General features: G+C 47.0%; 2 protein-coding genes across 2 annotated transcripts; one reads left to right on the top strand and one right to left on the bottom strand.

Annotated features, from left to right (window-relative positions):
• Positions 1–16,513: 16,513 nt before the first annotated feature.
• On the top strand, positions 16,514–17,284 carry LOC125516133. The gene is made up of 2 exons (XM_048681612.1): positions 16,514–16,734; positions 16,813–17,284. Exons 1-2 carry the CDS (start codon positions 16,650–16,652, stop codon positions 17,052–17,054), a joined length of 327 nt encoding a protein of 108 aa, XP_048537569.1. The 5' UTR covers positions 16,514–16,649; the 3' UTR covers positions 17,055–17,284.
• A 2,310-nt stretch (positions 17,285–19,594) lies between these two features.
• On the bottom strand, positions 19,595–20,118 carry LOC125516677 (elongation factor 1-beta-like). The gene is made up of 2 exons (XM_048682027.1): positions 19,939–20,118; positions 19,595–19,773 (listed from the first exon to the last, which is right to left on the bottom strand). The coding sequence occupies exons 1-2, from the start codon at positions 20,060–20,062 to the stop codon at positions 19,595–19,597; spliced, it is 303 nt and encodes a 100-aa protein (XP_048537984.1). The 5' UTR covers positions 20,063–20,118.
• Positions 20,119–72,089: the final 51,971 nt, after the last annotated feature.

Raw genomic sequence — 72,089 nt, forward strand, 5'->3', positions numbered from 1 at the left:
AATACATAGAACAAAACACGTCCCTAGTGAGCCTCTAGTTGACTAGCTCGTTGATCAAAAGATAGTCATGGTTTCCTGACTATGGACATTGGATGTCATTGATAACGGGATCACATCATTGGGAGAATGATGTGATGGACAAGACCCAATCCTAAGCATAGATCAAAGACCGTGTAGTTTGTTTGCTATAGCTTTTCCGAATGTCAAGTATCATTTCCTTAGACCATGAGATTGTGCAACTCCCGGATACCGTAGGAGTGCTTTGGGTGTGCCAAACGTCACAACGTAACTGGGTGACTATAAAGGTACACTACAGGTATCTCCGAAAGTGTCTGTTGGGTTGGCACGAATCTAGACTGGGATTTGCCACTCCGTATGACGGAGAGGTATCTCTGGGCCCACTCGGTAATGCATCATCATAATGAGCTCAATGTGACCAAGTGGTTGATCACGAGATCATGCATTACGGTACGAGTAAAGTGACTTGCCGGTAACGAGATTGAACAAGGTATTGGGATACCGACGATCGAGTCTCGGGCAAGTAACGTACCGATTGACAAAGGGAATTGTATACGGTTTGATTGAATCCTCAACATTGTGGTTCATCCGATGAGATCATCGAGGAGCATGTGGGAGCCAACATGAGTATCCAGATCCTGCTGTTGGTTATTGACCGGAGAGTCATCTTGGTCATGTCTGTGTGTCTCCCAAACCCGTAGGGTCTACACACTTGAGGTTCGGTGATGCTAGGATTGTTGAGATATTAGTATACGGTAACCCGAAAGTTGTCGGAGTCCCGGATGAGATCCCGGACGTCACGAGGAGTTCTGGAATGGTCCGGAGGTGAAGATTTATATATAGGAAGTCAAGTTTCGGCCATCGGTAAAGTTTCGGGGGTAATCGATATTGTACTGGGACCACCGGAAGGGTCCCAGGGGTCCACCGGGTGGGGCCACCTATTCCGGAGGGCCCCATGGGCTGAAGTGGGAGGGGAACCAACCCCTAGTGGGCTGGTGCACCCCCCTTGGGCCTCCCCCTACGCCTAGGGTTGGAAACCCTAGGGGTGGGGGGCGCCCCACTTGGCTTGGGGGGCAAGCCACCCCCTTGGCCGTCGCCCCCCCTTGGAGATTGGATCTCCTAGGGCCGGTGCCCCCCTAGGGACCCTATATATAGTGCGGGGGAGGGAGGGCAGCCGCACCCTAGCCCCTGGCGCCTCCCTCTCCCTCCCATGACACTCCTCCCTCTCCCTGAGCTTGGCGAAGCCCTGCCGAGATCACTGTTGCTTCCACCACCACGCCGTCGTGCTGCTGGATCTTCATCAACCTCTCCTTCCCCCTTGCTGGATCAAGTTGGAGGAGACGTCTTTGTTGGGTTCCGTAGTAATTTCAAAAAATTTCCTACGCACACGCAAGATCATGTGATGCATAGCAACGAGAAGGGGGAGTGTGATCTACATACCTAGTAGATCGACAACGGAAGCGTTTGGTTGATGTAGTCGTACGTCTTCACGATCCGACCGATCAAGCACCGAAACTACGGCACCTTCGAGTTCTAGCACACGTTCAGCTCGATGACGATCCCCGGACTCCGATCCAGCAAAGTGTCGGGGAAGAGTTCCGTCAGCACGACGACGTGGTGACGTTCTTGATGTACTACTGCAGCAGGGCTTCGCCTAAACTCCGCTACAATATTATCAAGGGCTATGGTGGAAGGGGGCACCGCACACGGCTAAGGAATAGATCACGTGGATAAACTTGTGTGTTTCTGGGGTGCCCCTGCCTCTGTATATAAAGGACTAAAGGGGGGAGGCTGGCCGGCCATGAGGGGCGCGCCAGGAGAGTCCTACTCCCTCTGGGAGTAGGATTCCCCCCCCCCCCCAATCCTAGTTGGAATAGGACTCGCGGAGGGAGGAAAAGAGAGAGAGGGGACGGCCCCCTCTCCTTGTCCAATTCGGACCAAGAGAGGGGAGGGGCACGCGGCCCACTATGGGCTGCCTCTTCTCTTTTCTACTAAGGCCCAATAAGGCCCATCTAGCTCCCCGGGGGGTTCCGGTAACCTCCCGGTACTCCGGTAAAATCCCGATTTCACCCGAAACACTTCCGATATCCAAACATAGGCTTCCAATATATCAATCTTTATGTCTCGACCATTTCGAGACTCCTCGTCATGTCCGTGATCACATCCGGGACTCCGAACAACCTTCGGTACATCAAAATGCATAAACTCATAATATAACTGTCATCGTAACCTTAAGCGTGCGGACCCTACGGGTTCGAGAACAATGTAGACATGACCGAGACACGTCTCCGGTCAATAACCAATAGCGGGACCTGGATGCCCATATTGGCTCCTACATATTCTACGAAGATCTTTATCGGTCAGACCGCATAACAACATACGTCCTTCCCTTTGTCATCGGTATGTTACTTGCCCGAGATTCGATCGTCGGTATTCCAATACCTAGTTCAACCTAGTTGTTGGCAAGTCTCTTTACTCGTTCTGTAATACATCATCCCACAACTAACTCATTAGTCGCAATGCTTGCAAGGCTTAGTGATGTGCATTACCGAGAGGGCCCAGAGATACCTCTCCGACAATCGGAGTGACAAAACCTAATCTCGAAATACGCCAACCCAACATGTACCTTTGGAGACACCTGTAGTACTCCTTTATAATCACCCAGTTACGTTGTGACGTTTGGTAGCACCCAAAGTGTTCCTCCGGTAAACGGGAGTTGCATAATCTCATAGTTATAGGAACATGTATAAGTAATGAAGAAAGCAATAGCAACATACTAAACGATCGGGTGCTAAGCTAATGGAATGGGTCATGTCAATCAGATCATTCACTTAATGATGTGATCCCGTTAATCAAATAACAACTCATTGTTCATGGTTAGGAAACATAACCATCTTCGATTAACGAGCTAGTCAAGTAGAGGCATACTAGTGACACTTTGTTTGTCTATGTATTCACACATGTATTATGTTTCCGGTTAATACAATTCTAGCATGAATAATAAACATTTATCATGATATAAGGAAATAAATAATAACTTTATTATTGTCTCTAGGGCATATTTCCTTCAGTCTTCCCAACCGTACGTGTGTTGAACGCGGAGGTGCCGTCCGTTCGGCGCTAGGTCATCGGTGATTTGGATCACGACGAGTACGACTCCATCAACCCCGTTCTCTTGAACGCTTCTGCGCGTGATCTACAAGGGTATGTAGATGCACTCCCCTCTCCCTCGCTGCTAGATGACTCCATAGATTGATCTTGGTGATGCGTAGAAAATTTTAAAATTCTGCTACGTTCCCCAACACCTCTGAAGCGCGCAGGGAAGCCAAGATGCTGAAGAAGATCCATTAAGTAGTCCCATCTCAGGGAATCAAAGGCCTTCTTGATATCAAGCTTGAAAAGCAACATAGATGTCTTGCTTCGATGCAGCCTTCGGGCGAGGTTGCGGACATAGGTGAAGTTGTCGTGGATGCTTCACTTCTTGATAAAAGCACTTTGGGCTGACGACACGAGGTCGTTCATGTGGATGGAAAGGCGAGTTGCCATCATCTTAGCCAAGAGCTTTGCCACGACATGCATTAGACTTATCGGTCTAAAGTCAGAAATATCCTCAGCGCCATCTTTCTTGGGGATTAAAGCGATGTTGGCTGAATTTAGCCAATGTAAATTGGTGGCATGAAGATTGGAGAAATGGTTGATAGCAGCCATGACATCGACCTTGATAACATCCCAACATGCCTTGGAGAACGCACCCGTGAACCCATCCGGCCCCGACGCCTTATCGCATGGCGAATCAAAGACGGCCTTCCTAGCCTCATCCATGGTGAACGGAGCCCCAATGTCACTAAGATCACAATCTGGAATGGGGATACAATCCCAATTAAAGTCCTTATGCCTTCTGGGTTCTTTCTTGATGACGGAGGAGAAGTGATTGTGGATAATATCCTTCTTGCGGTTGTGGTCGGTCACCCACCCCGCATTGTGCTTGAGGCGGTGGATAAAATTTTTCCTTCGCCGACGGTTGATTCAGAGGTGCAAATACTTAGTGTTTGCGTCCCCCTCTTTAATGTTTGTTATTCTAGAGATCTGCCGCTTCCGAGCTTTTTCAAGCACCGCCAAGCCAACCACCCTCCTCTTTAGCCTCTTCCTAAGTTCAATCTCCTGCGGGCTCAGAGACCTTGACTCTTGCGCGATATCGAGGCGAAGGATGACCTCCAAGGCCATATGAACTTGAACCTTCATGTTGGAGAAGAGGGACTTGCTCCATGCCTTCAGTCTGACACTAGTTTTCTTGAGTTTGTGATGTAGGATATGGTACGGCTCAACATGGTTGTGTCCTTCATTCCACGTATCTTGGACAGTTGTCAAGAAGCCTGGCATCTTGATCCAGAAATTTTCAAAGTGGAAGCATTTAGAGCGCTTCGGACCATTCGCGTTTGTAAGCAGAAGAGGGCAGTGGTCAGAGAGCTAGGATGATAAGGCATGCAGTATGTGGGAGCCGAACTCCAAGTCCCAATCTTCATTGCAAAAAAGCTATCAAGCTTGCTTAAAGTGGGTTCACTCTGCCCATTACTCCAAGTGAATCTCTTGTTCTGGAGATGAATCTCTTTAAGCTCACATGAGTTGAGAGCGTTTCGAAACCTGACAATGCGGCTCCGATCAACATTTGTACGGTTCTTATCTCTCGCCCGGTAAATTTGGTTGAAGTCTCTCGTGACCAGCCACATGGTGCCCGGTGGTGGGTTTTCGGCGATAAGCTCAGCGAAGAAGGCATCCTTAAGGTTACTTCCGGTCGGCCCATAGACAGTGGTCAGCTTGAAGGCGGTGGGAGTTGGGCTTTGGGGGTACAGAGTAACCGTTGCTGAAAGGGTGAACGACCAGAATTGGATGTTGGACAGATGTACCACATCATCGTCCCAAAGCAGGAGGATGCCACCGCGCCTACCGTCAGCCGGACGCTGGGCGAAACTCTTAAGCCTGTGGCCACCAATATGTGTTACAGTGAAAGCATCAACCGAATCCATCTTGGACTCCTGAAGGCAAACAATGTGACAAGGAGTAGAGGCAATGGTCTCATGAACAGTAGTGCGGCGGTCAGGACAGTTCAGGCCTCGAACATTCTAGTTCAGGATCGTGAGGTTGTGGTTGCGGTCTATCATTTGGAAACCAGTTATACAACGATGTTCGCGGCACAACAACAACAACTGGAAGGAACGGCGACAAGGATCAGGAGCAGCAACCACTGATGGGTTTCGTAGTAATTTCAAAATTTTCCTACGCACACGCAAGATCATGGTGATGCATAGCAACGAGAGGGGAGAGTGTTGTCTACGTACCCACGTAGACCGACTGCGGAAGCGTTGACGCAACATAGAGGAAGTAGTCGTACGTCTTCCCGATCCGACCGATCCAAGCACCGTTACTCCGGCACCTCCGAGTTCTTAGCACACCTACAGCTCGATGACGATCCCCGGGCTCCGATCCAGCAAAGCATCGGGGAGGAGTTCCGTCAGCACGACGGCGTGGTGACGATATTGATGTTCTACCGTCGCAGGGCTTCGCCTAAGCACCGCTACAATATAATCGAGGTGGGATATGGTGGCAGGGGGCACCGCACACGGCTAAGGAACGATCTCAAGGATCAACTTGTGTGTCTAGAGGTGCCCCTGCCTCCGTATATAAAGGAGCCAAGGGGGAGGGGGCCGCCGGCCAGGAGGAGGGCGCAGGAGGAGTCCTACTCCTACCGGGAGTAGGACTCCCCCCCAATCCTAGTTGGACTAGGATTCCCCGAGGGGGAAAGAGAGAGAGGGGGGCCGACCACCTCTCCTAGTCCTAATAGGACTAGGGGAGGGGGGAGGCGCGCGGCCACCTTGGGCTGCCCCTTTCTCCTTTCCACTAAAGCCCATTAAGGCCCATATGGCTCCCGGGGGGTTCCGGTAACCTCCCGGTACTCCGGTAAAATCCCGATTTCACCCGGAACACTTCCGATGTCCAAATATAGGCTTCCAATATATCAATCTTTATATCTCGACCATTTCGAGACTCCTCGTCATGTCCGTGATCACATCCGGGACTCCGAACTAACTTCGGTACATCAAAATGCATAAACTCATAATAACTGTCATCGTAACGTTAAGCGTGCGGACCCTACGGTTCGAGAACAATGTAGACATGACCGAGACAACGTCTCCGGTCAATAACCAATAGCGGGACCTGGATGCCCATATTGGCTCCTACATATTCTACGAAGATCTTTATCGGTCAGACCGCATAACAACATACGTTGTTCCCTTTGTCATCGGTATGTTACTTGCCCGAGATTCGATCGTCGGTATCCAATACCTAGTTCAATCTCGTTACCGGCAAGTCTCTTTACTCGTTCTGTAATACATCATCCCACAACTAACTCATTAGTTGCAATGCTTGCAAGGCTTAAGTGATGTGCATTACCGAGAGGGCCCAGAGATACCTCTCCGACAATCGGAGTGACAAATCCTATTCTCGAAATACGCCAACCCAACATCTACCTTTGGAGACACCTGGTAGATCTCCTTTATAATCACCCAGTTACATTGTGACGTTTGGTAGCACACAAAGTGTTCCTCCGGCAAACGGGAGTTGCATAATCTCATAGTCATAGGAACATGTATAAGTCATGAAGAAAGCAATAGCAACATACTAAACGATCGGGTGCTAAGCTAATGGAATGGGTCATGTCAATCAGATCATTCACCTAATGATGTGATCCCATTAATCAAATGACAACTCATGTCTATGGTTAGGAAACATAACCATCTTTGATCAACGAGCTAGTCAAGTAGAGGCATACTAGTGACACTCTGTTTGTCTATGTATTCACACATGTATTATGTTTCCGGTTAATACAATTCTAGCATGAATAATAAACATTTATCATGATATAAGGAAATAAATAATAACTTTATTATTGCCTCTAGGGCATATTTCCTTCAGTCTCCCACTTGCACTAGAGTCAATAATCTAGATCACATCACCATGTGATTAACATCGATAGTTCACATCATCATGTGATTAACACCCATAGTTCACATCGCCATGTGACCAACACCCAAAGGGTTTACTAGATTCAGTAATCTAGTTCACATCGCTATGTGATTAACACCCAAAGAGTACTAAGGTGTGATCATGTTTTGCTTGTGAGAGAATCTTAGTCAACGGGTATGCCACATTCAGATCCGCATGTATTTTGCAAATTTCTATGTCAACAATGCTCTGCATGGAGCTACTCTAGCTAATTGCTCCCACTTTCAATATGTATCTAGACCGAGACTTAGAGTCATCTAGATTAGTGTCAAAACTTGCATCGGCGTAACCCTTTACGACGAACCTTTTTTCACTTCCATAATCGAGAAACATATCCTTATTCCACTAAGGATAATTTTGACCGTTGTCCAGTGATCTACTCCTAGATCACTATCGTACTCCCTTGCCAAACTCAGTGGTAGGGCATACAATAGATCTGGTATACAGCATGGCATACTTTATAGAACCTATGACTAAGGCATAGGGAATGACATTCATTCTCTTTCTATCTTCTGTCGTGGTCGGGCTTTGAGTCTTACTCAATTTCACACCTTGTAACATAGGCAAGAAACTCTTTCTTTGACTGTTCCATTTTGAACTACTTCAAAATCTTGTCAAGGTATGTATTTATTGAAAAAAAAACTTATCAAGCATCTTGATCTATCTCTATAGATCTTGATGCTCAATATGTAAGCAACTTCACCGAGGTCTTTCTTTGAAAAACTCCTTTCAAACACTCCTTTATGCTTTGCAAAATAATTCTACATTATTTCCGATCAACAATATGTCATTCACATATACTTATCAGAAATGCTGTAGTGCTCCCACTCACTTTCTTATAAATACAGGCTTCACTGCAAGTCTGTATAAAACTATATGCTTTGATCATCTTATCAAAGCGTATATTCCAACTCCGATATGCTTACACCAGTCCATAGATGGATCGCTGGAGTTTGCACATTTTGTTAACACCTTTAGGATTGACAAAAACTTCTGGTTGCATCATATACAACTCTTCTTTAAGAAATCCATTAAGGATTGCAGCTTTGTTATCCATTTGCCAGATTTCATAAAATGCGGCAATTGCTAACATGATTCGGACAGATTTAAGCATAGATACGAGTGAGAAACTCTCATCGTAGTCAACACCTTGAACTTGTCGAAAACATTTTGCGACAATTCTAGCTTTGTAGATAGTAACACTACTATCAGCGTCCGTCTTCCTCTTGAAGATCCATTTATTTTCTATGGCTTGCCGATCATCGGGCAAGTCAACCAAAGTCCATACTTTGTTCTCATACATGGATCCCATCTCAGATTTCATGGCCTCAAGCCATTTTGCGGAATCTGGGCTCATCATCGCTTCCTCATAGTTCGTAGGTTCGTCATGGTCTAGTAACATAACTTCCAGAACAAGATTACCGTACCACTCTGGTGTGGATCTCACTCTGGTTTACCTACGAGATTCGGTAGTAACTTGATCTGAAGTTACATGATCATCATCATTAGCTTCCTCACTAATTGGTGTAGTAGTCACAGGAACAGATTTCTGTGATGAACTACTTTCCAATAAGGGAGAAGGTACAATTACCTTATCAAGTTCTACTTTCCTCCCACTCACTTCTTTCCAGAGAAACTCCTTCTCTAGAAAGGATCCATTCTTAGCAACGAATGTCTTGCCTTCGGATCTGTGACAGAAGGTGTACCCAACTGTTCCTTTGGGTATCCTATGAAGACATATTTCTCCGATTTGAGTTTGAGCTTATCGAGATGAAACTTTTTCACATAAGCATCACAACTCCAAACTTTAAGAAACGACAGCTTAGGTTTCTTGCCAAACCATAGTTCACACGGTGTCGTCTCAACGGATTTAGATGGTGCCCTATTTAACATGAATGCACCTGTCTCTAATGCATAACCCCAAAATGATAGTGGTAGATCGGTAAGAGACATCATAGATCGCACTATATCTAATAAAGTACGGTTATGACATTCGGACACACCATTACACTATGGTGTTCCAGGTGGCGTGAGTAGTGAAACTATTTCACATTGTTTTAATTGAAGTCCAAACTCGTAACTCAAATATTTTACCTCTGCGATCATATCGTAGAAACTTTTATTTTCTTGTCACGATGATTTTCCACTTCACTCTGAAATTCTTTAAACTGTTCAAATGTTTCAGACTTATGTTTCATCAAGTAGATATCCCCATATCTGCTCAAATCATCTGTGAAGGTCAGAAAATAATGATACCTGCTGCAAGCCTTAATATTCATCGGACCACATACATCAGTATGTATGGTTTCCAACAAATCTGTTGCTTGCTTCATTGTTCCGGAGAACGGCGTTTTAGTCATCTTGCCCATAAGGCATGGTTCGCAAGCATCAAGTGATTCATAATCAAGTGATTTCAAAAGCCCATCAACATGGATTTTCTTCATGCGCTTTACACCAATATGACCTAAACGGCAGTGCCACAAATAAGTTGCACTATCATTATTAACTTTGCATCTTTTGGTTTCAATATTATGAATATGAGTATCACTACGATCGAGATCCAATGAACTTGTTTCATTGGGTGTATGACCATCGAAGGTTTTATTCATGTAAACAGAACAACAATTATTCTCTGACTTTAATGAATAACCGTATTGCAATAAACATGATCAAATCATATTCATGCTCAACGCAAAAACCAAATAACACTTATTTAGGTTCAACACTAATCCCGAAAGTATAGGGGAGTGTGCGATGATGATCATATCAATCTTGGAACTACTTCCAACACACATCGTCACTTCACCCTTAACTAGTCTCTGTTTATTCTGCAACTCCTGTTTCGAGTTACTAATCTTAGCAACTGAACTAGTATCAAATACTGAGGGGTTGCTATAAACACTAGTAAAGTACACATCAATAACATGTATATCAAATATACTTATGTTCACTTTGCCATCCTTCTTATCCGCCAATCACTTGGGGTAGTTCCGCTTCCAGTGACCAGTCCTTTTGCAGTAGAAGCACTTAGTCTCAGGCTTAGGACCAGACTTGGGCTTCTTCACTTGAGCAGCAACTTGCTTGCTGTTCTTCTTGAAGTTCCCCTTCTTCCCTCTGCCCTTTTCTTGAAACTAGTGGTCTTGTCTACCATCAACACTTGATGTTTTTCTCGATTTCTACCTTCGTCAATTTCCGCATTACGAAGAGCTTGGGAATCGTTTCATTTATCCCTTGCATATCATAGTTCATCACGAAGTTCTACTAACTTGGTGATGGTGACTAGATAATTCTGTCAATCACTATCTTATCTGGAAGATTAACTTCCACTTGATTCAAACGATTGTAGTACTCAGACAATCTGGGCACATGCTCACTAGTTGAGCGATTCTCCTCCATCTTTTAGCTATAGAACTTGTTGGAGACTTCATATCTCTCAACTCGGGTATTTGCTTGAAATATTAACTTCAACTCCTGGAACATATCATATGCTCCATGACGTTCAAAACGTCTTTGAAGTCCCGATTCTAAGCCATTAAGCATGGTGCACTAAACTATCAAGTAGTCATCATATTGAGCTAGCCAAACGTTCATAACGTCTGCATCTGCTCCTGCAATAGGTCTGTCACCTAGCGGTGCATCAAGGACATAATTCTTCTGTGCAGCAATGAGGATAAACCTCAGATCACGGATCCAATCCACATCATTGCTACTAACATCTTTCAACACAATTTTCTCTAGGAACATATCAAAATAAACACAGGGAAGCAACAACGTGAGCTATTGATCTACAACATAATTTGCAAAATACTACCAGGACTAAGTTCATGATAAGTTTAAGTTCAATTAATCAAATTACTTAAGAACTCCCACTTAGATAGACATCCCTCTAATCCTCTAAGTGATCACGTGATCCAAATCAACTAAACCATAACCGATCATCACGTGAGATGGAGTAGTTTTCAATGGTGAACATTGTTATGTTGATCATATCTACTATATGATTCACGCTCGACCTTTCGGTCTCCGTGTTCCGAGGCCATATCTGCATATGCTAGGCTCTTCAAGTTTAACCTGAGTGTTCTGCGTGTGCAAAAACTGGCTTGCACCCGTTGTAGATGGACGTAGAGCTTATCACACCCGATCATCACGTGGTGTCTGGGCACGACAAACTTTGGCAACGGTGCATACTCAGGGAGAACACTTCTTGATAATTTAGTGAGAGATCATCTTATAATGCTACCATCAATCAAAGCAAGATAAGATGCATGAAAGGATAAACATCACATGCAATCAATATAAGTGATATGATATGGCCATCATCATCTTGTGCTTGTGATCTCCATCTCCGAAGCACCGTCATGATCACCATCGTCACCGGCATGACACCTTGATATCCATCATAGCATCGTTGTCGTCTCGCCAATCTTATGCTTCCACGACTATCGCTACCGCTTAGTGATAAAGTAAAGCATTACATCGCGATTGCATTGCATACAATAAAGCGACAACCATATGGCTCCTGCCAGTTGCCGATAACTCGGTTACAAAACATGATCATCTCATACAATAAAATTCATCATCATGCCTTGACCATATCACATCACAACATGCCCTGCAAAAACAAGTTAGACGTCCTCTACTTTGTTGTTGCAAGTTTTACGTGGCTGCTACGGGCTTAAGCAAGAACCAATCTCACCTACGCATCAAAACCACAACGATAGTTTGTCAAATAGACTCCGTTTTAACCTTCGCAAGGACCGGGCGTAGCCATACTCGGTTCAACTAAAGTTGGAGAGACAGTCGCCCGCAAGCCACCTATGTGCAAAGCACGTCGGGGGAACCGGTCTCGCGTAAGCGTACGCGTAATGTTAGTCCGGGTCGTCTCGTCCAACAATACCGCTGAACCAAAGTATGACATGCTGGTAGGCAGTATGACTTATATCGCCCACAACTCACTTGTGTTCTACTCGTGCATATAACATCAAACCATAAAACCAGGCTCGGATGCCACTGATGGGTTTCGTAGTAATTTCAAAATTTTCCTACGCACACGCAAGATCATGGTGATGCATAGCAACGAGAGGGGAGAGTGTTGTCTACGTACCCACGCAGACCGACCGCGGAAGCGTTGATGCAACGTAGAGGAAGTAGTCGTACGTCTTCCCGATTCGACCGATCCAAGCACCGTTACTCCGGCACCTCCGAGTTCTTAGCACACGTACAGCTCGATGACGATCCCCGGGCTCCGATCCAACAAAGCGTTGGGGAGGAGTTCCGTCAGCACGACGGCATGGTGACGATATTGATGTTCTACCGTCGCAGGGCTTCGCCTAAGCACCGCTACAATATAATCGAGGTGGAATATGGTGGCAGGGGGCACCGCACACGGCTAAGGAACGATCTCAAGGATCAACTTGTGTGTCTAGAGGTGCCCCCTGCCTCCGTATATAAAGGAGCCAAGGGGGAGGGGGCCGCCGGCCAGGAGGAGGGCGCAGGAGGAGTCCTACTCCTACCGGGAGTAGGACTCCCCCCCAATCCTAGTTGGACTAGGATTCCCCGAGGGGGAAAGAGAGAGAGGGGGGCCGGCCACCTCTCCTAGTCCTAATAGGACTAGGGGAGGGGGGAGGCGCGCGGCCACCTTGGGCTGCCCCTTTCTCCTTTCCACTAAAGCCCATTAAGGCCCATATGGCTCCCGGGGGGTTCCGGTAACCTTCCGGTACTCCGGTAAAATCCCGATTTCACCCGGAACACTTCCGATGTCCAAATATAGGCTTCCAATATATCAATATTTATATCTCGACCATTTCGAGACTCCTCGTCATGTCCGTGATCACATCCGGGACTCCGAACTAACTTCGGTACATCAAAATGCATAAACTCATAATAACTGTCATCGTAACGTTAAGCGTGCGGACCCTACGGTTCGAGAACAATGTAGACATGACCGAGACACGTCTCCGGTCAATAACCAATAGCGGGACCTGGATGCCCATATTGGCTCCTAAATATTCTACGAAGATCTTTATCGGTCAGACCGCATAACAACATACGTTGTTCCCTTTGTCATCGGTATGTTACTTGCCCGAGATTCGATCGTCGGTATCCAATACCTAGTTCAATCTCGTTACCGGCAAGTCTCTTTACTTGTTCTGTAATACATCATCCCGCAACTAACTCATTAGTTGCAATGCTTGCAAGGCTTAAGTGATGTGCATTACCGAGAGGGCCCAGAGATACCTCTCCGACAATCGGAGTGACAAATCCTATTCTCGAAATACGCCAACCCAACATCCACCATTGGAGACACCTGTAGAGCACCTTTATAATCACCCAGTTACGTTGTGACGTTTGGTAGCACACAAAGTGTTCCTCCGGCAAACGGGAGTTGCATAATCTCATAGTCATAGGAACATGTATAAGTCATGAAGAAAGCAATAGCAACATACTAAACGATCGGGTGCTAAGCTAATGGAATGGGTCATGTCAATCAGATCATTCACCTAATGATGTGATCCCATTAATCAAATGACAACTCATGTCTATGGTTAGGAAACATAACCATCTTTGATCAACGAGCTAGTCAACTAGAGGCATACTAGTAACACTCTGTTTGTCTATGTATTCACACATGTATTATGTTTCCGGTTAATACAATTCTTGCATGAATAATAAACATTTATCATGAAATAAGGAAATAAATAATAACTTTATTATTGCCTCTAGGGCATATTTCCTTCAACCACATCTTAGTCTGCCTCGCTAGGGCCCCTAGAAGCTGCAGCCACATACAGCAGCAGCAAACCGGCGTACAAGAACTACTAAAAACCAGCCTTGCCAAGGCAACATGTAGCTGCAACAGGCTGCAGGTACAAACATGCATCTCTTCTCTAAAGATAATCAGGATGTCTAACATAATAAAGAAGCTACATCTCAGCATCACTAAGTAGCAGAAGATCAGGTCGCAGTAGCTGCTTCCTCAGAGCCTAGGTCCGGGCCTCCCTCTCCACCATGCTCGATCAAGGCGTTCTCCACCGCCGACATCAGGTCGCAGTCCAGGTTGAACAGAGCTTGTAATGCCGCAATGGTGATGTCAGGGAGACGACCATTGAACAGTTGCACAAATTTGCTGATGGCCGCCTCGGTTAGTTGCTCGCCCTCATCCATAATGCCCATGCGCTGGCAGAGAAGCCGCTCAGCAAGGGCCGCGATGGGCAGCCTCTGGTTCTTGGCACGGATCATCGGGCTGTGACGACCAAGGTTGAAGTTCGTGACGCCAGCCAATGTCTTGCGCCTCGCAGTAGGAGGCCGTGGAGGCGTCGAGGTTGGCGGTGAGGGAAGCAATGCCGGCCTGGAGGGAACGAAGATGGGAGTGGCATCATCATCAGTGGCTTCATTGTCAGGAACCTCTTGTGTAGCAACCTCCAGGACCAACTGAGGCAGATCAGCAGCAGGCTGCTTTGGAGTGGCCAACACAAGGCTTGGCCCCAGAGAGGACGCCGAGTCCAGGACCATCTCAGGGGTGCAAGGCACTCCTGAGCTCACCGGTGTGTGCACAGGCATGGATTGAAGCGGAGCCACATCGATGTTGAGGGATGGCTGCACAGGAGTATGCACGAAGCAAGGGGCAGCCCGGCGCAGCCAATCGACAACAGCGGAGGGAGTCTTGATCTGGATGACATCGCAGGATGTGGTTCGAGGCGACGGCGGTGGCGAGCGTCCACGATCATCCGCTGAGGCCCGTCGGCTTGGGCGATCCAATGAGCAGGCACGGCGCCTTCCATCTCGCCCTCGGTCGCGGTCATCCCTCCCACGACCGTGATCACCGCTGCGGTCGCCGCGGCACTCTTCATCCGCCCGCCGCTCAGGGACTCGGGAGCGGCTGCGTAAAAGGCCCCTCCAGGAAGAGGAGCGATGACGATCATTGTCGCGGCCTCTTCTATCATCTCTGCGGGGGCGGTCCTCGTCATCACGACGTCGTGGTGGCGGCTCCAGCCGGTCCCTAGGCCTCTCCTCCCCATCGACCCCCCCATAAATCCAGGTGAAATGATCCGTGCTAGGGCGGCGAGGCACTTGGCCATTTGCATCCGGCGTGTAATCCTCCAGCCGGTTCAGATGGACGATGGCACGACGCCGAAACCCACAATGGCCGATGGCAGCGGACGGGGCACCTCCAGGTCCAGTGGGAACCCGCGGCGCGAAAGTGACGTGTTGGACCTTGGGGGTGGATGACGGGTTGTCAGACCACGCCCACAGCCTCAGGCAGGAGGCATCTTCGCGACGAAGCGTGGCGATGTAACATAGGTAGATACTGTAACATAATAAATGTTATGCTACTATGTGTCATGCATGGCAATAAATTAGTCCAACTATGATACTAATCTATGTTACTATGCACTATGGATGTAGTATCATACACTAGTATATGATACTCCCCACCATGACCAGCCTTATGTCTGATAATATTTTCATGAGAGAAACTATTAAGTCACTTCTCACGTGTATTTCAATGAGTTCCTCGCTGACCTAAAAAAATTTTGAGTTCCTCGCTGGAAACAATATACGCATGTGACGGTGGACGACGGGTGGAGAAGCGCGCGATGCGTGGGCACATGACCGACCCAGGATCCGCTCAGCCGTGCCGCGCGTTGAAAGAGGAGACGGCAACGGTGCCTGCCCCATCACGCAAACCGACCCCGCCGTACACTTGGAAGCTGGAATCCCTTCCAAAAAGACCGAGTTGACTGTCTGTCTCATCACGCCCAGCGCAAGGATCCAGCACCGATTCTACACACCAGAGGGTTCAGAGTTCAGACCAGGATCACGAGCTCTCCTCGCTACAAGAGAAACAACAACAATAACATTGCTTAATCGTTCTTGGAATCAATCGTTTCACATGATTAGGACCGGCTACCAAAGCTCCCAACTCCCCTGTAAACCATCGTGCGTATACTACGTGTTCATGCACTGTACTGCGATCCTTCAAGAGAATGCTAGTCACCGCTACTCCTGTACGCATCAACGACTCGACGTCCGCCACACCACACACAGAGAGTGATTAATCAACGGGTTTCCTGTTACGTGTTCCTCGGGGCACCGGCCGTATTATATACTCCATCGCCATCGGAACCATGACCAAGCTCCAAGCCACGCACGCATGCATGGGGCTCTGCGATCGGCATGCATGCCGTCGCCTTGGTTGCTGAATCCGGAGGAGAAAAAGAGAGAAAGAAAACACCCTCCTCCCTCGGAGAGCGTCTGCGGTTCACGACATGTCCTTGGGACGCCGCAGCTTGACAAATGACAACTTGACAAGGGACAGACTTTCGCCCGCGCCCAATACAAAAACACAGGTCCGTACCACCTGGAACTACTACAAGTAATACTAGTAGAGTGAGTGGCAGCCTAGCGGAACAATCAACTTTGACCAATCGTGTGCACGCCGCAACTCCGATCTCGCCTTCCCCTATTCCTAGCTTGCTTAGCTATAAAACTAGCCCCGTCGTTTCAGCCTTGCTTTCTCCGTTCCTCAGACTCGTCAGATTTCAGAGTTCGGTAGCGCGGTTGTTGCCATGAGCTGCGCGAGCCTGCTGCTCCTGCTCTGCGTCCTCCTCCTCCTTGCCGCCATCGGCCCCTTCGCCGCCGCTGCACGCAGAGGTAAGAAAATCTTTACGGCGACCAGAGCAAGGTTCTGTGTCCATTCTGTCCGGCCCTGACATTGCTCTCTCTTTCCAGAACCAGCAATGGCGGCCACCGGCGACGAAGCAGATGGCGCTCAGGCCAAGCTGGCCAGGATGGAAATGGCTCTCGCAGACGGCCAGGAGGAGAGGGTGATCGTGAGGAAGCAGGAGAGTACAGACTCTGACAGTTTCACCACCACAAAGTTTTCTTCGAATGCCAAGAATCGGTTCGACGGCCGGGTGCCCTTCACCGCCGATTACCACACCGTACGCAGGCACCCGCCCTCGCACAACTAGGCGGAGCTCAGCTCAGTGTACGTACTACTACTACTGGCTAGCTAAGCTGGTTGGTTGCCTGGAAATACAGTTAAATTAGCTTATAGAGTAACAGTAACTACTAGGCTGTATAACATTTTCTCATCCTCTCTGTTCTCTCTATTCTTTGGCCCTTCTACGTAGTACCACTAGTATGCCACTCGTCTCCCTTGTGGCTTGTCAGCTATGGATTTGCTGACGTTTTGTTAGTACTGGCCACGTCCTAGTAATGATATCCTATACTACTACTGCATTTGCTGTTTTTTCTTTTCTTACAGTGTACCATATAAGCTGTTCTTACAGTGTACCGCATAAGCTGTTAATTAACTATATGTACCTTTTTGTATGCATTACTAATTGGTAAGGGTACGTTGTCCTCACAAGAAAGTAATGCTTTTGTTTGCCGTTCCAGCTGCAATGCAAACCCACGTTTAGGGCAACCCGTAAATTTTCTCCCGCATCCGTCCGTGAAAGTGGAATCAATCCACGGACACGGATGCAAGAGGCCGTCATTCAACCGTAACCGCATACATTTCAAACCGCATTTTAACTAACCGGAAAAAATTCAAACAAACCGGCCGATATTTATCAAAGTTCGGATAGAAAATAGCATAAATCATCCATACATACCATGGAAATTAAGTCTAGTACAATAGTGTCTCTAATTCGACTAGATCCTGAATGTCCAACAAGTTTTTTATGAACGGATCATGTCGTTCCACACATACTCCCCTTTCAGCTTCATCCAACAGCGTGTGCACGTAATGGCGTAAATGGTCTATCCTGTGATACACCACCGCATCACATGCAGGCTACATATAATGTGTAGACCAACCTTGAGTGAATGTATCAATCAACAAGTTGAGCAATATGAAGTAAAACTTACGATCTCGGGCTGACGAACCACGTCACAAAACTTGGTGACGCTGATCTGGATAACGTGCCAGCGTACGAAAACGACCTCACGTTGCGTGGTTGAATGATGTACATGTCATAAGACGCAATGTGCTTTCGTGTGTGAAACTTCATGCACTTGTTCCCAGAAGGCCCCCCCTCTGCTCCTGCGTACGAAACCCGCGGGTACTACCAACACGCATCGCAGAACAACTCATCCTCCATGGTCGAGTAGCTCACCATCCTTCGTACTCTAAAAAACGACATAGTATTTGAAAGGAAGCTCAATGGCATTTGACCAAACACCTGTCGAGCATGGTATCCGCCATAGAGGTCGTCGACAAGGGGGCGGAGTGTACGTGGGTACAAACGACTCCAGGGTGGACAGCTCTGTCGAGCAGGCGCGTCGGTGCTAGTTCCGGACATCCGGCAATGCCTCTGTGGCGGCTGGAGACGTACAGCAGCCTCGGCGGAGGTGGAGGGTGCGGATGCAAAGCAAGGGGAAGAAGGCGCGAAGTGGAAGGAAATAAGACCGGGAGGAGGGATTGAGTAGGTCGGGGGTGTCGGAGTCCTACGTTTCGGTTGTCCGGACTCCCGCAGACCTCCCATAACTTTGTCTCCAATTTGCGGGAGAAAAAGCGTCCGGACCATCCCACGGACCGATACAGAACCGCGTTGGATGGCTTCCACGGTTCAGACGGATGCAGACGGTTTACGGATCCACCTTGAAAATGCCCTTATTCAGAACCCTTCAGAGTCCGGGCGGAAAACAAACCAGGTTCAACTTAGGAAGTCTAGGGTGTGCTTGATTTGGGAACTAAATGCAATGGCATGTCATGGTTTCATTTGAGCAGTTTCATTCTTGTGTTCGGTTCTGAGTCGAAAAGAATCTGATTCAACTTACCTCTTCCATAGGAATTTTGTGAGATCACCTCATAAATTGAATAAATATAACTCATTGCACTTGGACAATATATTATTCGAATTGAAGTGGCTGCAACTGCTCGACAAGTATCGGCGCTGATTTTTTTTTATTTTTATTTTCCATCCGCCTAGGCATAGTTGTTAGTTATATATGCACTCTAACTATTCGAGGCCTGATGTATGCTCATAGTGTTTTGTTTTCCCTTGATGCTTCATTACGAGTCAATAAAGCGTTTTTTTTTTCAGAAAATGAAGTTCTCCCAAAGATTGGATAATACATTTATTTATAGTACTGAACTGAATCACAGACGCCTCTTAAGGATTCCCATGTTCAACGACAATAAAGTTATGAAGTGTTGTAAATCTTCGCATGGGCAAACCAGAGCTACTATCATGCTTCAGTTACATTCTCCAGCAATGACTGCTTCCAATGTTGAAAATCATGACTGCTTCCAATGTATTGCAACGAGTCAATCAAGACTCTTAAGTACCTGGTAATCAAAAAACTAACTAGGGCCCCTAAAGAAAACCTAACTAGGGCATATTACTAATCTTCTCCGCCATCGGCAGCAGCATGCGACGAGAAATTCCCTGCAACGTCTAGGGCAAGTTTACGCAGACATTAGTTCCAAGCAAAGCGTCGTCGAGTCAAATGAAAGCGGGAACATAGATGTGGGAGATAATCTTCCACTTGATCAAACCAGCTAGGCAGGTGATTGCTTACAGATTTGGTTGATGCCCACGTCGCAGCTCTGAACGTACTCGTCCATCGGCGCAGCACAGAGGTGGTCCTCGATGAGGCCGTCGACGGAGACGAGGTCGTTGACGAGGGTCACCACTATCTGCAGCTTCTTCACCCCGTATTCGACCGGGGCCAGCCTGGCTGCATGTCGATAGATGGTCGATTTTAGAACCCGATCAATCAAATCGGCATATACAGTACATATAGATAAGTAAATATATGGTGCTGAATGTAAGACGCCTAATTCAGAGCTATTGTTGTTTGGAGGAAGAGATCGTATATATTTTGAGAAAGAAATCAACATACAGGCACCCCAGGTCAAGCCTTCCATGTTGACGCTTCGTACGGCTTCCTCCAGCTTGCCCATGTCGGTTTCATCGCCCCATGGCTTCACGTCCAGCAAAAACGACGACTTTGCTGCTGCCGCCATCGAGATCAATTCGGCTGCCGAGAGTTTTAATTTGGTCGAGCGCGGTTTCAGGGGGAGCGAGGCGACTAACCGGATTGGGGCGTGACCAGACTAATTAGGCGCATTAAGTAGGCGGTGCTGGAGGGGCGCCCCGTCGATCCGTGTAGGTCTCCAACTCGAATCCACGCACAAGATCCACCGTACGTACGTGCGTGGTGGGTTGAAGGTCAAGATTCTGGAAAATTCTTCTGGAATCTGCTTTCCTTGGAATCTGTCGTCGAATTCTTTTCTGAGATTCTGCCAGTAAATAGGCAATTTTTTTGACTAATTTAATCCATAAATAAATGACTAGCATGGTATTGATAGAGTTAACGATATACTGATACTGATCTAAACAAACACGTACCACGTAAACAGTAGACATATCTACATATAATGCTAGGCGGCAGCAGTGGCGTCCTCGACGGCCTTCTTGTCGGCGTCAGACTGAGACATGATGATGATGAAGTCGACGCGGACGTAGAGGAAGTAGCAGATCGGAGGCGAGCAGTGGCATGGTTGCTTCCCAAAAACGTATTCGCCCCTCTCCCAAAAACGTGGTCGTGACGAGACGTGGCGAGGCGGGCGGCGGAGAAGGAGTGCGCAAGAGCCTCTTCTATTCTCAAGCTCCAATAGCATGTAGAGAAATCCTATAAAGAGGTCCAACTTCTTCTCCACTAGTGGGGTGGGACTAAACTTCCCACTACATCTAGTGCCATATAACCCATATGGGCCCTTAGAGTTTTTTCTGAAATTGTTAGATGGGCCTAAAGCCCTCCCCATATTTCAATAATCCCCCACCAGATCTCGAGGGTCCATTGTGTCCTCTGTTTCAATTACTGTTTCGATATACCAGTGTTTCAGAGAAGACCTGTTAATGTTGAACTTCACCCAGAGCAAGCAACTACACTCCTTCAAACTGAATAATGAACTAAGCCTTGAATTGTCAGTTTAGCGTAAAGAAGCTTCACCACATGTCTTACTAGTACTAGGCTATCGAAGGCTGACCCCTCGGGTGGCGCATACAAGTCACACTCCTGGCCGATCCATGAGCTTACTAGAGATCACCCCAATCTCATAGACTGTGACTAGAAGTCGGGCTCATATAGGTGTGTTGCTCCAAAGATCGCTGTGTAGGATAACATTTTGCTTACGTAAGCTTTGGAACACATTAAGACAATAGTCATCCTTCCATACATTATTGAGAGTATTGCATCTCCAACGGAGTGGGTTAGTATAGTTACTCTTCTCAGTTCACCACTGACTTGTTTTCCCAGGTCCTACTTCACGGGATCTTCGATCACATAGGTTGGGTTACCACCATGGCAACTCATGTGGGTCTCATACCCATCTCCCTCGATGCACTATCTATCACAATACGTGATAGCCCTTTTGTAAAGGGATCTGCCAGATTCTTAGCCGTATGGACATACTCCAACGCTATCACTCTGGAGTTTCTTAATTTTCTGTCAGCTTTTAATCTCATTCTTATGTGTTTGTTGGACTTCATGTTATCCTTTGAACTCTTCACCTTAGTGATGACAGTCTGATTGTCACAGTTTATAAGGATAGCCGAAACCGGTTTATCAACCAATGACAAGTCCATCAAAAGATCTCGAAGCCATCCTGCTTCGACACCAGATGTGTCTAATGTTGTTAATTCTGCTTCCATTGTCGATCTCGTTAAGATCGTTTGCTTGCAAGACTTTCAGGAAACAACGCCACCTCCAAAAGTAAACATATACCCAGTTGTGGCTTTCATCTCATCAGCATCAGAGATCCAATTCGCATCACTATACCCTTCAAGTACCGACGGGTATCCGGTATAGTGAGTATTTTTCAAATAGCGCGTAACTCTTTCAACAGCATGCCAATGTACATCACCCGGTTTGGAAACAAACCAGCTCAGTTTGCTCACAGCAAACACGATGTCAGGCCTCGTTGTGCTCTCTAGGTCACTAGTGAAACAATAATTTATTAGTATCTCAGTTGATCTTTAGCCGTGCTCTCGAACTTTCGAATCAACAAGCTAGGATCATATGGTGTTTGAGATGGTGTGCAGTCCGAATATCAAAAATGACTCAACACCTTCTCAACATAATGGGATTGCATAAGTGTGACCCCACCCTCATTATCTCTCAGTAGCTTGATGTTCAAGATAACATCAGCCACACCAAGGTCCTTCATCTCAAAGTTCTGAGATAGAAACGACTTGACCTCCTCAATGGCTTTGAGGTTTGTTCCGAATATCAATATGTCATCAACATACAAGCACAATATAACTCCTTCGCCCCCACCATGGCTGTTGGGAAACGTAGCAAGCAATTTCAAAAAAATTTCTACGCTCACGCAATATCTATCTAGGAGATGCATATCAACGAGAGGGGGAGAATGTGTATACGTACCCTCATAGACCGAAAGTGGAAGCGTTTGACAACGCGGTTGATGTAGTTGAACTTCTTCTCGTTCCGACCGATCAAGCACCGAACATACGACTCCTCCGAGTTCTGCACACATTCAACTCGATGATGTCCCTAGAACTCTTGATCCAGCAAAGTGTTGAGGAAGTAGATGAGTTCCGTCAGCACGACAACGTGGTGACGGTGATGGTGATGTGATCCGCGTAGGGCTTCGCCTAAGCACTACGAGAATATGACCGAGGGTGTAATCTGTGGAGGGAGCCGCACACGACTAACACATGTTGATCTGTGTTCTAGGCTCCTCCCCCCTCATATATATAGGTGGGAGGGAGAGGGAGCAGCCAAGGGGGCGCCCCAAGTTGGAGGAATCCTACTTGGGGGCCTTGTCCAATTCGGCCCCCCTACCATGTTTTTCGGAGGGGAAATGAAGGAGGAGGGAGGAGGGAAGGAAGGGGGAGGCCGAATCCCTCCCCTTCCTTCTCTCTTCCCCCCTTTCCTTTCTCCTCTGGTGTAGCCCATATGGGGGGCGCGACACCCCCTAATGGCTGCTGCATTTCCCCTCTTGGCCCATTAGGCCCATATCTTGGCCGAGGGTGCCCAGAACCCCTTTTTGGTGACCCGATATGTACCCAGTACCTCCGGAACACTTTCGGTGTCCGAATACCATCGTCCTATATATCAATCTTTACCTCTCGACCATTTCGGTACTCCTTGTCATGTATGTGATCTCATTCGGGACTCCAAACAACATTCGGTCACCAAAACAGATAACTCATATAATACAAAATCGTCATCGAACGTTAAGCGTGCGGACCCTACAGGTAGGGGTGGATTAACGAGCAGCTCAGCTCGTTAAGCTCGTGCTCGTTAAGGCTCGGCTCGTTAAGCTCGTTAAGATGAACGAGTAGGAAACCCTGCTTGGCTCAGCTCGTTAAGCTCGTGAGCGCTTGCGGGCGCTCGGTAACAGATTATAATGGGTTACAATATACATGATGAATGTGTAGGTGTGGTTTTCAAGATGAAATATGGTGACTACAAAAAGAACTGAAGTAGTTTGTTGCCTCATATGTCAATTAGATTAAATAGATGGGCTGAGGTGCTACAAAAAGTTTGTCATGTAAGATGAAAATATGTGTTGTGTTGTTACTAACGAGCTTAACGAGCTACTCGTGAAACTCGTTAGCTTGCTCGTTAAGCATAACAAGCTGAAATCAATGATTGGCTCTGTTCATCAAGAAGCGAGCTACGAGTTTAACGATCCGAACTATCGAGCGCTCACTAAGCTCGCGAGCTACGAGCTTTTGGTCCAGCCCTACCTACGGGACTATGTAGACATGACCGAGACACCTCTCCGGTCAATAACCAATAGCGGAACCTGGATGCTCATATTGCCTCCTACATATGAAAGTGCAACTATCCCTAGGTGGTTTTGGTAATTCACAACAACATATAGCTCATTGAGCTAATGCTATTCCAAGATGATCATTTCAGGAAAGCTCAATGATTGGCATGGCATGGATGGTGAAAGTGGAACCCTCAAAATGCTAAGGACAAAGGATTGGCTCTAGCTCATATGCTCAAGACTCTTCATTTTACATTTTAGTGGTCCAAGATCACATTGAGTCCATAGGAAAAGCCAATACTATCAAGGAGGGATGAGGTGTTGCTTAATGAGCCTCTTGCTTCATGTGCTTAATGATATGCTCCAAAATCCTCAGCTACTTTCCCATATCCACATTTGACCTAAACCCAAAGCCAAACTCGGCCCTACCGATTCTTTCAACCCGGCGCCACCGAGTTTCACTTGTCATAGCCATTGCCAAACCCTAAGCAAATCGGTTCTACCGATAGGGATCTCGGTCTCACCGAGATGGGATTGCAATTTCTCTGTTTCCTTTTTGTAACTTTTTGGTCTCACCGAAAGAGCGGATCGGTCCCACCGAGATTGCAATGTAAACTCACTGTTTCCTTTTCGTAACATTTCGATCTCACCGAGAAGAGCGAATCGGTCCCATCGAGTTTGCTTGACCAACCCTCTGGTTAGCTTATTACCAAATCGGTCTCACCGAGTTTGTGTAATCGGTCTCACCAAGATTACGTTATGCCCTAACCCTAACCATATCGGTCCTACCGAGTTGCATGTCAGTCCCACCGAAAATCTCTAACGGTCACTTGGTTTACTATTTCGGTCCGACCGAGTTTGTTGATTCGGTCCCACCGAGATTGGTAAATTGTGTGTAACGGTTGGATTTTGTGTGGAGGCTATATATACCCCTCCACCTCCTCTTCACTCGTGGAGAGAGCCATCAGAACACATCTACACTTCCAACTCATATGTTCTGAGAGAGAACCACCTACTCATGTGTTGAGGCCAAGATATGCCATTCCACATCTACACTTCCAACTCATATGTTTTGAGAGAGAACCACCTACTCATGTGTTGAGGCCAAGATATTCCATTCCTACCACATGAATCTTGATCTCTAGCCTTCCCCAAGTTGCTTTCCACTCAAATCTTCTTTCCACCAAATCCAAATCCTGTGAGAGAGAATTGAGTGTTGGGGAGACTATCATTTGAAGCACAAGAGCAAGGAGTTCATCATCAACACACCATTTGTTACTTCTTGGAGAGTGGTGTCTCCTAGATTGGCTAGGTGTCACTTGGGAGCCTCCGACAAGATTGTGGAGTTGAACCAAGGAGTTTGTAAGGGCAAGGAGATCGCCTACTTCGTGAAGATCTACCGCTAGTGAGGCAAGTCCTTCGTGGGCGATGGCCATGGTGGGATAGACAAGGTTGCTTCTTCGTGGACCCTTCGTGGGTGGAGCCCTCCGTGGACTCGCGCAACCGTTACCCTTCGTGGGTTGAAGTCTCCATCAACGTGGATGTAGGATAGCACCACCTATCCGAACCACGGGAAAAACATCCGTGTCTCCAATTGCGTTTGAATTCTCCAAACCCTTCCCTTTACATTCTTGCAAGTTGCATGCTTTACTTTCCGCTGCCAATATACTCTTTGCATGCTTGCTTGAATTGTGTGATGATTGCTTGACTTGTCCTAAAATAGCTAAAATCTGCCAAGAACTAAAATTGGGAAAAGGTTAAGTTTTTATTTGGTCAAGTAGTCTAATCACCCCCCTCTAGACATACTTTCGATCCTACAAGTGGTATCAGAGCTTTGGTCTCCATTTGCTTTGATTTCCATAGCTTTTCGTGGTCATAGCCTTGGTTTCACAACCTAGGAGAGTATGGCGTCTAGCGAGGGAAATTATCACCGTAGAGGTCCTTACTTTGATGGTACTAATTTTGCTAGTTGGAAGCATAAAATGAAAATGCATATTCTTGGACATAACCCCGCCGTTTGGGCTATTGTGTGTGTTGGTTTGCAAGGTGACTTCTTTGATGGGAGAGAACCAAACCGTGAAGCTACCGCGGATGAGTTGAAGATGTTGCAATACAATGCTCAAGCTTGTGATATTCTCTTCAATGGATTGTGCCCCGAAGAATTCAACAAAATCAGCCGTCTTGAGAATGCAAAGGAAATTTGGGACACTTTGATTGATATGCACGAAGGTACCGACTCTGTCAAGGAATCCAAATTGGATGTGCTTCAAAGTCAACTTGACAAGTTCAAAATGAAGGATGGTGAAGGTGTTGCTGAAATGTACTCTAGGCTTGCTCTCATCACAAATGAGATTGCCGGCTTAGGGAGTGAAGAGATGACCGATAGATTCATCATCAAGAAGATTCTAAGAGCCTTGGATGGAAAATATGATACCGTGTGCACATTCATCCAAATGATGCCCAATTACAAAGATCTCAAGCCAACGGAGGTAATTGGAAGAATTGTTTCTCATGAGATGTCACTTAAGGATAAAGAGGAACTTGACAACAAATCAAGTGGTGCCTACAAAGCCTCATGTGAAGCCCCTACATCATCAAGTGAGAAACAAAACTTCAATGAAGAATTGAGCTTAATGGTGGAAAACTTCAACAAGTTCTACAAGAGTAGAAGCAAAGATAGAAGCTCCAAGTCAAGGTCCTACAATGACAAAAGATCTTCTAGTCGAGAGCGAAACTGCTACAATTGTGGAAGACCCAGACACTATTCCAATGAGTGTACGGCTCCGTACAAGAGAAGAGAAGACTCTCCAAAAAGAAGAAGCAAAAGAGAAGAATCACCACCAAGAGAGAGGAGTAGAGATGATCGTTATGAACGAAGACACTCACGGAGAAGCAAGGATTCGGAATGGAAGGAAAAATCATCAAGGAGCTACACAAAACAAAGACATCAAGCTCATGTTGGTGAATGGGTATCCGGCTCCGACTCCGACAACCACTCTGAGAGAAGTTATCACTCCGATTCTGAATATACTCAAGATGAAGGTGTTGTCGGTCTAGCACTTGTGTCAACCAACTCCTACGACATATTTGACTCACCAAATGAAGGAATTGGAAGATGCTTCATGGCCAAAGGTCCTAAGGTAACACACTCCGAGTATGTTGATTTTAATAGTGATGAAGATGACTTGTTAGGTGATGATGATTTACTTGTTGACAATCTAGTGATGAATACTATGATGAAACGTCAATTAATCATGCTAATCAAGATAAAACGAATGACAATGATAAGGAGAAGATTGAGGCTCTAACTAAAGAACTAAGCACTCTTAAGTTAGCTCATGAAACTATCTTCGAAGATCATCGAGAACTTTTAAGAGCTCATGAGAAGTTACGCTTTGAAAAGCTCAATCTTGAGCAAGAGCATGAGTTTTTAAAGGCAATCAATGATGATCTCCGCAAGAAAAGTTCTTCTTACATTGCCAAGCGTTTACTCTTATCCACTTACATGCCTCAAGTCAAGTCTAGTAACAAGAACAAGAAAGATTCTTCCCCTAGTAGTAACAATGATCATGCTAAATCCAATATTGTTGCTTCTAGTAGTTCTCTTGATTCCACTAATGATTCTCTTAGCCAAGTTACACTTGAGCAAGAAAATAGCTTATTGAAGGGAATTATAGAGAAAGGAGTGTACAAAAGCCTTGCCGGGAGTAAGCAATTCGAGGAAATTGTGCGCAAGCAAGGAAGGCACCGGAAGAATCAAGGTGTTGGTTTTGAACGAAAGTTCAATGCCAATGGAGTTGAGTGGGAAGAAGATCAATACCCCAAGACAAAGTTTGTTCCTCAACAAGAGAAGTATGATCCTACTTTCTTCAAGGAGACACAAGCTCAAGATGATCTTTCACCACAAGACTACAAGCAAAAAGGCAAGGACAAGCTTCAAGAGGAAATTGATGCATTTGAAGAAGCTCCTAAGACCTTAGTCAAGTGGATTCCCAAGACCACTTCAAGTTCCACTTCATCAAGTACGACTACAACTCCAAGGATTCCCATCAAGATGGTGTGGATCCAAAAGAAGAAGAACTAGAGAGTTCTTGAGGGTGACTCCGCCAACATACTTCACTCTTATCATTTTGGCAAGAACAAGTGCAGTCAACTTCCACATCTTGCACTAGTTCAAGGAGTCACAAACCCTCTTGTTGGTAAGACAAGGGACAAGGTAACCTAAAAGTTTTCATGGACATCATCTTGTGTGTGCATCACTCTATGTCTATGGATACCCTTGTTTGTTCCTTGTGGGACTAACCCATGTAGGTATTGAAAGTGCAATTCACTCAAATGGATAGCTCCAAGTGATCTACATCAACATTGAGCATCCACATCTTCAACATCTACATGAAGTCATCATCGACAAAACCCAAGGTTAGTTCATCCCTCTTAGGGGGGATATCACATCTAGGGGGAGCTTTACTCTAAGACTTGAGCTAAAGCAACTCTAAAGATGTGAACACAACAATGCTTTATGTAAAAGTGGTAACCCCACTTGAGCTTAAACGATGAGTATGACCTATGATCAAGTGTTCTCACTTGACTCCTAAGTCAATATACTCATATATAGATGACCTAGTCATCGCCAATTGCTTGATAGATGCTAGAATTGGTTATGCATGCTTTGTCACATATTTCAATTGCCATTTTATTGTGTGAGCATGTTGGTTGCATATTTTACTCATTCGAGGACATCCACTTGTTGTTTTGATTGTTTGGTTTTATTTCCTTTTGCCAAGTGGATGGACAAGAATGCCTAAGAACCTCCTCTAGCTATCTATGCTTTTCTCGTCTCAAACTCTATTCATGCTACATCACAAAATTTGATCAAGTCAGATTCGAACCACTCTGTGTGAGGAGCACTCGGAGTCTCCGATTCGTCATAGACTTAAACTTCCAAAACCACTTTGTGATTCTTGGTCTGACCGATATCCTACTTTCGGTCCTACCGAGATCATTAAGTTGATCTGAATTTTCGATCTCGGTGCAACCGATTTGAACCATTCGGTCACACCGAGTTGCAATAACTGTATACAGTTTTGCATCTCGGTGCCACCGAGTTGTTCCACTCGGTCACACCGACAGGGTCGGGCTATATAGGCACGGGCAAAAATTTGGAAATTTCTCCGAACCCCTTCGCCCGCGCGATAGCTCGCTCTGCCAACGTGGTCTCCGTATCGTCTCCTCGCCGCCAGCCGCCTCCAGTCGCTGGTCTCCATCGCCGTCAATGGAATTCAACCCCGCCGTTGCTGCCGTAGCGAGTCTCCGCCGAACTAGGGTATGGACTCGATCTTTGTGCTATCCCTAATCTGATTCCTAGCACACTGTGATCTTATTGTTTCTAGCCACGATTGAAACACTCCTATCCAGTCAATGCGTTCGTAGAATAGAATTGATTCGAAAACTTTAGGGTTAGGTTTTCGCCGAAACCATCTCGGACCCACCGAGTTGAAAAACTCGGTCCCACCAATTTGGCTCATGCCATTGCACAAGTGAGACTCGGTCTGACCGAGAATTACTAATCGGTGTGACCGATTTTGGAACTTTGTGAAACCCTAGCAGTCTCGGTGCCACCGAACTGTGACTCGGTCTGACCGAGTTCACTAGTTTAGGTTCCAAAACTGCTTCGGTATCACCGAGTTTAAAAATCGGTAGATCCGAAATGATTTCTATGGGAAACTAAAACTAAGATTTTGAATCATTCTTTTGCAAAAATCTCTGCATTTTATGATGCTCATCCACTCTACCTCATCTATAAACTATTCACAGGGTCAGCAGTCAGCTTGTTCATCATATCAGATCAGAGTGATAGCCAAAACCTGTTAGAGCAGCAAGTGCACATGAGTGAGGGCACTAGTCCCTCCAGTTCCTCAGATGAAGGCAGCAAGAGCACTCCTAGTAACTTGCCAAAAGCTGCCACCAGACAAAGGAAGAAAAGAACCTCAGAATCAGAGGATGAGGACCATGTGGCAGAAGAAGAAGCCACTTCCAAGAAAGTGGTTAAGAAGGAATATAGCACTGCTGCTGCCACCAAGCCAGGCATGAAGCAAAAGGTTCCTGCAAAGAGAATTCCAATGTCTAAGGCCAGAGCATCTACTCAAGTCCCTTTGGGATCTGAACCCAAAGAGGCTGCTGCAGAAGGGAAGAAGAGGAAGGAGAGGATCAAAAAGACCACTGCTAGAGTGCTTGGGAGATCCTCAATCTTGAGAGATTCTGAAGAGAAAGAGGAAGAAGAGGTTGCTGCACCAGCACCCAAGGCACAAAAGCTGATGGGTGATGCTATAAAGTCAGGGGCTGCAACATCAAAGCCCAAAGAAGCACCCAAAGCAGCCTCCAAGCCCAAGAGTGCACCTAAGAGGAATACCAGGAGCATACCAGCTGCTGAAAAGAACAAGGCCCCAGTGCCTGACACTGCAGAAGAAGAGGAAGGCCAAGTTCTCAGGAAGCTAAAGCCCAAGATCCCAGACCACAATGATGCTCATCCTGTGGCTGAGGACATGAAGATCAGAAGAGACTCAGGGCTGAGAAAGTGGAGAGCAGAAGATCCATATGCTACAAGAAGAAGAACTGCTATTGACTATAGGTTCCACACTAAGGAACAACAGGACTTCTATGAGACAGTCTTGTTGGATAAGAAGCCCATTGTTTGTGACATGAGATGGGTAGATTGGTAGTTCATCAAGGACAATGAAGAGCACTATCCTGGAGTGCAAGACAGCTTCAAGGCTTGTGGAGTAGCAGACTTTGTTGGGTAGAAGCTCACAAAGTGGAATGAAGAGCTGATCATGCAGTTCTACTCCACAGCACACTTCTATCCAGATGGAAGGATTGTGTGGATGTCTGAAGGTACGAGGCACCAATCAACAGTTGCTGAGTGGGCACAGCTCATCAATGCCCCAGAGGAGCATGAGGATGACTTAGACATATATGCCAAGAAGAAGATGGACCACAACTCTATGTCCAACATGTACAAGGAGATTCCAAACAAGGCACTTGATACTTTCAAGTTTGGGTCTGTACATTATCTTCTGTCAGGGTTGCCAACTATCAATTGGATTTTGAGGCACACTCTGTTGCCCAAGTCAGGTGATCACAAGATGATCAGAGGCCATGCAATCAACTTGCTTCATATCTTTGATGTGCCACAGAAATTCAAAGTCATGAGCCTCATGGTAGAGACCATCAAGAGAACTGCAGCAGATCAGAAGAGGAGCTGTGGTTATGCCCCTCAGATCCAGGAGCTGATTAACTCCAAGATGGGCACATGCATATACCTATTGGACAAGGAACATTTGCCTATTCATCCAGATTTTGAAGATAATGAAGTTGTGATGAACAAGGATGATCCATCATCAGTTCATGCTCAAGCACAGAAGGAGAAGGCAAGGAAGGAGAAAGCTGCCAAGATGCCAACTCAAGAGGAGGCATCTGAGTATTTCCTGAAAAACAAGCAAGAGCAGCTTAGTTACTTGATTGCATCCACACTGAGGATTGAGAAAGGACTGGCCACCCTCACTCAGAATCAGGTGAGCTTAGAGAGGATCATAGAACAAAAGTTCTATGACATGGATGTCAAAGTAACAGAGATTCAGTCTGCAGTGGAGCAACTTCAAGATGACATGCAGGAGAGGAGAGGGAAGAGTACAACTGATGCATTTGCCAGAGTGCCACGAGCTCAGAGGTCGACTGCAGTGCCAGTTCCTGACACCAGAGCCACCACCTCAGCACCAGCCCAACCAGCTCCAGCATCTACTTCAGCTCCAGCTCCAACCACGTCTACAGAAGCCTTCGTCCTTAGAGTGATCCAGACTCCACCACCACCAAAAGATCAAGCCTGAGAGTCAATCTAGCACTATGCATTTTCTAGGAACTTTTTGGTAACTTGTTGCCAAAGGGGGAGAAAAATGTATAGATCATAGGCTTCGAGAGAGAGAGAGTGTTGCCTTTATTCTCTCTTGCTTTATTTGGTGGTTTTTCAAACTTTGTTTGCTTTTGGTTGAGATACTTTGATATGCTTGTGAGACATTGATGATCATGTGTTTGATCATAAGCTACACTTATGCATGCTTGATATATCTTATCTATCTTATGTGATCATTCACTTTCTCTGGTAATGAGTGCATGTATTTCATTCTTATCTTTTTGAGCGCTCCACCAAGATGTATGTGACATGGAAGAATAACCCATGACTCTAACTCTTTGTGCATTTGCAGTCCAAAGCAAATTTTAAATATGCACAAATTTAGGGGGAGCTCTTACTTATCACATACTTCTCAAAGCAACAATATATTTAATTCTTATTATTATTTGTCGAAGCTTTGATCTATATGTTGTCATCAATTACCAAAAAGGGGGAGATTGAAAGTGCAACTATCCCTAGGTGGTTTTGGTAATTCACAACAACATATAGCTCATTGAGCTAATGCTATTCCAAGATGATCATTTCAGGAAAGCTCAATGATTGGCATGGCATGGATGGTGAAAGTGGAACCCTCAAAATGCTAAGGACAAAGGATTGGCTCTAGCTCATATGCTCAAGACTCTTCATTTTACATTTTAGTGGTCCAAGATCACATTGAGTCCATAGGAAAAGCCAATACTATCAAGGAGGGATGAGGTGTTGCTTAATGAGCCTCTTGCTTCATGTGCTTAATGATATGCTCCAAAATCCTCAGCTACTTTCACATATCCACATTTGACCTAAACCCAAAGCCAAACTCGGCCCTACCGATTCTTTCAACCCGGCGCCACCGAGTTTCACTTGTCATAGCCATTGCCAAACCCTAAGCAAATTGGTTCTACCGATAGGGATCTCGGTCTCACCGAGATGGGATTGCAATTTCTCTGTTTCCTTTTCGTAACTTTTCGGTCTCACTGAAAGAGCGGATCGGTCCCACCGAGATTGCAATGTAAACTCACTGTTTCCTTTTCGTAACATTTCGGTCTCACCGAGAAGAGCGAATCGGTCCCACCGAGTTTGCCTTACCAACCCTCTGGTTAGCTTATTACCAAATCGGTCTCACCGAGTTTGTGTAATCGGTCTCACCGAGATTACGTTATGCCCTAACCCTAACCATATCGGTCCTACCGAGTTGCATGTCAGTCCCACCAAAAATCTCTAATGGTCACTAGGTTTACTATTTCGGTCCGACCGAGTTTGTTGATTCGGTCCCACCGAGATTGGTAAATTGTGTGTAACGGTTGGATTTTGTGTGGAGGCTATATATACCCCTCCACCTCCTCTTCACTCGTGGAGAGAGCCATCAGAACACATCTACACTTCCAACTCATATGTTCTGAGAGAGAACCACCTACTCATGTGTTGAGGCCAAAATATTCCATTCCTACCACATGAATCTTGATCTCTAGCCTTCCCCAAGTTGCTTTCCACTCAAATCTTCTTTCCACCAAATCCAAATCTTGTGAGAGAGAATTGAGTGTTGGGGAGACTATCATTTGAAGCACAAGAGCAAGGAGTTCATCATCAACACACCATTTGTTACTTCTTGGAGAGTGGTGTCTCCTAGATTGGCTAGGTGTCACTTGGGAGCCTCCGACAAGATTGTGGAGTTGAACCAAGGAGTTTGTAAGGGCAAGGAGATCGCCTACTTCGTGAAGATCTACCGCTAGTGAGGCAAGTCCTTCATGGGCGATGGCCATGGTGGGATAGACAAGGTTGCTTCTTCGTGGACCCTTCGTGGGTGGAGCTCTCCGTGGACTCGCGCAACCGTTACCCTTCGTGGGTTGAAGTCTCCATCAACGTGGATGTAGGATAGCACCACCTATCCGAACCACGGGAAAAACATCCGTGTCTCCAATTGCGTTTGAATTCTCCAAACCCTTCCCTTTACATTCTTGCAAGTTGCATGCTTTACTTTCCGCTGCCAATATACTCTTTGCATGATTGCTTGAATTGTGTGATGATTGCTTGACTTGTCCTAAAATAGCTAAAATCTGCCAAGAACTAAAATTGGGAAAAGGTTAAGTTTTTATTTGGTCAAGTAGTCTAATCACCCCCCTCTAGACATACTTTCGATCCGACAACATATTATACAAAGATCTTTATCGGTCGAACCATAATGACAACATACGTTATTCCCTTTGTCATCGCTATGTTACTTGCCCGAGATTCGATCGTCGGTATCTTCATACCTAGTTCAATCTCGTTACCGGCAAGTCTTTTTACTCGTTCCGTAATACATCATCCTGCAACTAACTCATTAGTCACTTTGCTTGCAAGGCTTCTTATGATGTGTATTACCGAGAGGGCCTAGAGATACCTCTCCGGTACTCGGAGTGACAAATCCTAATCTCGATCTATGCCAACCCAACAAACACCTTCGAAGATACCTGTAGAGCATCTTTATAATCACCCAGTTACGTTGTGATGTTTGATAGCACACAAGGTATTCCTCCGGTATCCGAGAGTTGCATAATATCATAGTCAATGGAATATGTATATGACATGAAGAAAGCAATAACAATAAAACTGAACGATCAATATGCTAAGCTAACGGATGGGTCATGTCCATCACATCATTCTCCTGATGATGTGATCCCGTTATCAAATGACAACTCATGTCCATGGTTAGGAAACCTTAACCATCTTTGATCAATGAGCTAGTCAAGTAGAGGCTCACTAGGGACACAGTGTTTTGTCTATGTATTCACACATGTATCAAGGTTTCTGATTAATACAATTCTAGCATGAATAATAAACATTTACCATGATATAAGGAAATATAAAAAAACAACTTTATTATTGCCTCTAGGGCATATTTCCTTCAGTCTCCCACTTGCACTAGAGTCAATAATCTAGATTACATTGTAATGATTCTAACACCCATGGAGTCTTGGTGCTGATCATTTTTTTCTCGTGGAAGAGGCTTAGTCAATGGTTCTGCCACATTCAGATCCGTATGTATGTTGCAAATATCTATGTCTCCCTCCTTGACTTGATCACGGATGGAGCTGAAGCGTCTCTTGATGTGTTTGGTTCTTTTGTGAAATCTGGATTCCTTTGCTAAGGCAATTGCTCCAGTATTGTCACAAAAGATTTTCATTGGACCCGATGCACTAGGTATTACACCTAGATCGGCTATGAACTCCTTCATCCAAACTCCTTCATTTGCTGCTTCCGAAGCAGCTATGTACTCCCTTTCACATGTAGATCCCGCCACAATGCTTTGCTTGGAACTACACCAACTTACAGCTCCACCATTCAATATAAATACATATTCGGTTTGTGACTTAGAGTCATCCAGATTAGTGTCAAAGATAGCATCGACGTAACCATTTACGACGAGCTCTTTGTCACCTCCATAAACGAGAAACATATCCTTAGTCCTTTTCAGGTACTTCAGGATGTTCTTGACCGCTATCGAGTGATCCACTCCTGAATTACTTTGGTACCTCCATGCTAAACTTATAGCAAGACACACATCAAGTCTGGTACACAGCATAGCGTACATGATAGAACCTATGGCTGAGGCATAGGGAATGACTTTCATTTTCTCTCTATCTTCTGCAGTGGTCGGGCATTGAGTCTGACTAAACTTCACACCTTGTAATACATGCAAGAACCCTTTCGTTGACTGATCCATTTTGAACTTCTTTAAAACTTTATCAAGGTATGTGCTTTGTGAAACTCCAATTAAGCATCTTGATCTATATCTATAGATCTTGATGCCCAATATATAAGCAGCTTCACCGAGGTCTTTCATTGAAAAACTTCTGTTCAAGTATCCTTTTATGCTATCCAGAAATTCTACATCATTTCCAATCAACAATATGTCATCCACATATAATATTAGAAAAATGCTACAGAGCTCCCACTCACTTTCTTGTAAATACATGCTTCTCCAAAAGTCTGTATACATATGCTTTGATCACCTCATCAAAGCGTATATTACAACTCCGAGATGCTTTCACCAGTCCATAGATGGATCGCTGGAGCTTGCACATTTTCTTAGCACCTTTAGGATTGACAAAACCTTCTGGTTGCATCATATACAACTCTTCTTTAAGAAATCCATTAAGGAATGCAGTTTTGATGTCCGTTTGCCGGATTTCATAATCATAAAATGCGGCAATTGCTAACATGATTCGGACAGACTTAAGCATCGCTACCGGTGAGAAAGTCTCATTGTAGTCAACTCCTTGAACTTATCGAAAACCTTTCGCAACAAGTCAAGCTTTGTAGACAGTAATATTACCATCAACGTCAGACTTCTTCTTGAAGATCCATTTATTCTCTATGGCCCGCCGATCATCGGGCAAGTCAACCAAAGTCCACACTTTGTTCTCATACATGGATCCTATCTCACATTTCATGGCCTCAAGCCATTTTTACGAATCTGGGCTCATCATAGCTTCTTCATACTTTGTAGGTTCGTCATGGTCTAGTAACATGACTTCCAGAACAGGGTTTCCGTACCACTCTGGTGCGGAACATGCTCTGGTTGACCTACGAGGTTCAATAGTAACTTGATATGAGGCTTCATGATCATTATCATTAGCTTCCTCTCTAGTTGGTGTAGGCATCACAGGAACAATTTTCTGTTATGAGCTACTTTCCAATTCGAGAGAAGGTACAATTACCTCATCAAGTTCTACTTTCCTCCCACTCACTTCTTTCGAGAGAAACTCCTTCTCTAGAAAGGATCCATTCTTAGCAACAAATATCTTGCCTTCGGATCTGTGGTAGAAGGTGTACCCAACAGTTTCTTTTGGGTATCCTATGAAGAAGCACTTCTCCGATTTGGGTTCGAGCTTAGCAGGCTGAAGCTTTTTCACATAAGCATTGCAACCCCAAACTTTAAGAAACGACAACTTAGGTTTCTTGCCAAATCACAGTTCATACGGTGTCCTCTCAATGGATTTAGACGGTGCCCTATTTAATGTGAATGCAGTTGTCTCTAATGCATAACCCCAAAACGATAGTGGTAAATCGGTAAGAGACATCATAGATCGCACCATATCTCATAAAGTATGGTTACGTCGTTCGGACACACCATTATGCTGTGGTGTTCCAGGTGGCGTGAGTTGTGAAACTATTCCACATTGTTTTAAATGAAGGCCAAACTCGTAAATCAAATATTCGCCTCTGCGATCAGATCATAGAAACTTTATTTCCTTGTTACGGTGATTCTCCACTTCACTCTGAAATTCTTTAAACTTTTCAAACATTTCAGACTTGTGTTTGATTAAGTAGATATACCCATTGAGGGAGTCTTGGATTAGGGGGTCCTCGGACAGCCGGACTATATACTTTGGCCGGACTATTGGACTATGAAGATACAAGATTGAAGACTTCGTCCCGTGTTCGGGTGGGACTCTCCTTTGCGTGGAAGGCAAACCTGGCAATTCGGATATGTAGATCTCCTCCTTTGTAACCGACTCTGTGTAACCCTAGACCCCTCTGGTGTCTATATAAACCGAAGGGTTTAGTCCGTAGGACAAGGAAAATCAGAATCATAGGCTAGCTTCTAGGGTTTAGCCTCTACGATCTCGTGGTAGATTAACTCTTGTAATACTCATATCATCAAGATCAATCAAGCAGGACGTAGGGTATTACCTCCATCGAGAGGGCCCGAACCTGGGTAAACATTGTGTCCCCTGCCGCCTGTTACCATCCGCCTTAGACGCACAGTTCGGGACCCCCTACCCGAGATCCGCCGGTTTTGACACCGACATTGGTGCTTTCATTGAGAGTTCCACTGTGTCGTCGCCATAAGGCTTGATGGCTTATTCGATCATCGGCAACGATGCGATCTAGGGTGAGTTTTTTCTCCCCGGACAGATCTTCGTATTCGGCGGCTTTGTACCGCGGGCCAACTCGCTTGGCCATCTGGAGCAGATCGAGATCTACGCCCCTGGCCATCAGGTCAGGTTTGGAAGCTTAAACTACACTGCCGACATCCACAGAGACTTGATCTTCGACGGATTCGAGCCCATGTCAGGTGTGCCGCACAGTCTCGACAAGCATGACTTAGCTCTGCCGTCGGACAGTGTTCGGGAGATCACACCTCTGGCTACTCCAGCCTTCGATCCGGAGCAGATTGTGCCGTCTGAGGACGTGTGGATAGACCCCACCACGGAGGCCGCACACTCAATGGCGATAGAGCCGAATACTGACTTCACCCCCTATGAGACCTGTGTTGCCAGACCCTTGGATTAATCCCTGGCCATAGGCTCTGAACCGCCGCATCCGTGCCTATCGAATCTGATTAGGCACCGATCATGGAGTTCACCTCCGCGGATATCTTTCAGCATTCGCCCTTGGGCGACTTGCTAAACTCATTGAAATCTCTCTCCTTGACAGGAGACCCTTGGCCGAACTATGTCCGGCTTGAGTGGGAAGCGGACGATGAAGAAATTCATCCCCCACCCACCACCCACTTAATAGCCACTGTCGACGACTTAACCGACATGCTTGATTTCGGCTCCGAAGACATCGACGGTATGGACGACGATGTAGGAGAAGAACAGGAACCACCGCCCACAGGGCGCTGGACTGCCACCTCATCATATGATATATACATGGCGGACACCCCCAAAGAAAGCGATGGCAATAAGGCAACAGAGGATAATCCCCCCGAGAAGCAATTTAAGCACCGGCGTCTACGGCGCCGCTCTAAGCCCCGCTGAGGGAGTCCTGTATTAGGGGGTCCTCGGACAGCCGGACTATGTACTTTGGCCGGACTGTTGGACTGTGAAGATACAAGATTGAAGACTTCGTCCCCTGTCCGGATGGGACTGTCCTTTGCGTGGAAGGCAAGCTTGACGATTCGGATATGTAGATCTCCTCCCTTGTAACTGACTCTGTGTAACCCTAGCCCCTCCGGTGTCTATATAAACCGGAGGGTTTTAGTCTGTAGGACAACAACAATCATACCATAGGCTAGCTTCTAGGGTTTAGCCTCTCCGATCTCGTGGTAGATCAACTCTTGTAATACCCATATCACCAAGATCAATCAAGCAGGACGTAGGGTATTACCTCCATCGAGAGGGCCCGAACCTGGGTAAACATTGTGTCCCCCGCCTCCTGTTACCATCCGCCTTAGACGCACAGTTCGGGACCCCCTACCCGAGATCTGCCGGTTTTGACACCAACATTGGTGCTTTCATTGAGAGTTCCACTTTGTCGTCATCATAAGGCTTGATGGCTCCTTCGATTATCGGCAACGATGCGATCCAGGGTGAGGTTTTCCTCCCCGGACAGATCTTCGTATTCGGAGGCTTCGTGCCGCGGGCCAACTCGCTCGGCCATATGGAGCAGATCGAGAGCTACACCCATGGCCATCAGGTCAGGTTTGGAAGCTTGAACTATACCGCCGACATCTGTGGAGACCTGATCTTCGACGGATTCGAACCCATGTCAGGTATGCCGCACAGTCACGATGAGCATGATTTAGCTCTGCCATCGGACAGTGTTCGGGAGATCACACCTGTAACTACTCCGGCCCTCAATCCGGAACAGATCGCGCCGTCCGAGGACGGGTGGATGGACCCCGCCACGGAGGCCGCACACTCAGCGGCGATAGAGCCGAATACTGACTTCACCTCCTATGAGACCTGTGTTGCCGGACACTCGGATTCGTCCCCGGCAACAGACTCTGAACTGCTCGCGTCCGTGCCCATCCAATCTGATTGGGCACCGATCATGGCGTTCACCTCCGCTGATATCTTTCAGCACTCGCCCCTAGGCAATGTGCTAAACTCATTACGGTCTCTCTCCTTGTCAAGAGACCCTTGGCCGAACTATGTCCGGCTCGAGTGGGAAGCGGACGGCAAAGAAATTCGTTCCCCACCCACCACCCACTTGGTAGCCACTGTCGATGACCTAACCGACATGCTCGACTTCGACTCCGAAGACATCGACGGTATGGACGACGATGCGGGAGACGAACAGGAACCACCGCCCACAGGGCGCTGGACTGCCACCTCATCGTATGATATATACGTGGTGGACACCCCCAAAGAAAGTGATGGCAATAAGGCAACGGAGGATAATCCCCCCGAGAAGCAATCCAAGAACCGGCGTCATCGGCGCCGCTCTAAGTCTCGCCATAGCAAAAACAGTGATACCGGCACAGGAGACAATAACGCTGCAAATAGTGCCGAAGACGAAGACAATCCCCTCCAGCGAGGCTTTAAGCAGGAGGATGGCAAGCCAGCCCCAAGGAACAGGCAGCAGACGGAGAATCAGAGGATGACAATTACATGCCTCTCTCCACAGAAGAGGTGAGCCTCGGTGACGAAGAATTTATCGTGCCTGAGGATCCCGTCGAACAGGAGCGCTTCAAGCGCCGGCTTATTGCCACAGCAAAAAGGCTGAAGAAAAAGCAACAACAGCTTCAAGCTGAGCAAGATCTGCTAGCAGATAGATGGACTGAGGTCCTGGCAGCCGAAGAACACGAACTCAAGCGCCCAATCAAAAGTTTCCCAAAGCGCAGGTTGCTACCCCAATTTGAAGAGGAAGCATTAAAGTCTGCGCTTCCAGCGTATGATGCGGCAGACCGGCCACCTTGTGGCCGTGACAAAGTGGCATATAAGCCCGAAGTCCAGCCCACACCCCGTCGCCAGTCAATCAAAAATAGCAAGGCCTGAGGTAACACGGAGGACCTGCGAGACGTATTGGAAAACAAAGCAGGACACAAAAGATCGATCTTCGGATCACGAGGGCGCGCCCCAACACATGACGATGACCATCATGCCGGATATACCAAAAACAAATCCGGCCGGGCCGAACATAGCAGACAAGACTCGTACGAACTACGTCGTGACATAGCCCGGCACAGAGGCGCCGCACACCCCCTATGCTTCACTGATGAAGTAATGGACCATGAATTCCCAGAAGGGTTTAAATCCGTGAACATTGAATCATACGATGGTACTACTGACCCCCCGGTATGGATCGAGGATTTCTTCCTCCATATTCACATGGCCCGCGGGGATGATCTACACGCCATCAAGTATCTCCCATTGAAACTCAAAGGACCGGCTCGGCATTGGCTGAATAGCTTGCCAACAAACTCCATCGGAAGTTGGGGGAACCTGGCAGACGCATTCCTGGATAACTTCCAGGGCACATATATGCGACCACCGAATGCTGATGATTTGAGTCACATAACACAACAGCCCGGAGAGTCAGCCAAGAAATTCTGGACCCGGTTCCTAACCAAAAAGAACCAAATTGTGGACTGTCCGGATGCCAAAGCCCTAGCGGCCTTTAAACATAACATCTGTGATGAGTGGCTCGCCCGACATCTCGGCCAAGAGAAGCCAAGGTCCATGGCAGCCCTCACGACACTCATGACCCGCTTCTGCGCGGGCGAGGATAGCTGGTTGGCTCATAGCAACAACACAGCAAGCAGCACTGGCAAATCAGAGGCCAGAGATAGCAACGGCAAACCCCGGCGCAACAAACACAAATGCCGCAAACATGGTGAAAGCGCCGAAGACACGGCAGTCAATGCCGGATTTAATAGCTCTAAGTCCGGTCAGCGGACAGGGCCACTCAAAAAGGACAATTCGGGTCCGTCCAGTTTGGACTGCATACTCGACCGTCCATGCCAAATTCATGGCAAACCAGGAACACCAGCCAATCATACCAACAGAGAATGTTGGGTCTTCCAACAAGCTGGCAGGTTAGGCGCCAAAAACAAAGATAAGGGGTCTCATAGCGACGACAGCGACGAGGAGCCCAGATCACCGAATAGAGGAGGAAAAAAGAAATCTCTCCAGCAAATCCAAACGGTGAATATGGTAAACTCCACCGACACTCCCAACCCGGACCGGATGCACACCCTTAGGGATGTCGACCTAATGAAACCAGTCAGCCCGCAATACAAACTAGGGCCGATCACCTTCAACCAAATGGACTGTCCAGTCAACACCAGTCACGGCTATCCAGCCGCACTAGTCCTCAACCCAATAATTGACGGGTTCCACCTCACACGAGTTCTTATGGACGGAGGCAGCAGTCTAAATCTGCTTTACCAGGACACAGTGCGCAAGATGGGCATCGATCATTCGATGATCAAACCCACTAAAGCCACATTTAGAGGTATTATACCAGGTGTGGAGGCCAGCTGTACCGGCTCCATCGCCCTGGAGGTAGTCTTCGGATTACCAGACAATTACCGTGCCAAAGAGTTAATCTTCGACATCGTCCCCTTTTGCAGTGATTATCAGGCACTGCTCGGGCGAACTACGTTCGCTCGATTCAATGCGGTGCCACATTATGCCTACCGTAAACTCAAGATGCCCGGTCCGCGCAGCATCATCACGGTTAATGGCGACGCCGAACTCTCCCTCGGTACCACAGAGTATGCCGCCGCTTTAACAGCAGAAGCAATGGAGGGCACCTTTCAGTCAAATCTTGAGTCGACGGCTAAAACCCTGGACACATTCAAAGTAGTCCGAACTACTTCACGGCAGGATAGCCCGGATCGTCCAGGGCTCAACTAAACATTTCGGCGAAGTCCAGAACATGCCACATATCGCGGCTTAACCGCTCTCCGGCACACAAATATTTCTTACATTTCCCTTGCAGGCTCACCTTTGCGCAGACCGGGACCGGTGACATGGTACCAGCTCGAACGCACAAGGGAATCTTTAGATATTCCTCGCGACGTCCATTCGACTCTATTTGTGTGCACACATCTTCTTCCTCCCCGGTCCCAGCAGGTTCCACAGTCATATTCCCCTTTTTATCGCATTACCCGTAGTCATACGCTTTGACGTATTGTTCAAATACAACATGTTGATTTATATGACACTTATTTGCTGTTATTTCTTATTGAAACTCTTTTGTTAAGTGGCATCCGTACACCGTGATATGCCTTTTCCAGGGACTTCGTTTTACCCATAATACGACAATAAAGTCCGAACACCTTCACGGAAGTTCGGCACCCTGAACTTATAGCATTATATGCATCAGCTCCGAATCATGTCTTGGGTCAAATGTTGGGTTTGCCCGGGTCCCATGTTTTGCTGCCTTACGTTCCGCTATATTGGCACAGGGAGAACTACTGAGATTGTGTCTCGGTTCTTCCGGACGAGCACCTCAGTAGAGAAAGCCGAAAACTGACTGTCATGATACGGCGAGAGCTGGTCAGCTGTTCGAGAGGTTGTAAAATCTTTAAGGATTTCTCCCGCATAATGCCATAACCAATGCAACGTGCGATGGATCGGTTCTTCTTCAGATCAGGTGCCTATAGGGCCCCTCGTGCAGTCTTCCAAACACCAGGGGCTGCGCCTACCTTCCTAATGCTCCTATGGCTAAGTGAGAATGATAAAGCCCTATAGTCCGATTGCCTGGTTCGCTGTGCTGAACACCTCCTTCAAAGGACCCAACACTGGGGTAAAGAGTGATCGGGTGTATGCCGAACATCCTCGTATTTCTTACGAGGGGGCAGAAGCCGACGACTGGCCAATTCTTAGGTTTAATATATAAAACGGCCACGCATGAGGGTAAACTTTTACAACAGGCAATAAATAATAGAAATGACCATGTTCACACATTACAAAGGACAACATGACTATATTTATGGAAATACAATGTCCTTGGTGCATTGCTCCGCCGCAAGGCAGGATCCTTTCAGGACACTTTCATAACACAATTCGGGCTTGCGGTGCTCCTTTCCCTCTGGCAGTCCCTCGGTCATCAGCTTTTCAGCATCCATCTTCCCCCAGTGCACCTTTGCGCGGGCAAATGCCATTCGTGCACCTTCTATGCAGATCGACCGCTTGATGACGTCAAGTCGAGGGCAGGAACTAACAAGCCGCTTCACGAGTCCGAAGTAGCTACCTGGAATCGGCTCGACGGGCCATAGCCGGATAATCAAATCCTTCATGGCTAGTTCGGCCGCCTTATGCAGTTCGATCAACTGTTTTAGTTGATCGGTAAAAGGCACCGGATAATTCAGTGCCAGATACTGCGACCAGAAGAGCTTATCCACAATATTCCCCTCTTCAGCTCGGTAGAATTGGGCGGCATCTGATATGCTGCGAGGAAGTTCCGCAAATATGATACGTCTCCAACGTATCTATAATTTTTGATTGCTCCATGCTATATTATCTACTGTTTTGGGCAATATTGGGCTTTATTTTCCACTTTTATATTATTTTTGGGACTAACCTATTAACCGGAGGCCCAACCCAGATTTGCTGTTTTATGCCTATTTCAGTGTTTTAAAGAAAAGGAATATCAGACAGAGTCGAAATGGAACGAAATCAACTAGAGAAGTTATTTTTGGAATGAAAGCCACCCGATGGACTTGGACCCCATGTCAAGGAAGGAACGAGGTGCTCACGAGGGTGGGGGGAGCGCCCCCCCTAGGACGCGCCCCCTGTCTCGTGGGGCCCTCGTGGCTCCCCTGACGTACTTCTTCCGCCTACATAACTCCACGTACCCTAAAACTTCCAGAATATACAATAGATCGGGAGTTCCGCAGCCAGAAGCCTCCGTAGCCACCGAAAGCCAATCTAGACCCGTTCCGACACCCTGCCGAAGGGGGCAATCCCTCTCCGGTGGCTATCTTCATCATCCCGGTGCTCTCCATGACGAGGAGGGAGTAGTTCTCCCTCGGGGCTGAGGGTATGTACCAGTAGCTATGTGTTTGAACTCTCTCCCTCGTGTTCTTGAGATGATACGATCTTGATGTATCGCAAGCTTTGCTATTATATTTGGATCCTATGATGTTTCTCCCCCCTCTTCTCTCTTGTAATGAATCGAGTTTCCCCTTTGAAGTAATCTTATCGGATTGAGTCTTTAAAGACTTGAGAACACTTGATGTATGTCTTGACGTGGATATCTGTGGTGAAAATGGGATACCACGTGCCAGTTGATGTATGTTTTGGTGACCAACTTGCGGGTTTCGTGACATTGGGAACCTATGCATAGGGGTTGGCACACATTTTTGTCGTGATTCTCTGGTAGAAACTTTGGGGCACTCTTTGAGGTCCTTTGTGTTGGTTGAATAGATGAATCTGAGATTGTGTGATGCATATCGTATAATCATACCCACGGATACTTGAGGTGACATTGGAGTATCTAGGTGACATTAGGGTTTTGGTTGATTTGTGTCTTAAGGTGTTATTCTAGTACGAACTCTAGGGCTGTTTGTGACACTTATAGGAATAGCCCAACGGATTGATTGGAAAGAATAACTTTGAGGTGGTTTCGTACCCTACCATAATCTCTTCGTTTGTTCTCCGCTATTAGTGACTTTGGAGTGACTCTTTGTTGCATGTTGAGGGATAGTTTTATGATCCAATTATGTTAGTATTGTTGAGAGGACTTGCACTAGCGAAAGTTTGAACCCTAGGCCTTGTTTTCTAGCATTGCAATACCGTTTACGCTCACTTTTATCACTTGCTACCTTGCTGTTTTTATAATTTCAGATTACAAATATCTTTATCTACTATCCATATACCACTTGTATCACCATCTCTTCGCCGAACTAGTGCACCTATACAATTTACCATTGTATTGGGTGTGTTGGGGACACAAGAGACTCTTTGTTATTTGGTTGTAGGGTTGCTTGAGAGAGACAATCTTCATCCTACGCCTCCTACGGATTGATAAACCTTAGGTCATCCACTTGAGGGAAATTTGCTACTGTCCGACAAACCTCTGCACTTGGAGGCCCAACAACGTCTAGATGAAGAAGGTTGTGTAGTAGACATCAAAATACCCCTGGAGAAATCCGAACTTAAAATTATAAAGCATAATTTTCTCCTAAAATACTTGCTTTACATGGAAAAAGACCTTACCCGCTGTGATCTCCTTCGCCTCTTGGATCTCCTACAGGGTGTCTTGGGTTTTCCCACGGGCATCGCACACAGCCTGATGAGCCCTAGTGAGTTTGGATTCTTTCTCCGTTAAGCTCTGCTCCAGGGTCTCGCATTTTTTCATGGCCTCTTGGAGCTCTTGCCTAGCTTCCACAACCTTGGCTTCGTGCTTCTCACGAAGAGCCTGCTCTGCGCCTGCCTTTTCCTCGGCCTCGGCAACAGCCTTCTTCAGAGCCTCGACTTCGGTCATCACCCTTCGCACAAATCATGACACATATTCTATCATATTGAAAATTCGTTCGCACTAAACGCAAATAATTGCATACCTTGTTGATCTTGCAACTGCCTTTTTAACTGGCCAAGCTCCACTTCGGCCTGCTCCAGACTTTGATTCAGTCCGGAAACCTCCGTGGTATGAGCGGCAGTAGCCGCTACAGACGCCTGCTTACAAAAGAAGAGAGATAGATGACACCAAATGATTCTTCCCATGAAAATTATATTTGATCCTCCGTCCGGTTCTTTCATTCACCGGACAGTGTATCAGGGGCTACTATCCATACTATGAGACTCTTCGAAGCCGTATAAAACATACCTCAAAACCTCTCATAAGGTCGATACAGGCTTCATTCAATCCATTTTCAGTGGACTGAATCTTCTCAATCACCGCACCCATAAGGGCACGGTGTTCATCGACGATGGAGGCGCTCTTCAGCGCCGCCAATAAAGCACCCGACGTCTCTGGATGGACAGAGGTCGCCGGTGGAATAGGGACGCCCTCTCCAGCCGATGAAGGACGCCTGCTTGATTCCGGAGCCGTATTGGTCTCCGAAACTGTGTTTGGCTGGGGGCCGAATTCAGGATGGTCCGTGCTGTCGACTCCTGTGGGGATCTTCTCCCCCATGGCTCCGGCCCCTGAAGTTTGACCTCCAGGCACCGCCTTCACGATTTTCTCCGCCCCTCCTTGGACGGAATCCCTCTGGGACGAAGCCTCGGTGTTGATCACATGTTCGGTGGGAGGGGCCTTCGGAGGCGTCCTGCTCTCCATAGCATCCGAGCTCAGCAAATCCTCGGACGAGGATTGTTCGGAACGGGACCCCGTCGGACTACAAAAAATATGGCTTAGGTTAAAATACTATGCCATGATGGGTCCGGACACATGAACGTGTTCGGATTTTATATACTTACGAGTTCACTAGGGGTTGGGCCCTAGGATCCCACGCCGGGCTGCTATCGACGACAGTAGTGGACTCTTCCGGAAGAAGAGTTTTCCCCCTTTTAGGCGACTCGGCCTCCAAGTGTACGGAGGCCGTCCTCTTCTTTCTTCCTCCTACTGGGAATTTGTCTTCCTCCTCCTCGTCCTCTTCGGAGGCGGGTCGGGCATGGTGACGAAGGCCGCCCCGGGTCTTTTTGGCCTCCTTTTCGGTCTTCTTCTCCGGCACCTTGTAAGGCGCCGGGTCCAACATCTTCGTCAAAAGTGGGCCGGCCGGTTCTTCGGGCAGCGGGGCCGGACATTGGATACGCCCCGCCTTCTTCATCCAGCCCTAGGAGAGTTGTGTAAAACACATTAAGCATTTCCCTTGAGTTATGCGAATAAAACGTATGGTAGCTTACCGAGCTTGCAGGGCGGGACAGTTGGTACCCGCGGTCCTCGGCCGAGTCTGGCCATGATTTGCTGGGCTTAAAAAGCACCTTCCAGATGTCTTCGTGCGAGGATCCAAAGAGCTCTCGCAGGGTCTGGTGCTTGGTCGGATCGAATTCCCATAGATTGCAAGTCCGTTGTCGACAAGGTAGGATCCGACGGACTAACATCACCTGGACTACATTGACAAGTTCGATATTCTTGGCTTCCATATCCTTGACGCGCGTCTGGAGCGCCAGCAGTTCATCGGATGAAGACCAGTCCAGGCCCTTCTTGAGCTAGGACGTGAGCCGTGGAGGGGCTCTGGGTCGGAACTCGGGAGCAGCGCCCCACTTCGCGCAGTGCAGCTCAATAATGTAAAACCACTCCTGTTGCCACTCCCTGACGGAATCATTGAAGTTACCTGTTGGCCATGTGACGTTGGGCATCTTGCTCACCATAGCGCCCCCGCACTCAGCGTGCTCACCACCCACTACCTTGGGCTTCACATTAAAGATCTTCAGCCATAAGCCAAAGTGTGGCGGGATGTGGAGAAAAGCCTCACACACGACAATGAATGTCGAGATATTGAGGAAGGAATTGGGGGATAGATCATGAAAATCGATCCCGTAATAATACATGTTGCGGCGAACAAATGGGTAGAGGGGAAACCCTAGCCTGCGGATAAAATGAGGGAGGAATACGACCCTTTCATGGGGTTCCGGGGTAGGGACGATCTGTCCCGCCGTCGGGAGACGGTGGCCGATTTCTTGGGCTAGATACCCGGCCTCCCAAAGTTTCTTGATGTCCTTCTTCCAGACGGTAGAGGCCATCCACTTGCCTCCCGCTCCGAACATATTTGGAGTGGTTCTTCGGAGAAAATGCGAACTTGGGTACTGGAGCTCGAGTGCGCAAGAATGGATGTGCAGGAGAGAAGAAGGTGTGGGTAAAAAGGTGGAACCTTTACCCCTTTATAAGGGTGGAAGAAACTATGCACCTCCCCACTTGCCTGGTAAAACTCGCTTATTCCCCAAGCGTCGTGGCGCGGTTGGGTTACCCACACCCGTATTGATAAGAATCCCGTGATAAGGGGACACGATCTCTGCTTCGACAAGACGTGCCAAGAAAACCGCCTTGCAATATGTGTAGTAGCTGGTTGAGAAAAATGGTTCGAATAATAACCGGGGCCATGGCGTGATGTCATGTTATGAAAAGTTGTCAGCAGATTAGATTTGTGGAAATATTATACTCTCTACGGTGGCATGTGGAATTTTTTTTGCAGAGCCGGACACTATCCTTGTGTTCAAAATCTTCAATGGAGTATTCAGAGGAGGAACCCGCCTTGCAATGCCGAAGACAACCTGCGTGCCGGACTCGTCGTCATTGAAGCCTGGTTCAGGGGCTACTGAGGGAGTCCTGTATTAGGGGGTCCTCGGACAGCCGGACTATGTACTTTGGCCATGCTGTTGGACTGTGAAGATACAAGATTGAAGACTTCGTCCCGTGTCCGGATGGGACTCTCCTTTGCGTGGAAGGCAAGCTATGTAGATCTCCTCCCTTGTAACCGGCTTTGTGTAACCCTAGCCCCTCCGGTGTCTATATAAACTGGAGGGTTTTAGTCCATAGGACAACAACAATCATACCATAGGCTAGCTTCTAGGGTTTAGCCTCTCCGATCTCGTGGTAGATCAACTCTTGTAATACTCATATCATCAAGATCAATCAAGCAGGAAGTAGGGTATTACCTCCATCGAGAGGGCGTGAACCTGGGTAAACATTGTGTCCCCCGGCTCCTGTTACCATCCGCCTTAGACGCACAGTTCGGGACCCCCTACCCAAGATCCGCCGGTTTTGACACCGACACCCACCATATTAAAAATGGCGATACCGGCACAAGAAACAGTAACGCTACAGATAGCACCGAAGACGAAGACAATCCCCTCCAGCCAGGCCTCGAGCGAGAGGATGGGCAAGCCAGCCCTAAGGAACAGGCAGCAGACGGAGAATCAGAGGATGACAATTACATGCCTCTCTCCGAAGGCGAGGTGAGCCCCGGCGATGACGAATTTATCGTGCCTGAGGATCCCGCCGAACAGGAGCGCTTCAAGCGCCGACTTATAGCCACAGCAAAAAACCTGAAGAAAAAGAAACAACAGTTTCAAGCTGACCAAGATATGCTAGCGGATAGATGGACTGAGGTCCTGACGGCCGAGGAATACGACCTCGAGCGCCCAACCAAAAGTTATCCAAAACGCAGGCCGCTACCCCAACTTAAGGAGGATGCATTAAAGCCTACGCTTCTAGCGTATGATGTTGCTGACCGACCACCTTGTGGTCGAGACAAAGCGACATATCAGGCCGAAATCCAGCCCGCACCCCATCGCGAGTTATACAAAAATTCCAAGGCCCGGGGTAACACGCAGGACCTGCGAGACATATTGGAAAACAAGGGAGGACATACAAGATCGATCTACGGATCACGGGGGGCGCCCCAACGCATGATGACAACCGTCACGGCGGATATACTAAAAGCAAATACGGCCGGGCCAAACACAGCAGACAAGACTCGTATGAACAACATCATGATATAGCTCGGCACAGAGGCGCCGCACACCCCCTATGCTTCACTGATGAAGTAATGGACCATGAATTCCCAGAAGGGTATAAACCCGTGAATATTGAATCATATGACGGCACTACAGACCCCGCGGTATGGATAGAGGATTTCTTCCTCCACATTCACATGGCCCTAGGGGATGATCTACACGCCATCAAGTATCTCCCACTAAAACTCAAGGGGCCGGCTCGGCATTGGCTGAATAGCTTGCCGGCAAACTCCATCGGAAGTTGGGAGAACCTGGCAGACGCATTCCTGGATAACTTCCAGGGCACATATATGCGACCACCGGATGCTGATGATTTGAGTCACATAACAAAACAGCCCGGAGAGTCAGCCAGGAAATTCTGGACCGGGTTCCTAACCAAAAAGAACCAAATTGTGGACTGTCCAGATGCCGAAGCCCTAGCGGCCTTTAAACATAACATTCGTGATGAGTGGCTCGCCCGACATCTCGGCCAAGAAAAGCCAAAATCCATGGCAGTCCTCACGACACTCATGACCCGCTTTTGCGTGAGCGAAGATAGCTGGTTGGCTCGTAGCAACAACACAGCAAGCAACCCTGGCACATCAGAAGCCGGAGATAGCAACGGCAAACCCCGACACAACAAACACAAGGGCCGCAAGAAGGGTGAAAACGCCGAAGATACATCAGTCAATATCAGATTTAGGGGCTCTAAGTCCAGTCAGCGGAATGGGCCACTCAAAAATGACAATCCGGGCCCGTCGAGCCTGGACCGCATACTGGACCTCCCATGCCAAATTCATGGCACCCCAGAAACACCAGCCAATCATACTAATAGAGAATGCTAGGTCTTCAAACAAGCCAGCAGGTCAGGTGCCAAAAACAATGATAAGGGGTCTCAAAGCGACGATGGAGACAAGGAGCCCAGCTCGCCGAGTACAGGAGGGCAGAAGAAACCTCCCCCGCAAATCCAAACAGTGAACGTGGTAAACGGCACCTATACTCCCAACCCGGACCGAATGCACACCCTCAGGGATGTCGACTTAACGGAACTAGTCGTCCCACAATATAAACTGGGGCCAATCACCTTCAACCACACGGATCGTCCGGTTAACACCACTCAAGGCAATCCAGCCGCACTAGTCCTCGATCCAATAATTGACGGGTTCCACATCACACGAGTCCTTATGGACGGAGGTAGCAGTCTAAACCTGCTTTACCAGGACACAGTGCGCAAGATGGGTATCGATCATTCGGTGATCAAGCCCATTACAACCACCCTCAGAGGTATTATACCAGGTCTGGAGGCCAGCTATGCAGGTTCCATCGCCCTGGAGGTAGTCTTCGATCACCAGACAATTACCGTGCCGAAGAGTTAATCTTGGATATCGCCCCCTTTCGCAGTGATTATCAGGCACTGCTCGGACGAACCGCGTTCGCTTGATTCAACACAGTGCCACATTATGCCTACCGTAAGCTCAAGATGCCCGGTCCGCGTGGCGTCATCATGGTTAATGGCAAGGCCAAACTTTCCCTTGGCACCGAGGAGTATACCGCTGCCTTAACTGCAGAAGCCACAAGTGGCACCTTCCAACCAAACCTCGAGTCGACGGCCCGATTCTCGGAAACCACCAAAGGACTTCGAACTACTTCACGGTAGGATAGCCCGGCTCGTCCAGAGCTCAATTAAACACTACCGCGACTCAAACGCTCTGCGGCGCACAAGCATTTCTTACATTTTGTTTGCAGGTTCAACTTTGCGCAGACCAGGACTGGCGATATGGAAGCAGCTCGAACTTATAAGGGAATCCTTATATATTCCCCGCGATGACCATCAGACTATACTCCGGATCCGCACACAACTTCTTCCCCCCTGGTCTAAGCAGGTTCCACAGTCATATTTCTTTTCCATCACATTACATGTACTCACATGCATCGACGTACTACTCAAATACAACATGTGGATTTATACAATACTTATCTACTGTTATTTCTTGTTGAAATTCTTTTGTCAAGTGGCATCCGCACACCGCGACAAATATGCCAGGGGCTTTGTTTTACCCATAATACGACAATCAAGTCCGAACACCTTCATGGAAGTTTGGTACCCCGAACTTATACCATCATACGCATCAGCTCCGAATCATGTCTTGGATCAATAGTTGGGTTCGCCCGGCTCCCATGTTTTGGTACCGTACGTTCCGCTATATCGGCTAAGGTAGCACTGGGAGAACTACTGCGATTGTGTCCCAGTTCTTCCGGATGAGCACCTCAGTAGAGAAAGCCGAAAACTGACTGTCATGATGCGGCGAGAGCTGGTCAGCTGTTCAAGAGGTTGTAAAATCTTTAAGGATTTTTTCCGCATAATGTCATAACCAATGCAGCGTGCGATGGATCGGCTTTCTTCCGATCAGGTGCTTATATAGCCCCTCGTGCGGTCTTCTGAACACCAGGGGCTGCGCCTACCTTACTTTTCTAAAGCTCCTATGGCTAAGTGAGAGCGATAAAGCCCTATAGTCCGATTGCCTGGTTCGTTGTGCTGAACGCCTCCTTCGAAGGACCCAAAACTAGGATAAAGAGTGATCAGGTTTATCCTGAACACCCCCGTACTTCCTACGTGGGGGCAGAAGCCAACGACTGGCCAACTCTCAAGATTAATATATATAAAACAGCCACGCAGGAGGATAAACTTTTATATAACAGGCAATAAATGATAGAAATGACCTTGTTCAACATTACAAAGAACAACATGATTGTATTCATGAAAATATAACGTCCTTGGTGCATTGCTCTGCCACTAGGCAGGATCCTTTTAGGACACTTTCATAATATAATTCAGGCTTGCGGTGCTCCTTCCCCTCCGGCGGTCCCTCGGTCATCAGCTTTTCAGCATCCATCTTCCCCCAGTGCACCTTTGCGCGGTCGAAGGCCATTCGCGCACCCTCTATGCAGACCGATCGCTTGATGACGTCAAGTCGAGGGCAGGAACTCACAAGCCGCTTCACGAGCCCGAAGTAGCTACCTGGAATCGGCTCGGCAGGCCATAGCCGGATAATTAAATCCTTCATGGCTAGTTCGGCCGCCTTATGCAGTTCGATTAGCTGTTTCAGTTGGTCGGCAAAAGGCACTGGATAATTCGGTGCCAGATACTACGACCAGAAGAGTTTATCCGCAGTGTTCCCTTCTTCGGCTCGGTAAAATTGGGCGGCATCCGATATGCTGCGGGGCAGACCCGCAAATACCCCGGGAGAAATCCGAACTCAAAATTAGAAACATGATTTTCTCCTCATATACTTGCTTTACATGAAAAAAGCCTTACCTGCCGCGATCGTCGGCGCCTCTTGGATCTCCAGCAGGGCGCCTTGGGTTTCCCCATGGGCATCACGTGCGTCCTGATGAGCCCTGGCGAGTTCGAATTCTTTCTCCGTTAAACTCTGCTCCAAGGTCTCGCATTTCTTCACAGACTTTTGAAGATCCTGCTCAGCTTCAATAACCCTGGCCTCGTGCTTCTCACGAAGAGCCTGCTCTGCGGCTGCCTTTTCCTCGGCCTCGGCAACAACCTTCCTCAGAACCTCGACTTCGGTCATCTCCCCTGGCACAAATAATGAAATATCTTTTATCATACTGAGAATCTGTTCGCAATAAACGCGAACAAGGCTGGCGCATACCTTGTTTATCTTCCAACTACCTTTTCAACCGACCAAGTTCTTCTTCGGCCCGCTCCAGACTTTGATTCAGTCCGGAGACCTCCGCAGCATGAGAGGTAGCAGCTGCCGCAGACGCCTGCTTATAAAAGAAGACAGATAAATGTCATCAAGTGAGTCTTCCTGTGAAAATAAAATTGATCCTCTGTCCGGTCCTTCCTTGCACCGAACAGTGTATCAGGGGCTACTATCCATACTCTGACACTCTCCGAAACCTCATAAAACATACCTCAAAGCCTTTTATAAGGCTGATACAGGCTTCATTTAGTCCACTATCAGCAGACTGAATCTCCTTAATCACTGCACCCATCAGGGCACGGTGCTCATCGACGATGGAGGCGCTCTTCAGCGCCGCCAACAAAACATCGGGCACCTCTGGTTGGACAGAGATTGCCGGTGGAACAGGCACGCCCCCTCCAGTCGAGGGAGGCTGCCTGCTTGATTCTGGAGCCATATTGGTCTCCGGAATTGTGTCCGGCTGGTAGCCGAATTCAAGATGGCTCCCGCCGTCGACCCCCATGTCTCCGGCCCTAGAAGTTTGACCTCCAGGCGCCACTTTCATGATCCCTTCCCCCCGTTCTTGGCCGGGGTCTTTCTGGGACAAAGCCTCGTTATTATTCACATATTTGGGGGAAGGGGCCTTCGGGGGCGTCCCGCTCTCCATAGCATCCGAACTCAGCATATCCTCTGATGAGGATCGTTTGGTGCGGGACCTAGACGGACTACAAAAAATATATAGCTCAGGTTAAAATATTATGCCATGACGAGTCTGGACGCATAAACGTGTTCGGGTTTTACACTCACGAGTTCACCAGGGGCTGGGCCCTGGGATCCCACGCAGGGCTGCTATCGACGACGACAGTGGGCTCTTCTGGAAGAGGAGCTTTTCCCCTTTTAGGCGACCCAACCTCCAAGTGTATGGATGCCGCCCTCTTCTGTCTTCCCCTTGTCGGGGATTCGTCTTCCTCCTCCTCCTCGTCCTCTTCAGATGCAGAACGGACGTTGGAGCCTGCAATTATTGTGCCCGAAGTGCCGTGGCGACGAAGGCCGCCCCGGGTCTTTTTGGTCTCCTTCTCGGTCTTCTTCGGCGCCTTGTATGGCGCCGGGGCCAGCATCTTCGTCAGAAGTGGGCCGGCCGGTTCTTCGGGCAACGGGGCCGGACAGTGGATCCGCCCCGCCTTCTTCGTCCAACCCTGGGGGAGTTGAGGAAAACACATTAAGCATTTCCCTTGGGTCATGCGGATAAAACGCGTAAAAACTTACGGAGCTTGCAGGGCGGGACAGTTGATACCCGCGGTCCTCGGCCGAGTCCAGCCATGATTTGCCAGACTTGAAAAGCACCCTCCAGATGTCTTCGTGCGAAGAGCCATAGAGCTTTCACAGGGTCTGATGCTTGGCCGGATCAAATTCCCATAGATTGCAAGTCCGATGCTGACAAGGCAGGATCCGGTGAACTAACATCACCTGGACCACATTGACAAGTTCGATGTTCTTGTCTTCCATATCTTTAACTCGCGTCTGGAGCATAGACAGTTCGTCGGATGAAGACCAGTTCAGGCCCTTCTTGGCCCAGGACGTAAGCCGCAGAGGGGCTCCGGATCGGAACTCTGGAGCAGCGGCCCATTCCGTGCCGCGCGGCTCAGTGATGTAAAACCACTGTTGTTGCCACTCTTTGACGGAATCATTAAAAGTACCTGTTGGCCATGTAACATTGGGCATCTTGCTCACCATAGCGCCTCTACACTCGGCGTGCTCGCCGCTCACCACCTTGGGCTTCAGATTGAAGATCTTCAGCCACAAGCCGAAGTGTGGCGAGATGCGGAGAAAGGCCTCACACACGACGATGAATGTCGAGATGTTGAGGAAGGAATTGGGGGATAGATCATGAAAATCGATCCCGTAGTAATACATGATGCTGCGAACAAATGGGTGGAGGGGAAACCCTAGCCCGCGGACAAAATGGGGGAGGAATACAACCCTCTCTTGGGGTTCCAGAGTGGGAAGGATCTGTCCCGCCGTCGGGAGACGGTGGCCGATTTTTTTGGCCAGATACCCGGCCTCCCGAAGCCTTTTGATATGCTTCTCCTAGACGATAGAGGTCATCCACTTGCCTCCTGCTCCGGATCCGGACATTTTTGGAAGGCCTTTGTGGGCGGAGCAGACGAACGCTCGGGCACTGGGGCTCGGGCGAGGGGGAATGGATCGGGAAGGAGAAAGCGTGGGTGCGAAAGGGAGTCCTTATCCCCTTATAAAGGCAGCAGGGATTCTGTGCCTCCCCACTTGCCTGGTAAACTCGCTTATTCCCCAAGCACCATGATTAATGGCGCGGTTGGGTTACCCACACCCGTATTGATGAGAATCCCATGATAAGGGGACACGATCTCTGCTTTGACAAGACGTGCCATGAAAACCGCCTCGCAATACGCGTAGTAGCTGGTTGAGAAAAACGGTTCGCATAATGACCGGGCCATGGCGTGATGTCACGTTATGAAAAGTTGTCAGCAGATTAGATTTGTGGAAATATTATACTCTCTACGGTGGTATGTGGAATTTGTTTTGCAGAGCCGGACACGATCATCGTGTTCAAAATCTTCTATGGAGTATTCGAAGAAGGAACCTGCCTTGCAATGCCGAAGACAATCTGCGCGCTGGACTCATCGTCATTGAAGCCTGGTTCAGGGGCTACTGAGGGAGTCCTGGATTAGGGGGTCCTCGGACAGCCAGACTATATACTTTGGCCGGACTATTGGACTATGAAGATACAAGATTGAAGACTTTGTCCCGTGCCCGGGTGGGACTCTCCTTTGCGTGGAAGGCAAGCTTGGCAATTCGGATATGTAGATCTCCTCCTTTGTAACCGACTCTGTATAACCCTAGCCCCCTCCGATGTCTATATAAACCGGAGGGTTTAGTCCGTAGGACAAGGACAATCATAATCATAGGCTAGCTTCTAGGGTTTAGCCTCTACGATCTCGTGGTAGATCAACTCTTGTAATACTCATATCATCAAGATCAATCAAGCAGGACGTAGGGTATTGCCTCCATCGAGAGGGCCCGAACCTGGGTAAACATTGTGTCCCCTGCCTCCTATTACTATCCGCCTTATATGCACAGTTCGGGACCCCCTACCCGAGATCTGCCGGTTTTGACACCGACACCTATATCTGCTCAAATCATCTGTGAAGGTCAGGAAATAACGATACCTACCGCGAGCCTCAACTGTCATCGAACCGTATACATCGGTATGTATTATTTCCAATAAGTCATTAGCTCGCTCCATTGTTCTAGAGAACGGAGTTTTACTCATCTTGCCCACGAGGCATGGTTTGCAAGTATCAAATGATTCATAATCAAGTGATTCCAAAAGCCCATCTGCATGGAGTTTCTTCATGCGCTTTACAACAATATGACCTAAATGGCAGTGCCACAAATATGTTGCACTATCATTATCAACTTTGCATCTTTTGGCATCAATATTATGAATATGTGTATCACCACAATCGAGATTCAATAAAAATAGAGCACTCTTCAAGGGTGCATGACCATAAAACATATTACTCATATAAATAGAACAACCATTATTCTCTGTTTTAAATGAATAACCGCCTTGCATCAAACCAGATCCAGATATAATGTTCATGCTCAACGCTGGCACTAAATAACAATTATTCAGGTCTAAAACTAATCCTGAAGGTAGATGTAGAGGTAGTGTGCCGAGGCGATCACATTGACCTTGGAACCATTCCCGACGCGCATCGTCACCTCTTCCTTTGCCAATCTTCATTTAATCCGTAGCCCCTGTTTCGAGTTACAAATATGAGCAACCGAACCAGTATCAAATACCCAGGCACTACTACGAGCATTAGTCAGGTACACATGAATAACATGTATATCAAATATACCTTTATTCACTTTGCCATCCTTCTTATCCGCCAAATACTTGGGGCAGTTCCGCTTCCAGTGACCAATCCCTTTGCAGTAGAAGCACTCAGTTTCAGGCTTGGGTCCAGACTTGGGCTTCTTCCCGGGAGTGGCAACTTGCTTGCCATTCTTCTTGAAGTTCCCCTTCTTTCCCTTGCCTTTTTTCTTGAAACTAGTGGTCTTGTTTACTATCAACACTTGATGCTCCTTCTTAATTTCTACCTCCGCAGCTTTGAGCATAGTGAAGAGCTCGGGAATTTTCTTATCCATCCCTTGCATATTATAGTTCATCATGAAGCCTTTATAGCTTGGTGGTAGTGATTGAAGAACTCTATCAATAACACTATCATCTGGAAGATTAACTCCTAGCCGAGTCAAGTTATTATGATATCCAGACATTCTGAGTATGTGTTCACTGACAGAACTATTCTCCTCCATCTTGCAGCTATAGAACTTGTTGGAGACTTCATATCTCTCAACTCGAGCATTTGCTTGAAATATTAACTTCAACTCTTGTAACATCTCATATCATCCATGACGTTCAAAACGTTTATGAAGTCCTAATTCTAAGCCGTAAAGCATGGTACGCTAAACTATTGAGTAGTCATCCGATCGAGCTTGCCAGACGTTCATAACATAAGCATATGCTCTTGCAACAGTCTTTTCACCTAGCGGTGTATCAAGGACAATCCTCAAGTTACGGACCCAGTCCCTGTAGTTGCTACCATCATCTTTCAACTTAGCTTTCTCGAGGAACGCATTAAAATTCAAGGGAACGGTAGCACATGCCATTGATCTACAACATAGATATGCAAAAACTATCAGGACTAAGTTCATGATAAATTAAGTTCAATTAATCATATTACTTAAGAACTCCCACTTAGATTGACATGCCTCAAGTCATCTAAATGATACGTGATCCAAATCAACTAAACCATGTCCGATCATCACGTGAGATGGAGTAGTCTTCAATGGTGAACATCTCTATGTTGATCATATCTACTATATGATTCACATTCGACCTTTAGGTCTCCAGTGTTCCGAGGCCATGTCTGTACATGCTAGACTCGTCAAGTTTAACCCGATTATTCCACATGTGCAAAATTGTCTTGTACCATTGTATGTGAACGTAGAGCCTATCACACCCGATCATCACGTGGTGTCTCAGCATGGTGAACTGTAGCAATGGTGCATACTCAGGGAGAACACTTATACCTTGAAATTTTATTTAAGGGATCACCTTCTAATGCTACTGCCGTACTAAGCAAAATAAGATGCATAAAAGATAAACATCACATGCAATCATAATATGTGACATGATATGGCCATCATCATCTTGTGCCTTCGACCTCCATCTCCAAAGCATCGTCATGATCTCCATCATCACTGGCTTGACACCTTGATCTCCATCGTAGCGTCGTGGTCGTCTCGCCAACTATTGCTCCTACAACTATCGCTAACGCATAGTGATAAAGTAAAGCAATTACATGACGTTTGCATTTCATACAATAAAGAGACAACCATAAGGCTCGTGCCGGTTGCCAGTGACTCTTTCAAAACATGATCATCTCGTACAATAACCTACTCCCTCCGGTCCTTTTTAGTTTGCATATAAGATTTGACTGAAGTCAAGCCTCGTAAAGTTTGACCAACTTTATAGAAAAAAGTGCCAACATTCACAATCTGAAATCAATATCAATAGATGTGTCATGACTTAAAATTTTGTATTGTATAACTTTAACATGGCAAATGTTGATATTTTTTTCATATAAATATGGTCAAACTTTGTGAAGTTTGATTTCAGAGAATTCTAACATGCAGAGTAAAAAGGACCAGAGGGAGTATATCACATCATGTCTTGACCATATCACATCACAACATGCGCTGCAAAAATAAGTTAGACGTCCTCTACTTTGTCGTTGTTGCAAGTTTTACGTGGCTGCTACGGGCTTCTATCAAGAACCGTTCTTACCTACGCATCAAAACCACAATGGTGATTTATCAAGTTTGCTGTTTTAACCTTCAACAAGGACCGGCCGCGGTCAAATTCGATTCAACTAAAGTTGGAGAAACAGACACCCGCCAGCCACCTTTATGCAAAACTAGTTGGATGTTTGTCGGTGGAACTGGTCTCATGAACGTGGTCATGTAAGGTTGGTCTGGGCCGCTTAATCCAACAATACCGCTGACTCAAAATAAGACGTTTGTGGTAAGCAGTATGACGATCACCTCCCACAACTCTTTGTGTTCTACTCGTGCATATCGTCTACACATAGACCTGGCTCGGATACCACTGTTGGGAAACATAGCAAGCAATTTCAAAAAAATTCCTATGCTCATGCAAGATCTATCTAGGAGATGCATAACAACGAGAGGGGAAGAGTGTGTCTATGTACCCTTGTAGACGGAAAGCGGAAGCGTTTGACAGCGCGGTTGATGTAGTCGAATTTCTTCTCATTCCGACCGATCAAGCACCGAACGTACGACACCTCTGAGTTCTGCACACGTTCAGCTCGATGACGTCCCTCAAACTCTTGATCTAGCAAAGTGTCGAGGTAGTAGACGAGTTCTGTTAGCACGACAGCATGGTGACGGTGATGGTGATGTGATTCGTGCAGGGCTTCGCCTAAGCACTATGAGAATATGACCGAGGGTGTAATCTGTGGAGGGAGGCGCTGCACACGGCTAACAGATGTTGATCTGTGTTCTAGGCACCTCCCCCCTCATATATATAGGTGGGAGGGAGAGGGAGCAGCCAAGGGGGCGCCCCAAGTAGGAGGAATCCTACTTGGGGGCCTTGTCCAATTCACCCCCCTCACCATGTTTTCCGGTGGGGAAAGGAAGGAGGAAGGAGGAGGGAAGGAAGGGGGAGGCCGAATCCCTCCCCTTCCATCTCTCTTCCCCCTTTTCCTTTCTCCTCTGGTGTGGCCCATATGTGGGCGGCACACAGCCCCTGTTGGCTGCTGTGTTTCCCCTCTTGGCCCATTAGGCCCATATCTTTGCCGGGGGTGCCCGAAACACCTTTCCCGTGACCCGATATGTACCCGGTACCCCCGAAACACTTCCGATGTTTGAATACCATCGTCCTATATATCAATCCGTACCTCTCGACCATTTAGAGACTCTGTGTCATGTCTGTGATCTCATCCGGGACTCTGAACAACATTCGGTCACCAAAACACATAACTCATATAATACAAAATCGTCATCGAACGTTAAGCGTGCGGACCCTACGGGTTCGAGAACTATGTAGACATGACCGAGACACCTCTCCGGTCAGTAACCAATAGCGGAACCTAGATTCTCATATTGGCTCCTACATATTCTACGAAGATCTTTATCGGTCGAACCGTAATGACAACATACGTTATTCCCTTTCTCATTGGTATGTTACTTGCCCGAGATTCGATTGTCGGTATCTTCATACCTAGTTCAATATCGTTACCGACAAGTCTCTTTACTCGTTCCGTAATACATCATCCTGCAACTAACTCATTAGTCACTTTGCTTGCAAGGCTTCTTATGATGTGTATTACCGAGAGGGCCCAGAGATACGTCTCCGATACTCAGAGTGACAAATCCTAACCTCGAACTATGCCAACCCAACAAACACCTTCGGAGATACCTGTAGAGCATATTTATAAACACCCAGTTACGTTGTGATGTTTGATAGCACACAAGGTATTCCTCCAATATACGGAAGTTTCATAATCTCATAGTCAAAGGAATATGTATATGACATGAAGAAAGCAATAGCAATAAAACTAAATGATCAATATGCTAAGCTAACGGACGGGTCATGTCGATCACATCATTCTCCTAATGATGTGATCCCGTTATAAAATGACAACTCATGTCCATGGTTAGGAAACCTTAACCATCTTTGATCAACGAGTTAGTCAAGTAGAGGCTCACTAAGGACACATTATTTTGTCTATGTATTCACACATGTATCAAGGTTTCCCATTAATACAATTCTAGCACGAATAATAAACATTTATCATGATATAAGGAAATATAAAATAACAACTTTATTATTGCCTCCAGGGCATATTTCCTTCAATGGCGATAATATATATTTCCTTCAATGGCGATAGTATACACATTTGTCAGCTTCATTAACAACAAAGCCAACATATGTCAGAGTTGTATTAAACTTATCATGCCATTGCTTAGGTGCTTTCTTCAGGCCATATAAAGATTTCAGCAACCTACACACATTTCTTTCCTGACCATCTGTCACAAAGCCATATGGCTGTTGCATGTAGATTTCCTCGTTTAGCTCTCCATTTAGAAAAGTCGTCTTAACATCCATTTGATGGACGAGAAGACCATGCAAGGCCTCCAACAAGAGTAATACTCGAATGGTGGTCAGTCTAGCCACAGGTGAATAAGTATCAAAGAAATATTCCTCTTCTTTCTAGTCATAGCCCTTGGCCACAAGCCTAGCCTTGTACTTTTCAATCGTACCATCGGGCCTAAGCTTCTTCTTTAACACCCACTTACATCCCAATGGTTTGCAACGATAGGGACAGTCAGTGATCTCCCATGTCCTGTTAGTCATGATGGAATCCATCTCGCTACGGACCACATCCTTCTAGTAGTCAACTTCTGGAGAGGCATACGCTTCTGAAATAGAAGTGGGAGTATCATCCATGAGGTACACGAAGAAATCATCACCAAAGGTCTTTGCAGCCCTTTGTCTCTCGCCCCTACCAAGTGTTTCTTCGTCATCCTCCTTAGGATTTTTGTCATGTGTTCATTCATAATATTCCATAGGAATGGCAGGCTCAGGAGTCTCCTCAGATTCCTGTCTAGAAGTGCTTTGCATATATCTCCTAGGAAAAATATCCTCGAAGAATGTAGCATCCTTAGACTCCATAATTCAGGTACCTCAGATTTCACTACTAGAAATCTATAGCCAACAATGTTCTTAGCATAGCCCAAATTAATGCAGCCTAGAGTCTTGGGTCCAAGCTTACACTTTTTGGGGATCGATGCATCGACTTTCACCAAACAACTATTGGGGAACATAGCATGCAATTTTAAAAAAATTCCTACGCTCACACAGGATCTATCTAGGAGATGCATAGCAACGAGAGGGGGAGAGTGTGTCCACGTACCCTCGTACACCGAAAGCGGAAGCGTTTGACAACGTGGTTGATGTAGTTTAACTTCTTCTCGCTCCGACCGATCAAGCACCGAACGTACGACACCTCCGAGTTCTGCACACGTTCAGCTTGATGACGTCCCTCGAACTCTTGATCCAATAAAGTGTCAAGGGAGAGTTCCGTCAGCATGACGGCGTGGTGACGGTGATGGTGAAGTGATCCATGCAGGGCTTCGCCTAAGCACTATGTGAATATGACCGGAGGCGTAAACTATGGAGGGGGGCGCCGCACACGGCTAACAATGATTCGTGTGTTTTCTAGCGGTGCTCCCCTTTCATATATATAGGTTGGTGGGGAGGAGAGTGTAACACCCACGATGCGGCTATATCTCCCACGTGTCGAGGCATGACTTAGAGGCATAGCTGCATGGTGGTTTAATCTTCACACAATCACATGTACTGAATAAGAAAGGGATAAAGAGTTGGCTTACAATCGCCACTTCACAAAACAACAAGTTAAACATACATCATCCATAGTACAATCAAGGTCCTACTATGGAACCAAAATAAAAGAAGACAACCCCAAATGCTAGATCCCCGATCGTCCCAACTGGGCACCACTACTGATCAACCAGAAAAGACACATAACAACGATCAAGATCTTCATCGAGCTCCCACTTGAGCTCGGTTGCGTCACCTGAACTAGTATCATCGGCACCTACAACTGTTTGTAAGTATCTGTGAGCCACGAGGACTCAACAATATCACACCCGCGAGATCAAGACTATTTAAGCTTATGGGTAGGGTAAGGTAATGAGGTGGAGCTGCAACAAGCACTAATCATATATGGTGGCTAACATACGCAAATAAGAGAGAGAAGAGAAGCAACACAACGGTCGAGAAGCTAGAAGTGATCAAGAAGTGATCCTAAAACTACTTACGTTCAAGCATAACACAAGACCATGTTCACTTCCCGGACTCCGCCGAAAAGAGACCATCACAGCTACACACGCGGTTGATGCATTTTAATTAAGTCAAGTGTCAAGTTCTCTACAACCGGACATTAACAAATTCCCATCTGCCACATAACTGTGGGCACGGCTTTCGAAAGTTTATACCCTACAGGGGTGTCCCAACTTAGCCCATCACAAGCTATCACGGTCAACAAAGGATATTCCTTCTCCCGGAAAGACCCGATCAGTCTCGGAATCCTGGTTACAAGACATTTCGACAATGGTAAAACATGACTAGCAAAGCCGCCCGATGTGCCAACAATCCCGATAGGAGTCGCACGTATCTCGTTCTCAGGGCACACTGGATGAGACATCCTACGAGTAAAACTAGCCCTCAAGTTTCCTCGTGGTGGCCCCGCAGTCTACTCAGTTTGGAACAACACTTAGAGAAGCACTGGCCCGGGGGGTTAAAATAAAGATGACCCCCGGGCTCCGGAAACCCAAGGGAAAAAAGGCTTAGGTTGTTAGGAAAATGTAAAACCAAGGTTGGGCCTTGCTGGAGGAGTTTTATTCAATGCGAACTGTCAAGGGGGTCCCATAAATCCCCAACCGTGTAAGGAACGCAAATTCAAGGAACATAACATCGGTATGACGGAAACTAGGGCGGCAAGAGTGGAAGAGAACACCAGGCATAAGGCCGAGCCTTCCACCCTTTACCAAGTATATAGATGCATTAATTAAATAAGAGATATTGTGATATCCCAACATATCCATGTTCCAACATGGAATAGACTTCAACTTCACCTGCAACTAGCAACGCTATAAGAGGGGCTGAGCAAAAGCGGTAACATAGCCAAACAACGGTTTGCTAGGATGGTTGAAAAAGGTTAGAGGCTATCATGGCAATTTGGGAGGCAAGCGATATAGCAATAGAGTGAACAACTAGCAAGCAAATATAGAAGTGATATCGAGGGTATGGTCATCTTGCCTGAGATCCCGCAAGGAAGAAGAACGAGTCCAAGAAGTAGACGACCCAACGTAGTCGAACAAATCCTCACAACTCCCGGAACGAAACCGAAGCTAACGAGAGAAGCAACCCGGAAAGAAGCAAGCAACATAGTAAACAACCATCACATAAACATGGCACGATGCACAACCAAGTATGATTCATGTCCGGTTTAATGAGGAATGACAATATGGCAAAGTGCACAAACAAAACTACAAATTAGTGGAGCTCAATATGCAACGAGTTGCGTATTGACGAAACACCACATTAATTATTTAGTTCTCTCTCGTTTATGTACCCAACAATATTAAATGTTGTTAAACATGACAAGAGGTGAGGCATAAGTAAACTACACATTTTAGGCAATTTTAAATGAGGCCGGAAACAACAACAATTCTGGGAAATCCTCATATGCAAATTTTAGAGTTGGTACTTTTCTGCCCTATACACAATTTTAGAGTTATTAAACATGCAAAGTAATGCCACCATGTTAAACTATGCATTTTTCTGCCCCATTTACATATAAAGTTTATTTAAAATGGAGCTACGGTTATTTAGTTATGGATTAAAGCATTTTGGCATGGCATTTAAGCAAATTAATGCAAACAACAAGTTTAACATTTTAAACATGGATGAAAGTGGCATATTATGAAACTAGATAGAATTCTAAGCATTTTACATATAAAGTTTAATTAATTCAAATGCATGGTTATTTAATTATGTGCAATGCAAGAAAATGGCATTTCTATAATATGCATGTCCAGGATATTTAGCAAATACGTCCAAGGGAAAAAACGTCTGTGGGCTGAAACTGAACTGGTCCAACAGGATAAAGAAAAAAACAAAAGGTGGGGCGCTGGGGTGTGGCCTCACCCAGTGGGCCTTGGCCCGTTCGACGGAGAGGAGGGGCCGGCAGGGGAGCGGGCAGGCCGCGGTTGGCTGGGGCCCACCCGGTGGCCCAAGCGGGTGAGCGGGGCGGTTCATCGCCTACTCAAGCACCCGCTCGAGTAGGATGCAGGGGCGGCGGCTGACACGACAAACATCGGCGAGGGGTGGCGCGGAGAGGGTCGGCGAGGTCAGGAAGAGGCGGAACTAGCCGAGGCTCCCCAGATCCGGCGAGAGGAGCCGACGACGAGCTCGGAGGGGCGAGGTCCGGCACAAGCTCCCATGGGAAGCTCCGAGTCATTGCGGCGGCGGGATCCCTGGGGTACCCCGGCGAGGTCTAGTCATTGGAGGCGGGCGACGGAGCTCCTCCGGCGGGGACGAGGCACGGGGCGACGGGGCCGGCGAGGAGGCAAAGCGCGTGACGAGGCGGCGATTCAGGACGGTGGTGCGGGGATCCGCGGCTGGCGGCGGAGGTGCGGCCCGATCTGGGCGCGGGCGGGCCGGATCCGGGCTCCACGGGCCCGCGCGGTGGGGAGGCTGGAGGGGCACGCGTGGCAGCAGGGGAGTGATGGAGGGCGGCGCTGGGGATGAGGTGGCGCGCTGGTTGGCTGAAGGGGCGTGGCGGTGCTGCGAAGTGGCGGGGAGGGGTTTGGCCGACGCGGAATGCGAGGAGGAGGGTGGAGGCTGTGGCAGGAGGTAAGGGAAGGGGTCTAGGTTGCCCAAAATGGACTAGGGGAGCCCATATATAGCAAATGTGCTAGGGTTTGGGGGTTAGGAGGGGTTTCGTGGCCCTCCGATCACAATCAGACGGCTCCGGACACGGGGAGGGTTAGGTTGGGCCTGGCGGTTGGTGGTGGAATGTGTAGATGGTCTAGGGAGGAAAGAGAGGGAAAGCCCGGCAACATTTTTCGAAGACCGAAAACGTCCGATGTTTTGACAACTATAATGCCACTATAGTTATCCGTTGGGGCGTCAATCAGACTCCGAATGCGATGAAATTTGGCACGCGGTCTACTGACAACATAACAGCACCGCATGCCAACTTTCATCCCATTCCGAGAACATTTTCCGGCCACTTATAAAATAATATTTCGGACATGCCACGGGTGCGTGAAAGTGTGTCTGGGCTCAGAACATACAACGGAGAGAATTGGGGGAACCCGGACAGGTGCAAATTTTGGAAACCTGATGATGCAATGCACATGATGACATGGCAAGATGCAACACACAAGCGAATGACATGACAACAACACGCATAACTGGAAGACACATGGCGCAATGGTCTCGGGGCGCTACATAGAGGCAACCAAGGGGGCACCCCAAGTAGGAAGAATCCTAATTGGGCGCCTCCCAATTCGGCCTCTCCCCTTTCCTATTCCTATTCGGAGTAGGAAGGGAAGAGGGGGAAGGGGGAATCCTATTCCCTTTTTTCCTTTCCTCCTTCCCCTTTCCTGCTCCAATGTGGCCAGCCAATAAGGGAGGGTGCACCAGCCCCTTTGTGGCTGGTGTGTTTCCCCTCTTGGGCCATAAGGCCCATATCTTTTGCCGGGGGTGCCCGGAACCCCTTCCGGTGACCCGATAAGTACCCGATGCATCCCGAAACACTTTCGGTGTCCGAATACCATCATACTATATATCAATCTTTACCTCGTGACCATTTCGAGACTCCTCGTCATGTCCGTGATCTCATCCGGGACTCCGAACAACATCCGGTCACCAAATCACATAACTCATATAATACAAAATCGTCATCGAACGTTAAGCGTGCGGACCCTATAGGTTCAAGAACTATGTAGACATGACTGAGACATCTCTCCGGTCAATAAGCAATAGCAGAACCTGGATGCTCATATTGGCTCCCACATATTCTACGAAGATCTTTATCGGTCGAACCGTAATGACAACATACATTACTCCCTTTATCATTGGTATGTTACTTGCCCGAGATTCGATCGTCGGTATCTTCATACCTAGTTCAATCTTGTTACCGGAAAGTCTCTTTACTCATTACATAATACATCATCCCGTAACTAACTCATTAGTCACATCACTTGCAAGGCTTATTACGATGTGCATTACCGAGAGGGCCCATAGATACCTCTCTGATACTCGGAGTGACAAATCCTAATCTTGATCTATGCCAACCCAACAAACACCATTGGAGATACCTATAGAGCAACTTTATAATCACCCAATTACATTGTGACATTTTATAGCACACAAGGTATTCCTCCGGTATCTGGGAGTTGCATAATCTCATAGTCAAAGGAATGTGTATTTGACATGAACAAAGCAATAATAGTAAAACTGAATGATCAATATGCTATGCTAACGGATGGGTCTTGTCCATCACATCATTCTGCTAATGATGTGACCCCGTTCATCAAATGACAACACATGTCTATGGTTAGGAAACTTGACCATCTTTGATTAACAAGCTAGTCTAGTAGAGGCTTACTAGGGACATGGTGTTTTGTCTATGTATCCACACATGTATCAAGTTTTTGGTTAATAGAATTCGAGCATGAATAATAAACATTTATCATGATATAAGGAATGTGAAATAACAACTTTATTATTGCCTCTAGGGCATATTTCCTTCAACAGCCCCAAGTACGCAAGTACGAGAGTGTTGTCCTTCTCTTCGCCCATTTCTCATAGGGAGTGATCTCATTATCCTTCATCAGTACTTTATTCAGGACATGACATGCCATCAATATAGCCTCCCTCCACCATGCCTTGGATAAACCCGACATATCTAACATGGCATTTACCAAATCAGTTAGAGTACGGTTTTTCTGCTTGGCAACCCCGTTTGACTGGGGTGAATAGGGAGGCGTCCTCTCATGAATAATGCCGTGTTTCGCACAAAAAGAATCAAACTCACTCGAGAAGTAGTCTCCACCACAATCTGATCAAACTCGGTTAATTTTGTTTTCAATTTGATTATCAACTTCTATAGATTTTAAAGTAGTGTAGAGCCACATCTTTAGTATTTAACAGATACACATAGCAATATCTAGTGGAATCATCTATCAATGTCATGAAGTATTTCTTTCCACCTTTAGTCAACACACCATTCATCTCACAAAGATTAGAATGTATGAGTTCTAATGGTGCCAAGTGTCTCTCTTCCGCAGCCTTGTGAGGCTTGCGAGGTTGCTTAGCTTGCACACATGAAAGGCACTTAGAACCTTTGGCTAAAGTGAAACTCGGGATTAAATCCAACTTAGCTAGCCGCATCATAACACCGAAGCAAATGTGACAAAGAAGTGAATGCCAAACTTCAGATTCATTAGCATTGGAATTAATATGGTTCATGACTTTATTACAAAAATCTGCGAGGGAAAGGCGGAACATACCTCCGCTTTCATAACCTTTTCCAACAAATAGTCCATATTTTGTGACAACTAATTTATTTGACTTGAAGACCAACTTAAACCCTTCTCTACACAGGAGGGAGCCACTAACGAGGTTCTTCTTGATGGCGGGGACATGTTGCATGTTCTTAAGCTGCACGATCCTTCCCGAAGTAAACTTCAGATCGACCGTGCCAACACCATGAACAGAAGCACTCGAGCCATTCCCCATCAATACAGACCCGTGGCCTATGACCTGGTAAGAAGTGAACAATGAAATATTAGCACACACATGAACGCCTGCACCTGTGTCCACCCACCAATCGGTGGGCTGAAACACTGAAAAAATAGTAAATAAATTATTGTACCCAGATGCACCTTTTATCATTGTTGCCCATAATCATGTTGACAAACTTGGAGTCCTGTCCTGACTTCTTAAACATGTTTGGGAACTTGTTGGCCCAGTGTTCAACCGAACCACAAGTAAAGCAGCCCTCATCCTTCTTGTTCTTCTTGAAGGTCTTCTTACCCTTCTTCTTGAAGCCGGTATTCTGTTGGACACCGTTCTTTCCCTTGGGCTTGTGGGAGTTATGGTTCCTCTGGTTCACCATGTTGGTGATAGAAGTTCCTTCGGCCCCTTTTCCGTGTGAGTCCTTTGCCCTCGAATTCTGCTCAACACTCAGATGGCCGATGACGTCCTGTACTGAGAACTCACGCCTCTGATGTTTCAGAGTGGTAGCAAAGTTTCTCCACGAATTAGGGAGCTTAGCGATTATACATCCCGCGACAAACTTGCCTGATAAATCGCACTTCAGAAGCTCAAGCTCCTTAACAATGGATATTATCTCATGAGCCTGCTCCAAAACAGGACGGTTCTCGGCCATCTTGTAATCCTGGAACTTCTCTATAATATACATCATGCTCCCAGCATTGGTGGCCCCGAATTTAGATCCGAGGGCCTCCCACAAGTCCTTGGTGACACGCACATGTAAATATGCGTCGACCAATTTATCTCCGACCACGCTAAGAACTGCTCCAAGAAAAACAATGCTGGACTCCCTGAACGCCTTCTTCTGTTCAGGAGCAATCGTTCCCGTGGACACACCGGCGACCCAGAATACATTCATAGCCGTGAGCCGTAAAGTGGTCTTAGTCTGCCAACGCTTAAAGTACGTACCGATAAACTTATCTAGTTTCAATGCAGCGGCAAAGCCACTTGCCAAAAACTCCTACACATAATAGGTTTCTGGATAGCTGAGTAAATAGGCAATTTTTCGACTAATTTAATCCATAAATAGATGACTAGCATGGCATTGATAGAATTAACGACATGCTGATACTGATCTAAACAAGCACGTACACAAACAGTAGATAGATCTACACATAATGCTAGTAGTGCTAATACGAAAATAATTAGGAGAGGGATAAACGCGTTATACCCTCCAGTAGGCCATGCAGAAGCCGCCGCGGCGGTGGCGGCAGCAGCGGCGTCCTCGGCGGCCTTCTTGTTGGCCTCGAGTTTCTCAGCGGCGAGACGGTTGGCGTCAGCCTGAGACATGGTGATGATGAAGGCGACACGGATGTAGAGGAAGTAGCGGATCGGAGGCGAGCAGTTGCGTGGTCGCTTCCCAAAAACCTATTCGCCCCTCTCCCGTACATGAACCGGAGGGGCGGGGTTTCAGAGACCTGCTCTCTCGCTGACCATGTACACGGCAGACGGGATGGAGTCACCGGTGGCAGCAACAGCAAAGGAAGGGCGGTGGGCAGTGTGCATGAATGGAAGTGCGGTAAGTCGACTAGAGGGGGGTGAATAGGCGATTTTTATGAATTCTTCACTGAGGAATTTCAGGGTGAGGAAATTCCTAAGAGAAGAACTACTTGCAGCGGAATAAGTACTCAGAAGTAAACATAACAAAGCATGATCATGGTCTTTATGATGAAATGAAAACAAGCACAGAGTACCGAAAGCGTAAACACATGATAAACATAATGAAGACAAACAGATTGAACAAATAGAGCTGAGGAAATAGAGAAAGTCTTCAGTCAAAGTCTTCAAACAAATATGAACAAGCACACAACACAGAAATGAGGAAATGGAAGGGTTGAGGAAATGGAACCAGTTAGCTCGGTGAAGACAATGATTTGGTAGATCAATTCCAACTGCTGTGACAGTTGTACGTCTGGTTAGGGAGGCTAGGTATTTAAACCTGAGGAGACACAGTCCCGGACACCCAGTCCTGAACACGCAACTCAGGACACTTAGTCCTCACCGTATTCCCCTTGAGCTAAGGTCACACAGACCTCGCCCAATCACTCGTGGAAAGTCTTCAGGTGACTTCCAAACCTTCACAAACTCGGTCACTCGACGATCCACAATTTCCTCTTGGATGCTCTAGACCATGACGCCTAACCATCTAGAAGATGCCCAGTCTTCAAAGGTAACAAGCGTCGGATCCATGTAGGATCAATCTCTTCAGTGATGCTCAATCACTTTGGGTTTGAAGGTGTTTGGGTTTGGGTTTTCCTCACTTGATGATTTTCGCTCAAAGTCCTCGGAGGATGGGATGCTCTCAAATGACAAGTGTCAGTTTCTCTCGGAGCAGCCAACCAGCTAGTGGTTGTAGGGGGTGGCTATTTATAGCCTAGGGAGCAGCCCGACATGATAAGACATAAATGCCCTTCAATGATATGGTCGTTAGGTGGAAGGATATTTTGGGACAGCTGACGCGTAGCACAGCAACGGTTGGAAATTTGACTAACAAATTTCTCAGGGCTATCATGGTCCTCACTTGTAGGCAATTCGCACTGGCGAATTCCTAACTCCTTAGTCAGAATAAATTCCTCAGAGACCAGAAGAGCTTCGTCTCTGTCACTGAAGAAATTTGACTAAACTGTATGAGATTTCCAATGGCTTCACTCGAAGGGATTGGTAGGTGTAGGATTTTGAGTTGAGCATCACTTGGAAATTTTTCCTTAGTATTTCCTCGACCCCCTTTAACAGTACGGTGTTTCCTATGACTCAAGAAAGAGAAAATGAAACTACAAAAACAAAAGTCTTCACGCTTCATGTTCCTCGAATGAATACCAAGTCTTCAGGATCACAACAATTTCTTCACTTTCAAAGTCTTCAAAAAGTATTCAGTAATCCAAAGTCTTCAGTCGAAGAACTTCATTTTTAGGTGTCGACTTTCTCTGTAAATATCAAACTCCTCATAGACTTATAGACACTTATAGACATGTGTACACTCACAAACGCATCAGTC

This window comes from Triticum urartu, chromosome 6 (assembly GCF_003073215.2).
Source record: "Triticum urartu cultivar G1812 chromosome 6, Tu2.1, whole genome shotgun sequence".
NCBI classification, from domain to species: Eukaryota; Viridiplantae; Streptophyta; class Magnoliopsida; order Poales; family Poaceae; genus Triticum; species Triticum urartu.

Bases quoted from the DNA above. Each gene is read 5' to 3' on its own strand.
- LOC125516133 (XM_048681612.1), top strand. From the start codon at position 16,650: ATGAGCTGCGCGAGCCTGCTGCTCCTGCTCTGCGTCCTCCTCCTCCTT. The intron at 16,735-16,812 runs GTAAGAAAATCT...CTCTCTTTCCAG, and splicing joins CGCCGCCGCTGCACGCAGAG to AACCAGCAATGGCGGCCACC.
- LOC125516677 (XM_048682027.1), bottom strand. From the start codon at position 20,062: ATGGCGGCAGCAGCAAAGTCGTCGTTTTTGCTGGACGTGAAGCCATGG. The intron at 19,774-19,938 runs GTATGTTGATTT...ATCGACATGCAG, and splicing joins AGGCTTGACCTGGGGTGCCT to CCAGGCTGGCCCCGGTCGAA.